General features: G+C 43.0%; 1 protein-coding gene across 2 annotated transcripts; it reads right to left on the bottom strand.

The window, feature by feature from the left end:
* Positions 1-10438: 10438 nt before the first annotated feature.
* LTBR (lymphotoxin beta receptor) lies at positions 10439-55575 on the bottom strand. Of its 2 annotated transcripts, XM_069754095.1 has the most exons (9): positions 55476-55575; positions 55212-55396; positions 26371-26455; positions 22728-22847; positions 21766-21954; positions 16915-17013; positions 15610-15629; positions 14835-14871; positions 10439-13884 (listed from the first exon to the last, which is right to left on the bottom strand). In XM_069754095.1, the coding sequence occupies exons 2-9, from the start codon at positions 55275-55277 to the stop codon at positions 13730-13732; spliced, it is 771 nt and encodes a 256-aa protein (XP_069610196.1). In that variant the 5' UTR covers positions 55278-55396; positions 55476-55575; the 3' UTR covers positions 10439-13729. The 2 variants fall into 2 exon arrangements, with proteins under 2 accessions (XP_069610196.1, XP_069610195.1); XM_069754094.1 differs by lacking the exon at positions 55476-55575 and having other exon boundaries at positions 55212-55409.
* Positions 55576-72089: the final 16514 nt, after the last annotated feature.

Consider the following 72089-nt stretch of genomic DNA (forward strand, 5'->3'; position numbering starts at 1 on the left):
TTACACATTCGTTGGCATTGTAAGTTTGGGTCCAGGGGGGGTCTACCTCTTTATGGGGTTTGTTTCTTCATTGTTTTTAATGTTTTTATTGTGTTTTCTGTGTGTTTTGGACTCTATTTAATAAATTATTACTCTATAATTCTTTGACATTTCAAATAATTATTTTGGGTGTTCCCCAGTTGGTCTTGTCTCCTTTCTCTTTTGATTAGTTATCTATTTACTTTTGACATACCCTGGGTTGATCCCCTGTATTATTTAAACAATTGTGGTTGGTGCCCTCCACCTTCTGCTGTTTTTGATGTTATACAGTGGGGCAAAAAAAGTATTTAGTCAGTCAGCAATAGTGCAAGTTCCACCACTTAAAAAGATGAGAGGTGTCTGTAATTTACATCATAGGTAGACCTCAACTATGGGAGACAAACTGAGAAAGAAAAATCCAGAAAATCACATTGTCTGTTTTTTTATCATTTTTTTTTTGCATATTATGGTGGAAAGTAAGTATTTGGTCAGAAACAAACAATCAAGATTTCTGGCTCTCACAGACCTGTAACTTCTTCTTTAAGAGTCTCCTCTTTCCTCCACTCATTACCTGTAGTAATGGCACCTGTTTAAACTTGTTATCAGTATAAAAAGACACCTGTGCACACCCTCAAACAGTCTGACTCCAAACTCCACTATGGTGAAGACCAAAGAGCTGTCAAAGGACACCAGAAACAAAATTGTAGCCCTGCACCAGGCTGGGAAGACTGAATCTGCAATAGCCAACCAGCTTGGAGTGAAGAAATCAACAGTGGGAACAATAATTAGAAAATGGAAGACATACAAGACCACTGATAATCTCCCTCGATCTGAGGCTCCACGCAAAATCCCACCCCGTGGGGTCAGAATGATCACAAGAACGGTGAGCAAAAATCCCAGAACCACGCGGGGGGACCTAGTGAATGAACTGCAGAGAGCTGGGACCAATGTAACAAGGCCTACCATAAGTAACACACTACGCCACCATGGACTCAGATCCTGCAGTGCCAGACGTGTCTCACTGCTTAAGCCAGTACATGTCCGGGCCCGTCTGAAGTTTGCTAGAGAGCATTTGGATGATCCAGAGGAGTTTTGGGAGAATGTCCTATGGTCTGATGAAACCAAACTGGAACTGTTTGGTAGAAACACAACTTGTCGTGTTTGGAGGAAAAAGAATACTGAGTTGCATCCATCAAACACCATACCTACTGTAAAGCATGGTGGTGGAAACATCATGCTTTGGGGCTGTTTCTCTGCAAAGGGGCCAGGACGACTGATCCGGGTACATGAAAGAATGAATGGGGCCATGTATCGTGAGATTTTGAGTGCAAACCTCCTTCCATCAGCAAGGGCATTGAAGATGAAACGTGGCTGGGTCTTTCAACATGACAATGATCCAAAGCACACCGCCAGGGCAATGAAGGAGTGGCTACGTAAGAAGAATTTCAAGGTCCTGGAGTGGCCTAGCCAGTCTCCAGATCTCAACCCTATAGAAAACCTTTGGAGGGAGTTGAAAGTCCGTGTTGCCAAGCGAAAAGCCAAAAACATCACTGCTCTAGAGGAGATCTGCATGGAGGAATGGGCCAACATACCAACAACAGTGTGTGGCAACCTTGTGAAGACTTACAGAAAACGTTTGACCTCTGTCATTGCCAACAAAGGATATATTACAAAGTATTGAGATGAAATTTTGTTTCTGACCAAATACTTATTTTCCACCATAATATGCAAATAAAATGTTAAAAAAAACAGACAATGTGATTTTCTGGATTTTTTTTTCTCAGTTTGTCTCCCATAGTTGAGGTCTACCTATTATGTAAATTACAGACGCCTCTCATCTTTTTAAGTGGTGGAACTTGCACTATTGCTGACTGACTAAATACTTTTTTGCCCCACTGTACAGCTTGGGACAATCCAGTCACCTGACTACAGAATTTGCGGTACTCAGCTTCCTAAATCTGGCATTATTCCGTTCTCGGTGGGTGCCCGCCGAAAGCAGGGTGCTGCTGGCTTGGAGTAAGTAGCCCTGGAAGCTCTGAGGAACGGATATTATAATCCCTGGGGAGCCAGTGGGTGAGAAACTGTTGCCTGTTACATTTTGTGTTTTGCTGGTTGTGTGATATATGCCATTAATTGCTTGGGGATCCTAGAAAGTCCTAATATTGTGATTCCCTCACCCTGTGTTGTCTGAGTAGTGTTCCACCCACTGTTGAGGAGGTCGGGAGTTAAGTTGGGATGAGCCATGGTCCATGCTGTCTTTGTAAAGGCGGCTGGGCCAGCGGCCAAGAGCACCCACTGACCCCCGTGTCTACACAAGAAACACTATGCAAAGTTAAAAAAGGTTAATAATGACGTTACAATTACATATAAATAATTTGATGGCATAAAACTTTATTAAGTGTAATTTCACACACAAACTTAGCATCTGTTCAACAACCCTTGAATTAAACATCGATTAGTGGGTTAAGCCTTTATGGAAACTTCAAGTAAGTTGTGATAGCAAACGAGGTACCTATAAAATGTTTCACATGTGGAGTTAGCGTATTTTGTTTAATTCTTCAACTATACATAGAGTAGTGAATTTTTGGGCAAAATTTGTTACATTGAGTACGTTTGATTATGCGCGATATAAGCGATTTACGTGAATAACTTCTGAACTACACATAGAGTTGATCATTTTTTGTGCACATATTATTCAGGCCATTGATATGTTCATTTTGAGTACTAGTGGACCAGGGTACCGCTTTTTCAATTTAACTTATGTACGATTTAGTCCGTTTGATTATACGCGACATAAATATGCGATTTACGTGAATAACCCAGGACCACAAGTAATCAAAATAAACATCTCAAAGTCCTGAACAAAATTTTACCCAAACAATATCCACTCTATGTATAATTCACCATACATGAAAATCTAATAACTAACTAATAACTAATAACTAACTGCAGACTAACTTGAGTCCGGTAGTTATCAGCTAGATGTAAACATTGAACAGTTAATCACTGCATACACCGGTCAGCTGTCAGAGAATGGAAAGATATTTCCAGAATGATAAAAATAAGGCGGCAGAAAGTGGCACGAATATGGGGTAAATATAAAGGGCATATGATACAAACATAAACCCATTAGCATAATGAACTTGGATAATGCCACAATCCGTGATCATAGAAAATACCCCCATAAAAACGTGGTGAACCCCTCCAAAATACCGTAACAGTATAAATAGGAGAATAACTTGGAGTTTTAATGGCTACAAAGATATATTTTATTGATTACAAAACTTAACTTAAATAAAAAAATAATAGCGAAACGTGCGTCGGGGACTTCATTTTTTCTCTGGTAACAAACCTAGCTGACTCCAATACTGGGTAAGGTGGTCTCTCCTTTTACTGGTCAGTACATTTATTTGATATAATGGTGGATATTTTTTGACAATTTTGCTCACCACTATCGGAGACCACCGGTGGGTATACTTTCACATCTGTTTATCTGTACTGGGGGTTTCTTTATCAGTGATTGTTACCTGTCTGTATTTTTTACATTTTGTACATATTTTTTATTTTATCAAAAAAGTTTTGTAATTAATAAAATATATCTTTTTAACCATTCAAACTCCAAATTATTCTCCTGTTTATACCCTTAAAGGGTTTGTCCACTACCTGGACAACCCCTTTTAAATTAAATCATATAAACGAAGCCACATAAACACCTACACTGAAAAATCATAAGGTGCCGGATTGTGTCAGAAAGGTTCAGTGCATGATATAGAACAACCAAAAAGGAGAAAAGAGCACCAAAGGAACCAGATTTGTTTAAAAGTAACACATTTTATTTAGACCAAGACATAAAATAGTAGTAATCAATTAAAGACAACAGAGAAATGACAAGAAAACTCACCAAAAGGTGGCAAAGTAGAACCCAACAGGCAATACTAGAATCATATTGAGTAAATGGTCTCAACTTGAGAGTGCTAGTGCATCGTGCCAAAATCAATTGTAAAGGATGCAGCAACACCATATAACCTCATACAGACGTGTCAATTAATGGCATAGAAATAGTTCATGACCAAAACAAGTAGTGAAAGGTAAATTACCTGCACGACCACGATGCCACCCACCCCAACGCGCGTTTCGGCTACGTGCCTTCTTCCGGGGGTATGGCATCATTGGATATGGTGGACAATTTATAGGGCACAACAACCAATCCAAGAATTTATAACAAAAGACAACCCGTGTGACGGCGCATGCACAATCGGACTGCTTCCAGAGTCCGGGACAACGCAGAAGGCGTCAAGCGAGGAGGAGGCCAGCGTCACACAGAACCGCCCACATTGGAACATGTGACCGGCAAGGATGACACAACCTACCCTGCTGCCGTATGTGTCCCTATTACTGCCTCTGATACCCCAATACTGAGCCGCTGCTGCCGTATGTGTCCCTATTACTGCCCCTGATACCCCAATACTGAGCCGCTGCTGCCGTATGTGTCCCTATTACTGCACCCGATACCCCAATACTGAGCCTCTGCTGCCGTATGTGTCCCTATTACTGCCCGATACCCCAATACTGAGCCACTGCTGCCGTATGTGTCCCTATTACTGCACCTGATACCCCAATACTGAGCCGCTGCTGCCGTATGTGTCCCTATTACTGCACCTGATACCCCAATACTGAGCCGCTGCTGCCGTATGTGTCCCTATTACTGCCCCTGATACCCCAATACTGAGCCGCTGCTGCCGTATGTGTCCCTATTACTGCCCCTGATACCCCAATACTGAGCCACTGCTGCCGTATGTGTCCCTATTACTGCACCTGATACCCAAATACTGAGCCGCTGCTGCCGTATGTGTCCCTATTACAGCACCTGATACCCCAATACTGAGCTGCTGCCGTATGTGTCCCTATTACTGCCCCTGATACCCCAATACTGAGCCACTGCTGCCGTATGTGTCCCTATTACTGCCCCTGATACCCCAATACTGAGCCACTGCTGCCGTATGTGTCCCTATTACTGCCCCTGATACCCCAATACTGAGCCACTGCTGCCGTATGTGTCCCTATTACTGCACCTGATACCCCAATACTGAGCCGCTGCTGCCGTATGTGTCCCTATTACTGCACCTGATACCCCAATACTGAGCCGCTGCTGCCGTATGTGTCCCTATTACTGCACCTGATACCCCAATACTGAGCCGCTGCTGCCGTATGTGTCCCTATTACTGCCCCTGATACCCCAATACTGAGCCACTGCTGCCGTATGTGTCCCTATTACTGCACCTGATACCCCAATACTGAGCCGCTGCTGCCGTATGTGTCCCTATTACTGCACCTGATACCCCAATACTGAGCCACTGCTGCCGTATGTGTCCCTATTACTGCACCTGATACCCCAATACTGAGCCGCTGCTGCCGTATGTGTCCCTATTACTGCCCCTGATACCCCAATACTGAGCCACTGCTGCCGTATGTGTCCCTATTACTGCCCCTGATACCCCAATACTGAGCCGCTGCTGCCGTATGTGTCCCTATTACTGCACCTGATACCCCAATACTGAGCCGCTGCTGCCGTATGTGTCCCTATTACTACACCTGATACCCCAATACTGAGCCGCTGCTGCCGTATGTGTCCCTATTACTGCCCCTGATACCCCAATACTGAGCCACTGCTGCCGTATGTGTCCCTATTACTGCACCTGATACCCCAATACTGAGCCGCTGCTGCCGTATGTGTCCCTATTACTGCACCTGATACCCCAATACTGAGCCGCTGCTGCCGTATGTGTCCCTATTACTGCACCTGATACCCCAATACTGAGCCGCTGCTGCCGTATGTGTCCCTATTACTACACCTGATACCCCAATACTGAGCCGCTGCTGCCGTATGTGTCCCTATTACTGCACCTGATACCCCAATACTGAGCCTCTGCTGCCATGTGTCCCTATTACTGCCCCTGATACCCCAATACTGAGCCACTGCTGCCGTATGTGTCCCTATTACTGCACCTGATACCCCAATACTGAGCCGCTGCTGCCGTATGTGTCCCTATTACTGCACCTGATACCCCAATACTGAGTCGCTGCTGCCGTATGTGTCCCTATTACTACACCTGATACCCCAATACTGAGCCGCTGCTGCATGTGTCCTATTACTGCACCTGATACCCCAATACTGAGCCGCTGCTGCCGTATGTGTCCCTATTACTGCACCTGATATCCCAATACTGAGCCTCTGCTGCCATGTGTCCCTATTGCTGCACCTGATACCCCAATACTGAGCCGCTGCTGCCGTATGTGTCCCTATTACTGCCCCTGATACCCCAATACTGAGCCGCTGCTGCCGTATGTGTCCCTATTACTGCCCCTGATACCCCAATACTGAGCCACTGCTGCTGTATGTGTCCCTATTACTGCACCTGATATCCCAGTACTGAGCCGCTGCTGCCGTATGTGACCCTATTACTGCACCTGATACCCCAATACTGAGCCGCTGCTGCCGTATGTGTCCCTATTACTGCACCTGCTGTGTGATTCTCTGTGGCCTCAATTCTAAAGCACCCCTCTATAATATAGTAATGCCGGGTGCAAGTGCCCTAGATAAGTGCCCACATTTCGCCCCCTAGAAAGTAATATTGCCCTGTGTGCCCCTTTAATAGTCACAGTAACCTGAGTTCCCCGATAACAATAAGTGCCCACTTCGCTTTAAATAATGTCCCGAGTTTGCCCCCTGTACAACTCCCCTATAGACAGTATGATGCTCTCTTATACACAGTATAATGCCCCCTCACTGCATAGTACCACCCACACAGTATACTGACCCCTTAGTAGCCTCCAAACTGTTTGATGGCTCCAGCACTATATGATGGCCCCTTCACTGTAATCCCCAAACTGTATGATGGCCCCTCCCTGTAATCCCCACACTGTATGATGGTCCCCTAGATAGCCTCCATATAGTATAATGCACCAGACAGTGCTCAATATAGTATAATGCACTCCCCATAGGCAGACTCTTTAGCACAAGGCAGCACCCCCATTGGCAGATCCTGTAGTATAAGAAAGCACCCCATAGGCAGACCCTGTAGTATAAGGCAGCACCCCATAGGCAGACCCTGTAGTATAAGGCAGCACTTCATAGGCAAATCCTCTAGTAAAAGGCAGCACCCCATAGGCAGACCCTGTAGTATAAGGCAGCACCCCATAGGCAGACCCTGTAGTATTAGGCAGCACCCCATAGGCAGACCCTGTAGCATAAGACAGTACCCCCATAGGCAGACCCTGTAGTAAAGTCAGCACCCCCATAGGCAGACCCTGCAGTAAAAGGCAGCACCCCATACGCAGACCCTGTAGTGTAAGGCAGCACCCATAGGCAGACTCTGTAGTGTAAGGCAGCACCCCCATAGGCAGACCCTGTAGTATAAGGCAGCACCCCCATAGGCAGATCTTGCAGTATAAGACAGTACCCCTATAGGCAGAACCTGTAAGTATAAGACAGTACCCCCATAGGCAGACCCTGTAGCATAAGACAGTACCCCTGTAACGGGGTCTAACAAGCTGGGGTACCTCTTTCAGTACCACCCCGTGTTTCAGGAGGTCCACTCTGCTTTTGCTAGATTCTGAATGAAGGACGCTGGCAGGATTTTTTTGATTACATGAGAGCATATAAAAGATGACTGCTTCTTAACGTATTTCCAGTCTAAGAACACCCTTTATTTACAGCACACAGAATATATATCACAGATACACAGGGCAGGCCAATAGGAAAACAGCGGGCCAGACATACGTTACAATAGCCGCAGGGGCAGGAGCCTGCCAATATTTACTGTGGGAACCACAAAGGTGGAGGGAGGTCAGAAAGAGAATATCTTGTCCAGGGGCGCAGCCTGTGGACTGATGCATTTCACATGGAAACTATTACACATACATATACTGCATAACATTCTTGGTGCTGGGGGGTTCTGTAACAACCCCCATAGGCAGACCCTGTAGTATAAGACAGTACACCTATAGGCAGACCCTGAAAGTATAAAGCAGTACCCCCATAGGCAGATCCTGTAGTATAAGACAGTACCCCCATAGGCAGATCTTGTAGTACAAGGCAGACCCCATTAAAAAAAAAAAACTCACCTCTGCTGGTGAGTAAAACCGAAATACTGGAGTTTTTTTTTTTAATCTGGTTACGCCTTTTACCAATCAAATTAATTTATAAATTTATGTATTTTATATTTTGATCGGACTTTTACGAACGCAGTGACACCAAATAGGTGTTGTTTTTAATGTCTTAATTTTTAATGGGGCAAGAGGGCAATGATTTGAACGTATCTATTTTTTTCCATATTTTTTTTACTGTATTTAATAGTCCCCTCAGATGACTTGAAGCTGCGATCGTCTGATTTCTTGTGCTGTATGCAGCAGTGGAAAAAAGTCAGGGAGACGACACGGTACGTCATAAGTCATTAAGGGGTTAAATGATAATTCGTCAACTTTATTTCATAAATCAGTAGGAAATGTGTGATAAGTAACTTTGTGATACTTCTTACCAGAGAAATCTGTTCACATTACTGAGATAGGAGATGACAGTGCTTTTAATATTCCATGGAGGGAGGAGGAGCTAGAGGCGGAGACAGACATTCCGCTGCGAGTTCTCCATAGAACTTTTTGAGCTCCAGCCGTCATCTACCGTCTCATGGATGAGAGTCTGTATTCACAGTTTACGGGTGAATTGATAATTAGTGATCATTATTGATCCGTCCAGGAAGAGAAAGAACAATATTTTTCTGATAAGATTTCTAATACTGTCTATTTTGGGGTCTGTGCATTAGGACCCTCCGTAGCGATTTTCTCACTGTATCCCCATCTGTTGTGCGGGAAGTGATAATATTCTTCGTAATAAAAGTGTAAAATACACAAAGGTCGGAGTCTGCGGCACCTGATTAAGTTTTCTCATTTCTGTCCTATTAGGTCGCAGGGAAAATTAACCCCCCATATCTTGTGCTGCTGACACAACGGTTTCCACCGTACATGATCACTTTCAGGATGTGTCGCGGTCCGGATTCCGCAGTGATCTCTTCACCATATGATCTGCAGATCTGGCAGACTTTCTACAATACAGTCTCGGTCATTTGCACTTTGCATTTGTCATAGAAGTATTTATTTTTTTATACTTGTTTGCGTACATTGAGTCAGGCGCTATAAAAACTCGCACGTATCATAAACCTAGAGCTGAAATCACATGACCGCATTCTAGAATCACTAACAGTCCGATTATTCAGATCAGATTTTGATCGGGGTGGGATCAGTTTTTCTCCGACGTGGGGAAAAATAAAGTTTCTCCACCTTCTCCATTCTGTCAATCCGTGAGAAGTTGACAGCGACATTTAGTTAACAGCCGTGGGTGGATCGCAATTCCACCCGCCGCTGTTGTGGGCACATGTCAGCTGTATCGATCAGCTGACATGTGCCTGGAAAGGTGGGGGCTCCAGCGCAAACAGGGGGAGTCCGATGTGGGTGTATTATTACGCCCAACATCGAAAAAGGGTTAAAGGGCTATGTGGAGAGTAAGTAACAAGAGCACGGAGAAAATCGCTCCACCGATAAAACTTCCCAAAAAATATTTTGCGGCTTATTCATTATTGCATTTGCTTTTTTGTTGAGTTTTCATCATTTTGCGTTTTTTCTTATGTTTGCACCAAATTCATCTTTCCATTTGTGTTTTAAAGTCAATTTTATATGTGTTTCACCTGTTTTTCTATTTTGCCACCTTGGGCGAGGTTTAGGGTTTCCAAATATTTTCGCCTTATTAATTTTTAGCAAATTTTGCCCCAGTCGTACTCCACTCTCACTCCTCCTCCTCTCCGGTTTATTTTATGCACACTGCAAATTTTTGCAATATTTTATAGACTGTGCAACTTTTGGCTCCAAAAGTTGCAAAAATAGTTAAATATAAAAAATAAGACCATTTTTTTATTTTGTGCAAATCTTGTGAACGTGCGCGTCATTTTGATGAATTCTGTGCATAAAACATCAGTGAATCCCACAAGATCTAGGGGCTGAGACCCTGATTCCAGTGTTGTATCAATTACTGAGCTACTTGCTGCAGTTTAGATAAAAATGTTTTCTCTGCTGCAAATCTAGCAGTTCTCTGAATGCTGAGCCCTGTATAACCCTCGCCCACACAACTGGTTGGCAGCTTTCTGTGTACACTGTGCATAGGCAGAAAGCTGGCAATCAGTGATGAGAGGTAAGCATCAATGTGGTGATATTACATGTGACCAGTAGAGGTCACTCCTGGCCAGATAGTACTCATAAAAGGTTATGCTCCTTTTGGAGTGCGCCACCTGGTGGCTGACTGTGATATATACATGAATCAGAGAGTCAAACACTAAAGTCATCACAAACCAGATTGACCAAACGACAACAAAAGTGATGAAAAAGTTGTTCATATTTATTTAATTTCTGAAAAAGAAAGGATGGTGGCTTACAGCAAAACGATTGTCACAGTTTATAGGCGGAACATCTAAAAGTAGAATCTGACCCTGCAAAAACTTCAGCAGTTAAAAGGTATTTCTGGGACTTTATCATTGATAGTTTTGGACATTTTTTTTACTTAAATACATGTAAGTGGGGCTAAAAATCATTCTTGCAATTGGGTGCTGGTAAAAAGTTAGTACCGTTTGCCTTCTGTAGCCCAAGCTACATACTAGCTGCAGAATGAGTCAACTGAGAATCCATCATTGAGCTCTCGCTGACCGTCTGACAGGAGAGATTGTGACTCTTTTAGGTCTTTATGATCTCCTCTCAGCTGATTTATGACCACAGACCACATCAATGATCAATGTGCCGGGAAACGAAAAGCCAAACGGTGCAATGTTTTTAACGAAGCTCAAGTGCAAAAATGATTTTTAGGCCCAAATACATTTATTCAGGTAAAAAAAAAAGTCCCCAAAGCTGTCAAGCTATAACATTGGATATTCTGGATATTCGTATTTGATCGGTGAGGGTCCGTCTCCTGAATCCCGTCTAGACACAATGGTGCTCCAGTGAGCCCCCAACATCTTCTTTGTTTGCGGGGTCTCAGATTTGTGACTGGTACTGATCAACAGTGAGGATAATAAGAATTTATTATGTGCCAGGAAACCCCTTAAAGTGGTTCTTCGGGACTATTATAAGTTTATCCTCTACATCGTCATCAGTAGGGTCCAATGATTTACAAAGAGGCTCGTCCGTCCTCCGAACATGAATGGCCGGTCATAAGGATGGGCCAGCGGTATTATAGTGCCCCTTTGCCCCGCTGAAGGGGTTTGTTCCAAACCGGCCCGAGGAAAGGGATGGTTGTAAAATAAAGAAGAACTCCTGACGTCCCCGAATCCCTGCCAATGCCCCTGCAGTCTCCCCTGGGACCGGAAGTGATGACGCCCCGTCCATACACTCAACTGACCACTGATTGACCACAGGGTCCAGAGTCTGAAGACCCCCCATCCATCATTCCACTTACCCTGCGGCCGATCAGTGGTCTCGTGACTGTACGGACAGGACGTCATCACTTAAAGATCTGATAGAGACCACTGGATCTTTTACAATCATACCTTCCCTCTGGCCATTATAGAATAATGTATGGAACACCCCTTTAATGTCATTTAAACAGGTAATAGAGCCCCCAAAACTCTACTCTGAATTTTTGGAAGGAGTTCTACTTTTACAGCGTCCCTCAAAGACCCTTATATTGATGACTATGGGATAGAGGACATGGCTCATCAAGCATAAACACATACAAAAAAAATCAAGTGACCCACAGCGCCAGTTATAGACCCACAGCCATATTTGTTTTTGATGATAAAGTAAAAAGCAAAGCAGCAAGGAGGGTTATGGTGATTTATGACCAGGGGTGTAGCTACAGGAAGCAGAGGATGAGGTGGCACCGGACCCCGGTCCCTGAGAGCCCAAAAAGTCCCTCTGTCCCATATGAGGAACCTTGTAATACTAATACTCTATATAAGATGGGGACTTTTTACAGATTTTGTATTGGGGCCCATATTACACCTCTAGTTATTATGACCAATGGAAAGCTGGACATGATTTACACTATTGGTCCATAAAGGAGCGGTCGTATTTGGGACAAGATATACCTTAACGAGGTGGTCCACTGTCTGGAGAACCCCTAAAATAATAACACTGTATACACACTTCCCGCACCGGCGTTGTTCCAGCGGTGTCGGTGCCAGGTTCCCCAGGGCTTGCGTCACGTTTTAATGCTATGTGAGACCTGCAACCATCCAGTGGCCACTATTAGGTTGAACACTTTTGCTACTTCTCTTTGTCCGCGGTTCATCCGAAGGTGTCAGAGCAGCAGCCATTAGTGGCGGATGATTGACTGCAGGGCTCACGTGGCATAACAATGACACCAGACCAGGGAAACCCGGCACAAACATCGCTGGAACAGCGCCTGTACAGGAGGCGAGGGCACAGTGTTTTTATTTCATAAGGGGAACTACTGCTTGTTTGGTTAGTGGACAACCCCTTTTCAAATCTCCAAAATATGAAGATATCACTTTTTTGGAGACCTGCATCAATCTCAAGAACAAAGTCTGGTCACGTGCCGACAGGAATGGAGAGGTGGCCTTGGAGATTTTCTAAACTCCAATTCAAAGGATTGGAAAGAAACGCACATGCGCCTCAACTTCTCCATTGCCCATGATACATTTTTTAGATGGCGATAACCTTTTAAATGTTTTGTCTTTGACTAATACAAATCTGAGGAGACGTTCCCATGTTGGGTCAATGCAGACATTCATTTGCATCAAACTGACTTTCCATAAAGAGAAAAGTAAACCCTGGCTTTTAGGCAGTCTCTTGTTTGCCTACTAGGACCAGCTGGTGCAATACATTACATGTCCCTGGAGGTCCACCACCGCCGTTCATCAGTCTGGGGAAGCCCAAGCAGCCTGTCTTTGAGCAAGTCTTCAGACTTTGTTGATCTAGCAAACATTTTTTGAGACTATTCCCAAAGTCGATGCATCCTCCGGAACCCTGGCTCTAAGTTCCTATACATCAGTCCAGAAAATGACTGGCCAACGGTGGTCCAAAGAAGCTCCACAGCCTTGGGGGACATGTGCTCAGGATGGGTGATATATCGTTAATATGTCTTCAAGAAGATGGTAGAAGATTCCACTGGTGTAAATAAGTGGAGAGCTTCTACGGATGATTATGACAAAGGGATGGAAATACCCGCGCACGAAAACCAAAGAATCCATAATGTGTCTTGGAAATGACAGACATCAATGTAAGACCAGCAGATCTTCAGCACCTACAAAATTGTACAGTGAGTTATACTGGGAGTTATAGTGTCCTCCCACTAGTGGCTCCCAATGCCGATGTTCAAAGTCCACTTTTGTGGCTCGATTCACAAAAATCAGTCAAGACCCGTCTTATGCAATAGGATTTACATTACAAATCAAGTCCTGAGTAGTCCGAGAACCCTGAAGACCCCAATATCACAGGGGACAGTATTTCACAATCTGTGGACAGGCCACATGTCCAATTACGCTACTTGCCCATGAGGTTGGCTTTAGGAGTGTAGACCTGCCAAGTCCAGTGATAAGAAGGTCTCGTATGTTACATTCCAACCTAAGGTGACGTAAATCCCACGGTCTGTATCCCGGAGGGTTTATGGAGAAGATGGTGGATCATGGATGAGACACTGCACCACTCATTTGGATCACATAGTAATTACCGCACTTTGCGTAGCATCAGTTTCTTGAATGGGGTGAGACAAAGCTTTCCCTTGCTCCTGTTGGGGCATTTTGTTCGGTTGACCATTCAAAAGAGGAGATGCCGGCCCACCAGTTGCATTGCCAATCACCTCAATACCCACTGCAAAAAAACAAAAACTCTTGTCAATTGATAAGTAGAAGGCTATATAACAATAACCCTGCAATTCAGTGTTCCAAAGAATGAGTTCACTAGACAAATCCGAGCCAATTTTGGAGGAACCATGGATTAAAGGGAATTTGTCACCCAGCCAGGACGTATATGACCTATTAATATGGGCATACAGGTAATAGAAGTGTTACCCTAGTCCTACCTGTATGCCTCATATTAACGGTCTTCCTCTGGAGTGGAAGTCACCAGTGCCGAAGATCCCTGAATGCAGTTCCCATAGAAGGGAGGAAGAGGTACATATTGTGCAGGGCGCAGGCGCGGGATTCCGGAGCCATAACTAACGCTGATGGGAGGGGGTAGTATTACAATAAGGAGAGGAGGCAGGGATTTCTTACAGCACCACATGCCCCGGAGCCTGGAATTAATCGTTAGCATACAGAAAGAATATAACATTTTTCATCAACAAGACCATTAATGTGAAGCATACAGGTAGGACCGGTGTAACATTTCTATTACCTGTATGCCCATATTAATAGGTCATACACGTCCCGGGGGGGGGGGGGGGAGGGTGTCAGATTCCATTTAATGATTTCCTATCTACTGCCACCACTAGAGGGAGCTTAATGCACAGGGAGCTGTATAAATCCCTATGGAATGAGCCCCCCACTAGTGGCAGACATGAGCATTTCATCACATTTGACTGAAAGGAGACTTGGGTTTGGAGCTATTTCAGAACATAGTGATAATAAAATGAAATAAACATTAATTACATGGGCAGTCTTCAGCCCTGGACCCCACTATTAACCACTTCAACAGCCCAAACCACCAGGTATATTCAGCATAATTCCCTAAACCCCTTTAGGGGTATATTAAATGTACCTATAACACTCATCATCCACACATAATGGACGCTACTCAGGCGAGTGCAGCCATTGACTTACCTGCAGTCTGCGTCTGAGGGGCCGATTCTGAGGATCTCTGTATGTGAAGAAAAAGGTTTCAGCATATGGTGAAATTAAGTATAAGGGTAAACTTGGAAATGTTTCTTCTTGGAATAAAAATCCAAATAAATGTTTGATTAGAGGGGATCTGGCTTTAGGGACCCCCGTCGATCAGCAGAGTGAAGGACCGCGGCAGTCCATAGTTGTTGCACAGACACATCGGCACGACTCGGACCCCCACTAATAAAGCATTGCAGCATACAGCTGTAACGCGCCATGGAATAAATGGCGCTATAATAAATAATAATAATACAGCGGCACAGTCCAGGCTGTTCTATGGGGCAATGGAAGGATTCGAAGCATCAGGGCCTATGTGTTAGTGATACCTCTGCACCCCTATAGTTGGCTTGGACTGGCCGACAGGAGAGCAGGAGAATCCTCCGGTGGGCCGCCACCCTCTTATATGAGCAGTACTTGGCACTATACACTGGAATCACTATGTACAGACAGAGGAGGCATCTTATTCATGTAACAATCTACCCGGCTCATTGTTATATAAACTTGTGAATGAGGATAATGTCACATTTGCATGTAGCTGACAAGTGGGGCCCTGCAGTTGGCTACTGGTCGGCCCTTCACAATACAGTCTGACCCCTAGACTCCTGATCACCGATATATTAGGAGCTTTCTGTATTTACAAAGATCCAGAAATCTTCATATCATCCAAATCCCACCTTAACATTTATCATAAGTATCAGCGAGGACAGAATCTCACCTTGTCTTTTATCATGCGACCTGAAAAACAGTAAAAAAAAGAGAAAAAAATTCATGAAACATAAAAATAACAAAGCTGGAACATTACGTAACAACTATCCCAATATGTCTCATGAACCCAGGGGCCAAAAATTAGACAAATTTAGAATGAGAGGGTGTGGGGGTCATTCCTGAGCATCTGGGGGTGTGGGGGTGTACCCACCAGGTTCCTCGTCACTAATCTCTAGGAGCCAAAACCTGGACTTATGAGCTGAGGAAGATGGGTTATCTCTTTCCAAGACGGAGGATAAATGTTTTATCATTAAGGTTCCAACTATGGAGAAGTCCACCAATCCAGAGAACAAAGGTCCTAAAGTCCCCTGTGTGACTAAAGTGTTACTGAGCATGTGCGACCACCGCGACCATCACCTGTCCATGAAGCGCCTACAGAACTTATGGTCGCACATGCTCAGTAACGATTTTATTCACACAGGGGACATTGACTTCCTATTATATGGATTAGTAGAGATTTCACTGGCTGGACCCCCAGTGATCATACACTCATCATTTGTCCTGTGGATAGGTGTTACAGGGAACCTGCCACTCAGAATTACATTAATAAACTAGAGGTGGTGCAGGATGAGGCAGGGTGAAATCTTGTGCCAAAACCTCCTATTTTATTCAAATGCCAGTAGGTGTCAGTATCAGTGCACTTGCAGTCCTCGGCTTCTCTTCGTTTCTCCTCATTTGATTGACAGTGGAGACAGAGACTCCGCTGCATGATGTCAGCTCGCCTCTTCACTGTCAATCAAGAAACAAAATTCAACACTGAACAGAGAGATACGAAATGGAGCCAAGTGCAAGTGCACTGCTGGGTGCATCATTATCAGTGCACTTGCAGTCCCCAGCTACTTTTCGCTTCTTCCCGTTCGGTGCTACCTCCTGGCTCTTGATTCACAGTGGAGACAGAGACTCTGTTGCATGAATTGAGCGTCACCAAAAAGGGAGAAGAGAAGCCGACAAGTGCAAGTACATTTGTGGGGAATCAGTATCAGTGCACTTGCAGTCTTCATTTTATGCCACTTAGCGCAGCTCTCTGCTTTCTGATTGACCGTAGAGAACTGAGGTGACATTGGGCAGCAGAACCTCTATCTCCACTGTCAAAAAAAGTGAAGATTGACGCTAAATGGGGAAAAGCAAAGATCAACAAAGGACTGCAAGTGCACTGATACTGACACACCCACCAGTGCACTTGCACGTCTAATTTGCATATAAATTAAAACAACATAAACTCAGACCAAAGAGTGATATAAAACAACATACGCACCGAAGCGCTTCAACAGCGACGTTTTAATGCATATCACAACTAGAATTATGGTCAGAATGAAAAGCGCCACTCCGAGGATGATCCAGATGGTCCTCGTATCTGCAGGAGATAAAGTCACAGCCACGTTTAGTCCTCGTGGTTCTAGCCTGGTCTTTTCCACAAAGCTCTCCTGTGCTCCATGTTGGATTATTTTTTTTAACATCTGTTTAGTGGAAATAAGTAACTATGGGGCCATAGTAAAACTTGGTACAGAGCTCCACGTGGCCATGACTAGTAAGTGACTAGTGGAAATATTACAAAAATTACACGGACACCTGAGCAGCACCGGACAAAGGAGGAAACGCTCAACTTAAAAATACTGAGATTTCTATGATTTAATTCAGTATTTTTGCTTAAAAGTTTTAAAATTAGTCCTGACTTACTCCAAGTTTATTCTATATATATGTAATGGTAGAAGGACTCACAGGCTTTCTCTATGAGTGGGTGGGGAAAGCAGGACTCACAGGCTTTCTCTATGAGTGGGTGTGGGAAGCAGGACTCACAGGCTTTCTCTATGAGTGGGTGTGGGAAGCAGGACTCGCAGGCTTTCTCTATGAGTGGGTGTGGGAAGCAGGACTCACAGGCTTTCTCTATGAGTGGGTGGAAGAAGCAGGACTCACAGGCTTTCTCAATGAGTGGGTGGAAGAAGCAGGACTCACAGGCTCTCTCTATGAGTGGGTGTGGGAAGCAGGACTTGCAGGCTTTCTCTATGAGTGGGTGTGGGAAGCAGGACTTGCAGGCTTTCTCTATGAGTGGGTGTGGGAAGCAGGACTCACAGGCTTTCTCTATGAGTGGGTGTGGGAAGCAGGACTCACAGACTTTATGAGTGCGTGTGGGAAGCAGGACTCACAGGCTTTCTCTATGAGTGGGTGGGGAAAGCAGGACTCACAGGCTTTCTCTGAGTGGGTGTGGGAAGCAGGACTCAGACTTTCTCTATGAGTGGGTGGGAAAAGCAGGACTCACAGGCTTTCTCTATGAATGGGTGTGGGAAGCAGGACTCACAGACTTTATGAGTGGGTGTGGGAAGCAGGACTCACAGGCTTTCTCTGAGTGGGTGGGACAAGCAGGACTCACAGGCTTTCTCTATGAGTGGGTGGAAGAAGCAGGACTCACAGGCTTTCTCTATGAGTGGGTGGAAGAAGCAGGAGTCACAGGCTTTCTCTATGAGTGGGTGGGGAAAGCAGGACTCACAGGCTTTCTCTATGAGTGGGTGTGGGAAGCAGGACTTACAGGTTTTCTCTATGAGAGGGTGTGAGACACAGGACTCACAGGCTTTCTCAATGATGGGGACATGGCAACTTCTTCTATTAACGCTTCACTACACAGCGATTTTTTTTGTTTTCCTTTTTTTTTTCTTTTTTTTCCTCCCCTTTCTTTCAAGAGCCATAATGTTTTTATTTTTTTCTGAGCATATAGCAGTATGAGGGCTTGTTTCTTGCAGAGCGAGTTGTACTTTTAAATGACACTACACATTTACCATATAGAGTACTGGAAAAGGGGGAAAAATCAAAGTGCGTTGAAATTGCAAAAAAAAGTGCAATTCCACAATGGTTTTACTTTATGTACCATATTTACCATATGGTAAAACTGACCTGGAAATTAGTTTCCGTAGGGCAGTACGAGTACACGGATACCAAACATGTATAGTTGCTTTTTTTTTTATTTAGGTAGTGGAAAAAAAAAATCAGAAATTTGTAAAAAAAAATATATATATTTTTTTTGTTTTTCTCGCCATTTTTCGAGACCCGTAACGTTTTCATTTTTCGGGATCAGGCTCATTTTTGTCTCCTGAAACATTGTTTTTATTGATGCCATTTCAGGGTAGATATGATGTTTTGATCGCCTTTTATTGCAATGTTGCGGAGGACAAAAAACAAAATTCCGGAGTTTTCAGGGTTTTTTTTCATTACGATGTTTACCAATCAAATTAATTTATTTTATATTTTGATAGATCGGGTGACTCTGAACACAGCAAAACAAAGTATTCTTAGTGGGGCAAAATGGACTGATTTGAACTAGTGTTTTTTTTTCTTTACTGGATTTAACAGTGCCCTTGAGAAACTTGAAGCTGTGATCATCCAATAGGCTGTGCTATACACAGCATTGCTCCACCCGCGGCTGCTAGAGGCACATGATGGGTGATTAAATCAACCATCAAGTGCTGGAAAAGCTGTGGGCTCGGCCTGCAAGTCCACATCAAAGGCAGGGACACTAGTTTTGACTTACAAGTGTGTCAAAGGTAGTGGAGGGGTTAACGTTCTAAAAACAAACCCTTTAACAAGGACTTACTGACTACTATACTTCAAGAAGTAAAAGGAAGCAAAAGTATAAAACCTTTCGGGAATATTAATAATTAGAAATACTAAAAAAAAAATCTACTGTCAAATTTGGAAATGGAAGCTCTGACACTTTAAGGCTATGTTCACACATTGCTTTTTTGCTGCATGTTTTTCTGCAGGCTAAATCTGCTCTTTTGGCAGTAAAGAAGCTGCTTGCAAAAAGCAGGTTTGCTGCGTTTCTATAAGCTGCATTTGTCTCTTGTGCATGCTGATAAAGTTTAGTGCTTTAAAAAAAAAAATAATGCAAATTCCTGAGGTTTTTTCAACGAAAATGCAGCAAAACCTGATACCTGCATTTTCTGCTGCGTTGTTTGCACTAACTCATTGTTTTCTATGGGTGATAAAACGCTGAAAGAAGCGACATGCTGCAGTTTTCAAGAACACAGTAGTTTTCCAATTCAGTCAGGGAAGAAAAACAATGTGTGTGCATGAGAATCTCACATTTTGCTGGTACTGTAAAACGCAGTTTAAAATTTGTACTAAAAAACACACTGCCCCCTGACGAAGCTGACGCGAAACGCGCGTTGGGGCCACTGCGTGGAGCATCCTAACTGCCAGCAACTGGGTAAGATTTATCCGGGCACCTTTGTATGTATGATTATATTCTTACTAGAGGTCCTCTGAGCCTGTGCGCACGGCTCAGTGTATTTAGAAATAACAATCATCATGATCTATTTTGGATACTTAATAGTGCCTTGATCTTAGCCCAGTTTTGATTTGCACTAAGCACTTTAGGAAAGGATTTTTTGGCATTGGGTATATCCACGCAGTGTCTTTCCATCTTCCTGCTACCACCATCCCTCTTATTGTTGTTTTAGGTTTATATGTATTGTTGAAACTTGATGTATCAATAGTAGAAATTTGTGGTTGATAATTAATAAAGTTTTGATTATTCATGGACAGTAACTCCGATTCCTCATGATTATTTCTGTATTGTGGAGTGTCCAGCCTATAAGTGTGGCTCTCTCTGTGAGGCTCCCCCACTAGGGTTGTGAGCATGGTAGAGAAATTTGTTAAATATTTCAATTTGGTCTTTTTCTGTTATGGTACTGTAAAACGCAGTTTAAAATTTGTACTAAAAAACACACCGTGTGAACATAGCCTAAGAAAGGGAGGTCAAAGATACGGCTCTCTGCTGTGTCCCTATTCTTACAGCTATGCGAGACTTCCTGCTTCCTGGAGACTGGGATTGTGCAGCATGTAGACGCAGGGGAGATCTGTGCTGCTGCCTTACTGGAGAAATGCAAGATGGATTCCTTCTGTGTATTTTGGATCAGGAGAAAACTGTAAACAGCAACTGAGATAAATCCTGTCACAGCTTCTCCTCTGTGTACAGAAGGTAGTAAGAGACTCAGATTAACCCTTTACAGGCAGCTGATTCTTTCTTTGGCAGATTAACCCTTTACAGGCAGCCATGACCTCCTCTGTTCAACTGTATTTGAGAAGAGTCATAGAACTTCATCTACTTTTGGTTTCAGGATGAGGCCACCATAGAGTGTTGCATGATAAAAGTTGCTTAATACAGTTTCCTCTTGGTATAGCGCTATTGATTCTGAACACCCACATGTTTTTAGATTGTGGTTAGGAACCCTGAATAAACATGGAGAAAACATAAAAACTCCATGACTGAGATCATTGTCAGATTTGAAACCAAAACCCTAGAGCTTCATTTCGACAGTGCCAACCGCTGAGCCACCGTGTGGCCACATCAGGGGGTGAACCGCACTGATGACATCCCCTGCACAGGTGACTACCAGGACACGTGTACGGCCGGCGGGTATCACGCACTATTCATAAGAGTAGGACATGTGCACAACACTCAATGGCAGGTATCGCGCGCGCCTCCTGGCAGGCACCTGTCAACTGGACGGCATCAGTGGCGCTCACCATCCAATGTAGAACTGTGTGTGGCACCGGAGCAACTCTGAAAAGAAAAGTAGGGCCCCATCGTCTATTACAGATTTTCTTGCAATGTTAGTCGCAATGACCTTATAGTGCCGTATAAGTAATACTTTCACAGGATGCTTCCCTAATAATGTGTTTAGTTTGCTAAAACACAATCACAGAGTCCACTTTGCCACCCCCCTTTAAAGCCATCCCTCATCATCCCCTTAGAAAGGATTCATTTTGCAGCGTGCCATAAAGAATCCTTGCAGTACATCGCCCTCTAGTGACAAGCTGAGCCAAATTTAATTCAACCGTAAGTCCCCACGTGAAGGAAATGCTGTGGATTTTACCAGCAGACTGTCGCAGATAAAATCCTGAGGATGAACACAACAGCAGGCAAGTGGGTGACAGCTTACAAATATCCCATGAAGAGGATAACCTTTATTGTACAATTTATCTCAGTGTCTTATTCTTTTAATTTCGGGTAATATGTTTAGGTATTTAGATGGGTTATACAAGAAGGATAAGTGGGGCTGACGTCTGTAACCACCAACACCAGGAATTTTCAATATTCCAAAATCGTCACCTGGTGGGCTCTCCGCTGGTCCTGGTGGTCTCTCCGCTGGTCCTGGTGTAGTGGGATCAAGACTCAAAGAGGGTTCACATAACCGACATGCGTCCAATCCATCGTACATGGCACAAGCTTGACCTTCTGGACAGCCACAGACGGTGTCATGGGTGGAGGAACATGGCTCCTTCTCCACTAAGCTCAGGCCTGTGAGACAGATGGGGTTACTCAGGATAAGAAAAACACCGAGGACGAGGACGGTTTAATAAACTAAATCTTCTGTATTCACAAGGATTAAATTATGGAATACCTGGAAACCATTTTTTTTCTTTTTTTGGAGCAAATAAATTATTCAATTTTGCAACTCCGGGGACGGCCAGTATTTTCCACAAAAATAAAAAAATATTGAAAAATAAGGTTCAATTGGTATTGTGATTTTGCTTGCTTCTTTTTGTCCTTACTGTGTTGGTAAAACCGCAGCATGTTAACTCTTTCAGTGTTTTTTGTATTGTTTTTTTATCCCATAGAAAGCAATAAGTAAGTGCAAAAAAGCAGCAAAAGGTCAGCAAAAAATGTTGCTATCAATCAGTTTTTGCAGCGTTTTTGATGAAAAAAAAATGTTTTGGGTGATTTTTTCCCAAGTTTAAACCACAAGGTCAGGGCCCTCTCCCCTCCTCATGTAAAGAAGCGGGGAATCAATAGTGCTCTAAAAATGAATAATAATACTAATAATGTCTTGTTATCATCACATGAGCCCATCATGGATATTAGTATTAGTGCACTTTAATTAAATTAGTGATATGTGTTAAAGTAAACAATGTCCTACCAATATGTGACAGTAAACACCAATTCAACTCCCCCCTGATGTTTTTACTTAAAAATGTCTTGTATTGGGGGCCTAACACCTTGGTTCTTTAGAGTCCTCAGACAATTCTTGGACCCCCAATAATAGAGTCGGCCCTAGTAAGAGTGTTCCTTACTGCAGGGATAGCAGGGTTTGCATCTTGGTTGGTAGTTCCAGTTTGACGTGAAGGTCCCCTCCTTACACGGCCGGCACAGCGTTTCTGTAGACAGCGTACACGTCTCGCTGCGATAAAATCCTGTAAAAGACAACACAAAACCATCAAAAAGGCGCAAAGCGATAAGATACATTTGCCCCAATTTGCTGGACAGGTTGGACATTTCTCCTTTCTTGTGTCACCTGGTTCATGTTGGCGTTTTCGCATTCTTCTAGACACTTTTTACAACCATCAAGAAAGGTGCAAAAAGTGTCTCAAACACTAAATAAATGTATTTAGATGCCGAATACAACAATTTTAGGGTGCACTTTGTGACCAGACGCACGCTTGTGCCTTCAATGTCTCTCCAGACATAGCGCTGTACACATCAATTATCTTTTAAAGGGGTTCTCCACCTTGGGAAACATTTTTTTTTAACTTATATGCACGTACCATAGTTTTACTAAAAATCATTTTAGCAAATTTGGTTTCACACAAAGTTTTGCACCGTTTGCCTTCTGTAGCCTCTGTGTTCCTATCATGATTCCAGCGCTCAGTGTGTCTTGGACGCAGTGACTGACAGCTTAGTCGTCCAATCTAGTGCAGGGGCATGCTGAGCTGTCTGTATTTTGATTGACAGCTCAGCTGTCCAATCTGAGACTGGGAGATGCCAAGTTTTCTTCAGGTGTTCCGTGTTCCAAGTAATTATCCAGCTACTTAACTAAGCTTTCAGTCCCAGGTGGCTGCTAGTCGTAGCTTTGTGTGGCTTGTCCTTGTATTCAGACATGATCTTCTGTTGCCGGACCCTGGATTTGCCTATTGACTACCCGTTTGTATCACCCCTTTTGATCTTGGAATTGACTCCGGACTGTGACCTGACTAAGCCTTTGTCTCTTCCCTCTATTTAAAATAAATTTTGTATTTATTATCTGAAAATGAGAAATCATCACTATAACATAAAAATGCATTGCTTGTAGACCTCAAATAATGCAAGAAAAACAAGTTCATAATCATTTAGAAATAACAATACTAATGTTTTAACTCGGGAAGAGTTCAGAAATCAATATTTTGTGGAATAAACATGATTTTTAATCACAGCTTTCATGCGTCTTGGCAGCTTTCCACCAGTCTAATACACTGCTTTTGGGTGACCTTATGCCACTCCTGGTACAAACATGTAAGCAGTTCTTCTTTGTTTGATGGCTTGTGACTATCCATCATCCTCTTGATTACATTCCAGAGGTTTTCAATGGGGTTCAGGTCTGGAGATTGGGCGACCATGACAGGGATTTGATGTGGTGGTCCTTCATCCACACATTGATTGACCTAGCTGTGTGGCATGGCGCCTTGTCCTGCTGGAAAAAACAGTCCTCAGAGTTGGGGATCATTGCCTGAGTAGAAGGAATCAACTGTTTTTCCAGGATAACCTGGTATGGGGCTTGATTCATACGTCCTTCACAAAGATTAATCTGCCCAATTCCAGCCTTGCTGAAGCATTCCCAGATCATCACCGATCCTCCACCAAATTTCACAATCAATGCAAGACGCTATGGCTTGTTCGCCTCTTCAGGTCTCCTCTGTCTAACCATTAAACGACCAGGTGTTGGGCAAAGCTGAAAATTAGACTCATCAGAGAAGATTACCTTACTCCAGTCCTCTATTGTCCAATCCTTATGGTCTTTGGCAAACGTCAGCCTGGCTCTCCTTTGCTTCTCATTGATGAAAGGCTTTTTTTCTAGCTTTACATGACTTGAGCTCTGCCACTAGGAGCCTGTTATGAACTGTTCTTGCCATGCACTTCACCCCAGCTGCCATTTGCCATTCCTTTTGTAGGTCACTTGATGTCATCCTGCAGTTGCTGAGTGACATTCCAATAAGATGACGGTCATCCCGGTCAGTGGAGAGTCGTTTTCGCCCTCTGCCAGTCTGTAGCTTCGTTGTCCTTATAGTCTGCCGCTTGACCTTGTTGTAATGGAGTGCCATCTTAGAAATTTTAAGGATGGAGACCACATGACGCTCACTGTGTCCCTCTGCTAGTAAAATCAGAATTGACCCCTTCTTTTTCTCACTCACGAGTTTTCTTTTCAACACCTTTGGCATGGTTAAAAGTTATTTTTTCATTCCAACTACTTTTGGGATATTTATAGCACTTGTTTTGCCATCCAGCTTGTCCTATTGCAGGAGGATTGTGAACACCACAGCGGGGTTTTTATACTTTCCTTTGTTACATAAGATTTGGTTCAGGTGATCACCTAATCAGAAGCACATTAAGTAGAATGAGGCGTCCTCTGGCTGGAATTCAACCGACACTGGAATGGAATGGCTGTCTGACATGTATAGAAGCAGATTTTTATTAAACTGTGCAGTGGTCTCTTAATTTTTTCCAGAGCTGTATATGTATAATATAACGGCAACTGTTAGTGCATACCCTAGGTATGAATTATCTGGAGAGTCTTTACTGGCACAAAGGCATACTGATAAAACAGTCAGCCCCAACAATAACCCATAGCACCAGAAGTAATTGTGACATAGACATAACCAATGTGCACCCAGAAACACTCTCCTATAACTGTACAGCGCTCAGTTGTGGCCCCTGGCACTGCGCTATTGCAATAACTCAGTAAGGAGGACTTGACCTTTACTACATTGCTGCTGCCATTGCGCAGTATCTGATTCAGCATGTTATTACTCAGGAACTCTGGGCAGTTTCTGGAACATCGTCGCCTCCTCCGCCATAAAGTAGAAGTGCAGATTTCCTCTTTCTGAGAAGGAAGTAAGAATTCTCTGGCTTGGTCGATCTCCTACTCCTCCTGGGTTTTGTAATATGTCACGGTTACTGTACTGTTATCGTATGAGTATTGCTCACGTTATAGAATTTCTCACGATTAGCTTCCAGTCGTTCAAAACAAGGATTATAGACGGAAAAAAATGTTTTCTTCAGTGTTTTTTTATTTTTTGCAAAATAAACATAGGCTTTATATTTATATTCAGTGTTTTTTTTTAAATAGTTTTTCCTCCTTTTCCTCCTCTGAAGTTGAAGCAAAAAAACCAAAACCTTTCCTTATGTGTTATATCACTGCGCTGACAAAGATAGAAGCGAAGTCCCAGTTTTTACCGAGCGTTTGGTGAACGTTCAGATTCTATTAGAATTTTTCATTTTTTTTTTCATTATATTTCAGATGACTTTTCAGAATAAGACGTCCTGTGTGTATATGAGGAATAACACTATTTGTGATTTGTAGTTGTCTCTGATCTATTAGATGGAGACTAGATGCTATCATGTCTTCCATACACAGCACACTTGAGGGATTCCTTTTCTTTCGCACAAGCTGCAGCATGGAGAACATTATACAGAAGTACTGAGCAGTGCAGCTGTGAATCCAGTATTGGGGGTAAGATAAATCGCTAAGTAGAAAGCAGAAGTGTGTGGTTCGTCTGTGCTTCTCTCGGTCACTCACTAGGCAGGTGTAATCTGATCCCTCAGTGAGCTGGTAGTCCATCTTGTTAAGAGTAGGATAGATTTTAGTTGTTTTTTCAGAATAAAATGATGAGTTCATTAGGAAAGGAGAGAAGAAGTGGCTGAAAAAAAAATCCCAAATCAAAAGTACATCATAAAACATCTCACCTGATTGACAGCGGTCACAGCATATGTTCAATTCTTCATTTAGGAACTGTGTTTTATTGCAGGAAACTTGTTCAAGCGCAAAAATCTGAGTAAAGAAAATGTGATATTGAACATGAGAGCAGAATAATTTTACACCACATTGACAGTAGTTCATGGCTTTGATGACTGCCACTCCCTTCCACTATTCCAGTCCCATTACTTTCCTAGATGCTCCTCAACCACTGCTCCAGTCCAATTCATTTCATAGATGTTTTACGTAGATTGGACTGTATCACCAAAATTCCTCTAGTGGCCAGAAAGATAACGTGTCCGTATGATATAGGATTTTATTGGTTGTTTTCTAGGACTTTTGTGTATATATTTATTTATATATGTTTTAAAACTTTAAAGTCTAAGTACTGCACCTATCCGTCCCTTCCTCGTTACGGTGTCGTAATAACGATATTTTATATACTGGAAATTGCCCTCTACCGTTATACTGGACTTGGGGGGAGCATCTACATTTTAATATTAATGATATAAATACAATTTTTGATTTTAAAATGTATGTAGGGATCACAGATGACTATAGAGGATAGTGGTTCAATTTCCATCACTTATGTCCTGGCCTCTCACTATTTAGTATTGGCGTTAGGGTGTATACATAAATGCATAGGCACTGGGTAGTCGGGGGTTAAAAGAATGGGTGGTACACAAACTCAGCTATAGAGGATATAAGGAAGGGACATCCTAGGGAGCGGTAACCCTGAGGAAGAAGAGCGTGGCTCCCCGAAACACGTTGGTTAGCTCCGTCCCCTCTTTTTTGAGCGCCTCAGCGCTACATGAATATTGACACAGTGGGCACTACTTTGTCTGTATCCCAGCAGCAAAGGATAATTGAGATAATAGGGTGAGCGCCAGTGTGACCATTTGTGATACTGGAAAGAAATATATCTTGGTACCGGGTTAGCCAGTAAATAGAAAAATATTTAGAATTGAGAGTCCTCAGTGGTTGATACCTTTTAATGGCTAACTGAAAAGATGGTAACAAATTGCAGCTTTCGAGACTACATACGTCTCTTCATCAGGCAAAGACTAAAACAAATTCTGAAGAATCACATATTTATGCACAACATAGTATTGAAAAAAAAAAAGGAGGGGAAAAAAAACATGGATAAGCCAGATGACATGAAGCAGAATTACCATGGGTGATAAACAGTTACGTCCATAAATATTGGGCCAATTCTTAGATAAGGATTGTTTTATTGTCCTGTGATTAGGGTCTCTGTTGTGATGACCCCACATGGTCTGATGGGCAAGTTCCTTAGTTGATGTAAAAAGACATAAATCCGTGTGACACATTCATTCCTGCAGTTAGAGTGTTAAAGGTCGTCATCAGTTTATATACCCAGACTCCTGTATTTCTGCGATTTGAAGTTACCTTTTAGTACAAGTAATTTCATGTCCATAATGATATGATTAATGGCATCAAACATGAAATTACTTGTACTAAAAGGTAACTTCAAATCGCAGAAAGAAAGGAGACTATTCTAGTCCCATTACTTTCCTGGATGCTCCCTGTCACGTACCCGCTTCTCAGCACGCGACTTGGGGTTGCGCCTGCAAGGGTTAATCTATCTCCCCTCTCTCAGTCCAGCATTCAACCTCTGTCCTATGCTGTAATGGGAGCATAAATCATACACCGACCCAGGCCACACACCCGCTCATACACGCTGCCACCACTCACCGAACACATGGGCGATGAGTCCTGGAAATATTACTACTACTGTCTGCCACTCCTCAGGCTCACACAGTTTAAGGTTATGTATTCTTTAGAACATACAAGGTTCAACTTGTTAAAGTTTTATGCTTTAATACAAAAAGGGTACAGTGCTTACATTAAGAAAAAAGGTATAAAAATATGATAAATAAGAGACATACAACTATGCAAAACAGTTATAAAAATAAACAGGAGAAAACTTACAGAAATAGCTAACATTGTAGTCTGCTTTCTGCTCCCTGAGGGGGGATGAATATGGACTGGAACACATCAGCTCGGCTGCCCTCAATCTGTGAACCCAATTCTATGTATACAGGCCTAATTTATATAGTCACCCTGGAGGTCAGATTTCTAGAACAGCCTCTCAGGTTGATATTATAATTGCTTGTTTTTCACTGGGCCATGGCCACTCCGCCAATGAATATATTATTTTCTCTGAAATTCTTTGTGCAAAGTTTCCTACAGATAGATAGTGTCAGACTGTAATTGACATCTCTCTTCAAAAGAGGTAGAAGGTGTGAAATGTTTCCCTTTCCTGGCTCCCAGCAACACTCCCTGGTGAGATTGGAGACAGTAGACTGCTTGGTCAGGATGCCATATGCTGTGACCCCCTGTGATACCTGCAGTTTCAGGACAGATGTTAAATTATTGCTAGTCACACATATATACCTCTACATATTTCACAGCACTCCCTCTCTACTATTCTAGTTGCATTACTTTCCTGGATGCTCCTCCTCCATTATTCTGGTCCTATTACTTTCCTGGATGCTCCCCCTCCACTATTGTAGCCCCATTACTTTCCTGGATGCTCCCCCTCCACTATTATAGCCACATTACTTTCCTGGATGCTCCTCCTCCATTATTCTGGTCCTATTACTTTCCTGGATGCTCCCCCTCCACTATTGTAGCCCCATTACTTTCCTGGATGCTCCCCCTCCACTATTCTAGTCTCATTACTTTCCTGTATGCTCCCCCTCCATTATTCTAGTCCCATTACTTTCCTGGATGATCCCCCTCCACTATTCTAGTCCCATTACTTTCCTGGATGTTCCCTCTCCACTATTCTAGTCCCATTACTTTCCTGGATGCTCCCCCTCCATTATTCTAGTCCCATTACTTTCCTGGATGCTCCCCCTCCATTATTCTAGTCCCATTACTTTCCTGGATGCTCCCTCTCCATTATTCTAGTCCCATTACTTTCCTGGATGCTCCCTCTCCATTATTCTAGTCCCATTACGTTCCTGGATGCTCCTCCCCCACTACTCTAGTCCCATTACTTTCCTGGATGCTCCTCCTCCACTATTATAGCCCCATTACATTCCTGGATGTTCCTCCTCCACTATTATAGCCCCATTACTTTCCTGGATGCTCCCCCTCCAGTATTCAAGTCTCATTACTTTCCTGGATGCCCCCATCCACTATTCTAGTCCAATTACTTTCCTGGATGCTCCCCCTCCACTATTCTAGTCTCATTACTTTCCTGGATGCTCCCGCTCCATTATTCTAGTCCCATTACTTTCCTGGATGCTCTCCCTCCACTATTATAGCCACATTACTTTCCTGGATGCTCCCCCTCCACTATTGTAGCCCCATTACTTTCCTGGATGCTCCCCCTCCACTATTATAGCCACATTACTTTCCTGGATGCTCCTCCTCCATTATTCTGGTCCTATTACTTTCCTGGATGCTCCCCCTCCACTATTGTAGCCCCATTACTTTCCTGGATGCTCCCCCTCCACTATTCTAGTCTCATTACTTTCCTGTATGCTCCCCCTCCATTATTCTAGTCCCATTACTTTCCTGGATGATCCCCCTCCACTATTCTAGTCCCATTACTTTCCTGGATGTTCCCTCTCCACTATTCTAGTCCCATTACTTTCCTGGATGCTCCCCCTCCATTATTCTAGTCCCATTACTTTCCTGGATGCTCCCTCTCCATTATTCTAGTCCCATTACTTTCCTGGATGCTCCCTCTCCATTATTCTAGTCCCATTACGTTCCTGGATGCTCCTCCCCCACTACTCTAGTCCCATTACTTTCCTGGATGCTCCTCCTCCACTATTATAGCCCCATTACATTCCTGGATGTTCCTCCTCCACTATTATAGCCCCATTACTTTCCTGGATGCTCCCCCTCCAGTATTCTAGTCCCATTACTTTCCTGGATGCTCCTCCTCCACTATTCTAGTCTCATTACTTTCCTGGATGCTCCCCCTCCATTATTCTAGTCTCATTACTTTCCTGGATGCTCCTCCTCCACTATTCTAGTCCCATTACTTTCCTGGATGCTCCCCCTCCACTATTATAGCCCCATTACTTTCCTGGATGCTCCCCCTCCACTATTATAGCCACATTACTTTCCTGGATGCTCCCCCTCCATTATTCTAGTCTCATTACTTTCCCGGATGCTCCCCCTCCACTATTCTAGTCCCATTACTTTCCCGGATGCTCCCCCTCCACTATTCTAGTCCCATTACTTTCCCGGATGCTCCCCCTCCACTATTCTAGTCCCATTACTTTCCCGGATGCTCCCCCTCCACTATTCTAGTCCCATTACTTTCCTGGATGCTCCCCCTCCACTATTCTAGTCCCATTACTTTCCTGGATGCTCCCCCTCCACTATTCTAGTCCCATTACTTTCCTGGATGCTCCCCCTCCACTATTCTAGTCCCATTACTTTCCTGGATGCTCCCCCTCCATTATTCTAGTCTCATTACTTTCCTGGATGCTCCCCCTCCACTATTCTAGTCCCATTACTTTCCTGGATGTTCCCTCTCCATTATTCTAGTCCCATTACTTTCCTGGATGCTCCCTCTCCATTATTCTAGTCCCATTACTTTCCTGGATGCTCCCGCTCCATTATTATAGCCCCATTACTTTCCCATCACAAAAAGGAGAAGACCCCTACTGATATAATAATCTAAAAAGTTTGAAGTCAAATCATCTAAGTAATAAAATATGAATATTATTGGAAACGAATGAAAAACACAATAACGCAAAATCTCAAAATATGTAGATATAACAGTAGTAAATAAGCGAGGTTCTCAGTGAAGGTTCAAAAAATGTGGAAACATAGACCCAAAAGTGAAGAAATGGGCAGTAAAAGGTAATTCACTGGCAAACAAAATAAACGGAATGAAATAAAGATAAAACAGACCAGTCTCAATGTGTATAAATAATCAATAACCATCCCTGCAAAATGTGCAATTTGTCCATAGCACAATAGAGAACATATGAATTGCACCATATATAAGGGATAATACTATGTTATACAAATAAGACACCAGTGTTTGGTGCAAACCCTATGTAAATGGATCATAAATACAGCGAGTGTCAACCAGCCAGGTGGTCCTTACCCATGTTTGTATTATATAACTCAGAATCCCTGGACACAATTCACACTGAACAGGCTGCAGCTTCCACATGGTTCTCTGCAGTTCCAACACACGGACTGCACAGCTTTCCTAGCTGACCCGTGCAGTCTTCATTCAGAGAGAGACTCTGGCTTGTCTCCCTCCCAGCTACAGCTTACATTTTGGCTGGTCACTCACCAGCAGCACACTCGGCTTTGCTCCATCCAGCAGACTGACACACAATCTGCTGGATGGATGGGTAATACTGTTAAACAAGTTTTCTCGAGTTATATAGCCAATTATGCAGTGAGCTCCCCCTACTGGTGACTGCAGACAGGCAGAATTATATCATTTATCTAGCCAGGTAAATATAATCAGCACAGAAATCTTACCGAGATAGATTGAGGCTCTGTGCTGGCTCATTCCAACATCTACAACTAACAATTGTTTTCATATATGTAGTTCTATGGAGATATTGTTTTACCCAAAGTCACGCCCAAATAATAAAGCTTGGCCACAGAATCTGGGTGTGGTGGAATAACCAGACATAAAAGTCATTACACCAATGAAACACAGAAACAGCAGTCCCCCTCTCCTGATATAGGTGATAACAGGGAACAATAGACTAAAGTTACTGTTAACTAAAGGTACCGTCACACTAGACGATATCGCTAGCGATCCGTGACGTTGCAGCGTCCTGGCTAGCGATATCGTCCAGTGTGACAGGCAGCAGCGATCAGGCCCCTGCTGTGCTGTCGCTGGTCGGGGAAGAAAGTCCAGAACTTTATTTGGTCGCTGGACTCCTCGCAGACATCGCTGAATCGGCGTGTGTGACACCGATTCAGCGATGTCTTCACTGGTAACCAGGGTAAACATTGGGTAACTAAGCGCAGGGCCGCGCTTAGTAACCCGATGTTTACCCTGGTTACCATCCTAAAAGTAAAAAAAACAAACACTACATACTTACCTACAGCCGTCTGTCCTCCAGCGCTGTGCTCTGCACTCCTCCTGTACTGTCTGTGTGAGCGTCGGTCAGCCGGAAAGCAGAGCGGTGACGTCACCGCTCTGCTTTCCGGCCGCTGTGCTCACAGCCAGTACAGGAGGAGAGCAGAGCACAGCGCTGGAGGACAGACGGCTGTAGGTAAGTATGTAGTGTTTGTTTTTTTTACTTTTAGGATGGTAACCAGGGTAAACATCGGGTTACTAAGCGCAGCCCTGCGCTTAGTTACCCGATGTTTACCCTGGTTACCGGCATCGTTGGTCGCTGGAGAGCGGTCTGTGTGACAGCTCTCCAGCGACCAAACAGCGACGCTGCAGCGATCCGGATCGTTGTCGGTATCGCTGCAGCGTCGCTAAGTGTGACGGTACCTTTAGTGAAAGTTGGATTTAGCAGAAATTGAGATGATAAGCGGCTTTATCCCATCATGTCGTGCTGGAGTTGTCGCTTTGCAACAACTAGAGAAAAAATAGAGCCTGAAATATAATTAGTAAAATGCCCATACAAGAAGTAAACGCTGGAGAAGAAGCCAGGTCATACTAAGAAACCCTGATAAGTTCCAGTAAACCAGAAATCCCCCGACTAAATGTTGTGATGGGACAGAAAACAAAACAAACTGTAAATGTCAGAATCCAAGAAACCTTTATACAGTACAGCTGCCTAATCTCACATGGGCAGATAACTCCCTATATCACTTCTCAGGACTGGACAGTATTATAATATATATATATAGCACTTATATGCTTGTACATAGGGGCAGTAGTATAGTAGTTCTATTCTTGTACATAGGAGCAGTATTATAGTAGTTCTATTCTTGTACATATGGGCAGTATTATAGTAGTTATATTCTTGTACATAGCGGACAGTATTATAGTAGTTCTATTCTTGTACATAGGGGCAGTATTATAGTAGTTCTATTCTTGTACATAGGGGCAGTATTATAGTAGTTCTATTCTTGTACATAGGGGCAGTATTATAGTAGTTCTATTCTTGTACATAGGGGCAGTATTATAGTAGTTCTATTCTTGTACATAGGGGCAGTATTATAGTAGTTATATTCTTGTACATAGGGGCAGTAGTATTATAGTAGTTCTATTCTTGTACATAGGAGCAGTATTATAGTAGTTATATTCTTGTACATAGGGGCAGTATTATAGTAGTTACATTCTTGTACATAGGAGCAGTATTATAGTAGTTATATTCTTGTACATAGGGGCAGTATTATAGTAGTTATATTCTTCTACATAGGGGCAGTATTATAGTAGTTATATTCTTGTACATAGGGGCAGTATTATAGTAGTTACATTCTTGTACATAGGGGCAGTATTATAGTAGTTATATTCTTGTACATAGGGGCAGTATTATAGTAGTTATATTCTTGTACATAGGGGCAGTATTATAGTAGTTATATTCTTTTACATAGGGGCAGTATTATAGTAGTTACATTCTTGTACATAGGAGCAGTATTATAGTAGTTATATTCTTGTACATAGGAGCAGTATTATAGTAGTTACATTCTTGTACATAGGGGCAGTATTATAGTAGTTATATTCTTTTAGATAGGGGCAGTATTATAGTAGTTATATTCTTGTACATAGGGGCAGTATTATAGTAGTTATATTCTTGTACATAGGGGCAGTATTATAGTAGTTATATTCTTGTACATAGGGGCAGTATTATAGTAGTTATATTCTTGTACATAGGGGCAGTATTATAGTAGTTATATTCTTGTACATAGGGGCAGTATTATAGTAGTTATATTCTTGTACATAGGGGACAGTATTATAGTAGTTATATTCTTGTAAATTGCGCCATGTGCTTATTCCTATAAACCATTTGTCTTCCATTATTGTTGCCACTTCCCTTCTCATGTCAGTTAACATTAATCAACAGGAGGGAACAATAAGAACAGGAAACACTTTTTCCATCATAAATAGATTATGAAATGCGTCTTTCATCCTGAAGAACAATTAAAGTGAAAAGCCACTGAAGCATCAGACAGTAAGATTCTTTACGTGTTATTGTAGCTAATGATTGCAATAAAACAAAAAAAGATTGAAGTAAGAAGAAGATAGTATCCTATGTCTAAGTTGAGGTTTCATGGTTAGAACTGATAACCCCCAAATCATGCAAATGTTGCTGTAATGATTCAGTTTTGACGCCACGGTGCCATACATGTTCAGCGCGGGGATGGCATGGGCATAGGCGTTGTACCTGCACCAGCAGTGTTGGGCCCTGCTAATGGCTGGAATCAGAATGAACTCTGACCTCCGGTGTTTAACTCATTTGATTTCAATTATGACCTCAGCATCCCCGTGGTTTTGCAGATCGCGGCTCCCTTTGGGTCCCTTAGTAGGTTTTCCATTGATTTGTTTTTACCCTTTACGATTAGTGTAAGGCCGGCATCACATTACCCTAGAATACGGGCGAGTGCTATGCGAGAAAACATCACATAGCACTAGGCCCAGTGTTAATCTATGGGGCTGCTCACATCAGCGTTTTTTTTCTCAGGCGTATTTGGCGTGCGTGTAAAATCACAGCACGCTGCGATTGTACGCATATATCACCCGAGTCTCGCCAGTGCAAGTCTATGGATGCGAGAAAAAAAAAATCATACAACACTCGGACCATGTGAGTGATGTCCGATTTTCACACACTGATCTCATTTGAAAAGTCGGCAATTCATGTGCGGTGTACAGTAAGATCACAGAGTGACAGGTTAGAATAGATAGAATAGAAATATACACATAGAATACATAGATATATAGATGTCAGTGACACACACATACATATGTATATATAATACATAGATAGATAGAAGAAAAGCCGGCAATTCATCTGCCGTGTACAGTAATAAGACATGATAGAATAAATGGATTACATATAGTATATACACGTAGAATAGATAGTTATACAGATGTCAGACACATATACAATTAGTACAGTGTGTGTGCAAATTACTGTACATGTATATGCAGCGCCCCAGAGATCTGGTCGTTGCAGTAGGACACTCTGCCACTAAGGGGAGTGATGGTACGTCTGATGGCACTGAAGGAATTCTACTGACCAGGTATCACCAGCACACAGTACACTTCACACTCCGGCCACTAGGGGGAGAAAAAGGCTTTATTTATTGGGCCACTCCTCACACTGGTAAAACTAGGGGTTGGATAGAAAGTTAGTCAGAAGCTGACTGGGTTGGATTCAGGCAACATCCCATGGCAGGGGGTGTTGCAGGGAGAAGACACAGGGGGGTCCCTGTCAGGCGTGGGAACCTGGCAGGTACCTAGCGAACAGAACAGAACGTTACGGAACCGCGCCTGCACACCCCGCGGCGGTATCCAAAGAAAGAGACACGAAGCGGAGGATATTGTGAGACAATGAGAAACGAGATCAAGCACAAAGGAGAGCCAATAGGAGTCGTGCCGTGAGACCGAGGCAACATCCTACTGAGGCGCGTAGCCGGTGGCCGGAACACCGAGGGAGTAACTGACTCTACGCCATACTTCAAACTCCGCAGGACAGTTAATTATAGGTTGGCTGTCTAACCTAAACACCTACGAAGACATAGGGGGCAACAGTGGGAGAGGGGCGACTCTAGGGTCCCGGAAGACCTCCAGGCCTTCCCGTCATACGGGTGCGTCCTAGCCATAACATATCTGGGGAACGTTGAACTAGAAACATCTGGAACTAAAGAGAGAGCTGTAAAGAACGAACGAATGAGAACAGCAGTTGTGAGGACTATTCCGAATGCTCAGCAGGGAAGCACTACAACACACAGGCGCTATTGGTAGGCAACGATTTCCACCTGCAAAGGGAACTCTGGAAGTGCCCATCGGCCCGGCCGGTCTCAGATAGCCCTGTTAAGCGTGCTCTGGATTGCGGATCCTGAAGTCTTCAGTAAAGAGGTAAAGAGACTGCAACCTTGTGTCCTCGTTATTGACTGCACCTCACACCATCACCATCCACCTTACTGGGAAGCCCTGGGGACATACTTCACCTGTGGGAAGGTATACCATCCAGCTGCCATTCCATCACCCCAGCGGACCCCACAGCAGCGTCGGTCACCCCGACCGAACACCACAGGTGGCGTCACGAACACCTGACAGACTGTACCACCTTTATTGGACGCCCCTTAGCAGGGTCGGGACCAGGTCTAGCCACCGTGACAGCCTCAGAACCGAACCAGAGAGGCCCGGTACCGAGAACGCGTGGCCCTGTGTCTGGGGGGCGATCCATATATAATTAATAAAAGATTATTTGTCTAAAGAAAAATGGCGTGGGCTCCCGCATAGTTTTTTTAACCAGCTGACAGCTGGGGGTAGATGTTTATAGCCTGGGAAGGGGGATAATACCCATGGAGCTTCTCAGGATATTAATATCAGCTCACAGCTGTATACTTAGCCTTTACGGGCTATTAAAATGGGGGACCATAAAAAAGTTACATCCTGTAATACACCAGAGCTGCGCTCACTATTCTGCTGGTGCAGTCACTGTGTACATACATTACTGATCCGGAGTTACATCCTGTATTATACTCCAGAGCTGCACTCACTATTCTGCTGGTGCAGTCACTGTGTTCATACATTACTGATCCGGAGTTACATCCTGTATTATACTCCAGAGCTGCACTCACTATTCTGCTGGTGCAGTCACTGTGTACATACATTACATTACTGATCCGGAGTTACATCCTGTATTATACTCCAGAGCTGCACTCACTATTCTGCTGGTGCAGTCACTGTGTACATACATTACACTACTAATCCTGAGTTACATCCTGTATTATACTCCAGAGCTGCACTCACTATTCTGCTGGTGCAGTCACTGTGTACATACATTACTGATCCTGTACTGATCCGGAGTTACGTCCTGTATTATACTCCAGAGCTGCACTCACTATTCTGCTGGTGCAGTCACTGTGTACATACATTACATTACTGATCCTGAGTTACCCCCTGTATTATATTCCAGAGCTGCACTCACTATTCTGCTGGTGCAGTCACTGTGTACATACATTACATTACTGATCCTGAGTTACATCCTGTATTATACTCCAGAGCTGCACTCACTATTCTGCTGGTGCAGTCACTGTGTACATACATTACTGATCCTGAGTTACATCCTGTATTATCCTCCAGAGCTGCACTCACTATTCTGCTGATGCAGTCACTGTGTACATACATTACATTACTGATCCTGACTTACATCCTGTATTATACCCCAGAGCTGCACTCACTATTCTGCTGGTGCAGTCACTGTGTACATACATTACATTACTGATCCTGAGTTACATCCTGTATTATACTCCAGAGCTGCACTCACTATTCTGCTGGTGCAGTCACTGTGTACATACATTACATTACTGATCCTGACTTACATCCTGTATTATACCCCAGAGCTGCACTCACTATTCTGCTGGTGCAGTCACTGTGTACATACATTACATTACTGATCCTGAGTTACCTCCTGTATTATTCCTCAGAGCTGCACTCACTATTCTGCTGGTACAGTCACTGTGTACATACATTACATTACTGATCCTGAGTTACATCTTGTATTATACCCCAGAGCTGCACTCACTATTCTGCTGGTGCAGTCACTGTGTACATACATTACATTACTGATCCTGAGTTACATCCTGTATTATACTCCAGAGCTGCACTCACTATTCTGCTCGTGCAGTCACTGTGTACATTTTCCCTTGTCTAAGAGACTTTTATAGAATATTTTGTGGCTTTTCTACAAATATTTGCGTTGAATATGTCTCTGTTTGTCACGTTTCCAGCCTCAGTATAAATAAGCGATTCATCACCCGGAGGAGTCTCTGCTGCTGTTCTCTGCTCACTCTTCTCTCTTTCCCTAACAGGAAATGTTCCAGTAGTGGCTCTGATGTATTCCAGGAGCTGCGCTCAGCAATGTCATTGCTTCTCCCAGGGAGGCATTGTGTGAGGTCTGTTGGAGGACAGTCTTGTCTGTTGCAGAATTTGCAGAGGGTTTTGAACGGTAATAGGCCACCTCAGACACGCAGACAGTTATTTCAGCAGACATTGTGACTCGCGGATTCACTAAATGTTGGGGGGTAAATATTGGGGTATGTTCACATAAAGTTTTAGGGTATGTGCCCACGTTAAGGTTTTTTCACGTTTTTTCGCGATAAAAACGCTATAAAAACGCATGCATCCTATTATTTAGAATGCATTCTGCAATTTTTGTGCACATGCGTTTTTTTCTGCGAAAAAATGCACCGCGGTAAAAAAAGCAGCATGTTCATTAATTTTGCGGATTTTTCACGTTTTTCCCGCTATATAATGCATTGGGGAAAAACGCAAAAAAAAAAACGCACAAAAAAAACGCATAAGGTTTTCTGGCAGAAATGTCCGGTTTTTGTCAGGAAATTTCTGCTAGAAAATACTGACGTGCGCACATACCCTTAAGAGCACATTTTATTCCAAAATTCACATTAAAAACAGCATCAAAAACTCTTTTTTCGTCAAAAACACAGATAATAAACATAGTGCCTGAAAAAGAAGCCTCATAAAAATTCTTGAGCCGATTCTACTGAACCAATGGAAGCAGAAAAACACTCCATCCACAAAAACTGCATTAAAAAATAAATGTCGGAAAAACTCAGTGTGAACATACTCCTTAAAAAAACAAATCACAGTCTGTATCAATGCACACAATGTTTTCTTGATGTGGAATTTCCTGGCTGAAAACATCGACGTCAAAATGCAGTTTCAAAAACTAATATTTTGGGTATTTTCTTCATTTTTTTTTTACATAGTCTTTATGTATTTTTTTCTGCTTCAGTCGATTCAGAAGTCAAATTTGGAAAGTCTTTTTTTCAGCCGGAATCACATCAAGAATTGACATGTCACTTTTTTCCATGTGGTTGAATACATGCAACAAAAAACAGCACCATGTGCACTACAGGCGTTGTCCATTTACACTTAATAAGAAGGTTATTCAGAGTATTTGAGACATTTTTCATGTGGATATTGCTGCAGAATGCGCTATAAAATCCACATCAAAAACTGTGTGTGAACAGCTGCTAGTGTCTGAACTCCACTGATTTGCCTCTTATGACAACGTAACCAGGACCTTCTCTAAACTGCAGAAAGAAGGGACCATCTAACTGCCTTACCACAATACTGGGGGACAGCACTGTAGTACCAGATGCGGCCACACACACATAGATGGCGCTGTATCGGTTACCCCAGGAAGCTGATCTGTCTATCAGAGACGATTCCAAATGGTGAACCCCATTGATCACCGATTGATGCTCAATCCTAAGGATCAAGAAAGTCCAGATATCCAGATGTGGCCCCCACAGGTGTGACCCTTATGGCAGCTGAACATGGAACCTCACCAATTACTAGGAAAAAAAGGGGCTACTACACATCATTTGACCCAAGTTCCTTCCCAACATACATTGATGCCTATGGATATGCCTTCAATGTAAAGGCCTTTGGGAAACCCCCGCATGCGTACACAGCTCCTCAGGGTGTACAGGGACACTGCTCTTACTCCCATTAGTTGAATTTCACAAACAAGAAAAGAATAATATTTCATGCCCTTAGGAAAAGCGCATAGCAGTGATATCTAGGCGCGTCAGCCTCCTCACAAATATGCAAGAAATCCCACATCTTGAATGTAAGTGACGGGAGTGGTGGAGAAAGGAGATATTTCCTCCATCCTATAACTTCCTTGTCCAGAATTAGAAGACTGTGACCTCCGAAGTTAGGTCAATGCCAGAAAAAAAATACTTGCTGGGTTCAAATGAGTGGACTGCGAGGAGGATCAGGAGAGGCGGATAAGAAAGGTTAAAAGAAAGGAGAAAGATCCACACCACAGAGACGGTTACTCTGAAGCGGCTTTAGTCAACTCCAAGGAGGCTTTAGTCAGTCAACTCCAAGGAGGCCTTAGTCAGTCAACTCCAAGGAGGCTTTAGTCAGTCAACTCCAAGGAGGCTTTAGTCAGTCAACTCCAAGGAGGCTTTAGTCAGTCAACTCCAAGGAGGCTTTAGTCAGTCAACTCCAAGGAGGCTTTAGTCAGTCAACTCCAAGGTAGTCAGTCAACTCCAAGGAGGTTTTAGTCAGTCAACTCCATGGAGGCTTTAGTCAGTCAACTCCATGGAGGCTTTAGTCAGTCAACTCCATGGAGGCTTTAGTCAGTCAACTCCATGGAGGCTTTAGTCAGTCAACTCCATGGAGGCTTTAGTCAGTCAACTCCATGGAGGCTTTAGTCAGTCAACTCCATGGAGGCTTTAGTCAGTCAACTCCATGGAGGCTTTAGTCAGTCAACTCCATGGAGGCTTTAGTCAGTCAACTCCATGGAGGCTTTAGTCAGTCAACTCCATGGAGGCTTTAGTCAGTCAACTCCATGGAGGCTTTAGTCAGTCAACTCCATGGAGGCTTTAGTCAGTCAACTCCATGGAGGCTTTAGTCAGTCAACTCCATGGAGGCTTTAGTCAGTCAACTCCATGGAGGCTTTAGTCAGTCAACTCCATGGAGGCTTTAGTCAGTCAACTCCAAGGAGGCTTTAGTCAGTCAACTCCAAGGAGGCTTTAGTCAGTCAACTCCAAGGAGGCTTTAGTCAGTCAACTCCAAGGAGGCTTTAGTCAGTCAACTCCAAGGAGGCTTTAGTCAGTCAACTCCAAGGAGGCTTTAGTCAGTCAACTCCAAGGAGGCTTTAGTCAGTCAACTCCAAGGAGGCTTTAGTCAGTCAACTCCAAGGAGGCTTTAGTCAGTCAACTCCAAGGAGGCTTTAGTCAGTCAACTCCAAGGAGGCTTTAGTCAGTCAACTCCAAGGAGGCTTTAGTTAGTCAACTCCAAGGTGTCTTTAGTCAACTCAGCCAAACAGGAACACAGGAGAAAAGGCTGGAGAAATAGCTGTCTGAGGAGAGAACGTCCAGCTAACCATTACCTCATGTGTATCTGGCCATCACTATGATTCCCCCTCACTGAAAATACTGCCATTGTCAGTCTTGGTTCTGAATTCATAGCACCTCTTCCCTGCCTCCACCTTGTCCCTCCCTATTGCCAACGACACCTTTACTGCAGACCTCATTTGATACTGTCTTATTATTATGCAGGAACTATCGTATATAATATAATGCGGCCCAAGTCTCACTAGTTCCAGGTGGCCTTAAAGTAACAGTACACATCTCAGAACATGTTAAAAAAGTCACAATAATAAGGAAGCAATATAAGAACATTTACTATATACTAGCAACCCCTGAAGGACACTTGCCCACTCCCTTAAATGTGCATTCTGGAACTTGTAGTCAGACAAAGCTGATCCCCTATAGACAAGTCAGAGTAGCATGCATCAAAATGTTTGTGGTGCGAACTGTAACAGTTGCTAGGTAAATATTGTCTGTCAAGGTTTATGTTTGCTCTCAAGGAATGGGAACCTAATGAGCGTGTACAGTTGATTGCAGGAAACTGATAGCAACCTCACAACAATTACATTAACCCCTTAAAGGGAGCTTATTACCTGATTCGTGTTGCCCAAACCATGGACAGCATGAATCAGATATTTTTGTATTTAATTTTACATACTACATACTAGTTGACATTTTTATTTATATATTTTTTTATATTTTTTCTAAGTTCATTTTTATTATTTTTTTTCTAGGGAATTTCTCCAGATTAAGCCTTGACATTATGCCTATGTTAAGATTTTCTGTTTTTGTGCTGGTTTAAATAATTTCTTCACCAAGAATGTGGATAGTATAAATTACAGTAATTTGTTTACCAGGCCCCCAGAAGAAGCCAAAAAAGTGAAACCCGAGTCAGACTGCTGAGATTGTATGCTAAGCTTTTCTATCTATGCCATTCTGTAACTAAACATAAATCTTGTGTTTTTATTCTGGTTCAGCGGATCCTCCCTATTCTGGGTGGCCATTTTCCATTTATCCTATTTTCCAGGGCACAAATTAAAATGTGTCCATCATTTCAAGTGGAAATAAAGGCTCCTGTCCTGATCTGTATGTGACTGATTTTATGTGAAGGAAAAATCCACATATTTAATCTCCTCAGAAGCTATTACTTTCGAGATATGTTCCAAATTTGCACATAACGTCACATATTCATAGCCGCTTTTACATCGCTATGCACCATTTTCATTTTTTGTGGTGGTTTTGAGGCGAGTTCCAGGCGGAATCCACCTGTGTGCACAAACCCTTACTATTCACTACTGTAAAACCCCTTTGCTGTTCCTATGTTCAGTCTTTTGAGCGATTTTTCAACTTTGAGGTTTTAAAAAAACGCCAGGGAAAACAAAAACAAAAAACGAAGGTGGATGTCACTTCTTTAAAACGGTACCAATCTTTGCTGAGGATGCACCATTAATAGAGGAGTCCCGATAATCCCCTTTAACTCTATAATAACTGTATTATTACAATACTATCTTCCCTTGGCACTTTATATTTTTTTTCTGTTTGGTTTTGGTTTGCTACTTAATAAATGTTTGCTTGTATAGTTTCAGGAAATGCAAATCCAGTTCCAAAACGCACGCAATCTGTCACCGAAGCCCCACCCGAACCACAGGATGCCATCGCAATGAGAAGCTCTTCCTCTTTATTTCTCGCAGGCTCTTGTGACTACGTGACTAGGAAACATCATAAAGTCTCGCACTTCACTTTTTCAATTGGTCTAGAAACGCACAAAGGTTTGCGACTAACATAGACTCCACCAGTGGCCCACCGAAGAAGTGCCAAATCCAAGACCCTGCTAGGCTATGAAATAGTCGAATTGGCCTAGCGTTGCATTGGGGTCGTCTGTGCCCGCCATAGGTGACGAGTGACGGCTTATTCGGCAGCTAAACTGCATGCACAATTTTAATAGCGCTACTTGAAGGACCTGGACTTTAATGCAAAATCTTTAACTGGACCCTCACCATTATAAATGTGACTTTTATAAAAGTGTCAAAAATGAGGGGCTTTTAGGTTCCCCTCCGTCCTCATGGCCAAAGTGCAAAGCCACCTCTGTATTTCTCTCCATCATCTCAGCATCAGTAGGGCTTTGTTATGGCAGGTCCTCGGCTCGCTGCAGGATCCTGTGGTCCTCTTCTGGACCAGCTCAATCCTGAAGTGTCCTTCCAGGAGGAAACTTATTTCCAAGCTCAAAATGCCAAGTATTTTATTTATGTAGAAAAGCCGCGGAGACATCATCACGTGTTTCTCAACGCAAGCAATAAATAGCCAGGTCTTTCACCGGGAAGGAACAACCCACGGGAAGGGCAGCATCCCAAAAGGGAAAACCACCTATGTCAAAACATGGTATCCATCCACAGACAGCTGTTTCGGATGGATACCATGTTTTGGCATAGGTGGTTTTCCTTTTGGATGCTGCCCTTCCCGTGATTGTTCCTTCCCAGTGAAAGACTTGGCTATTTATTGCTTGCGTTGAGAAACACGTGATGGTGTCTCCGCGGCTTTTCTACATGCATTTGCATATTTACCATAAGGGATGGGGGCAGTGTTCTGGATCACTGCGTTGAGAAACACGTGATGGTGTCTCTGCGGTGTTGAATGTTTTGATCTCCCCGAGGTCATTCATCCTTATGTTTAAAGTATTTTATTTAGACTTGCACTTCTTCTCCACATCTCAATCATAGCCCCTGAATAAGCATTTAAGCCCCAGCTAAACCACTGCAGAACCTGATTTCTGGAAGGTTTCTCAGAGCCCTGGTGATTTGTTAAGTTCTCCGGAATTCTAAGAGGTATCACTGTTTGTGGGAGTTTCCCGGAAGTTCTGGGAGAGCAGGCATATAAGTGATATGGTCCTAAAGAAACACCCAATTTTGGACTATGCCATATTGCATATGATACATATATACAGTATATCATCAATTTACTGCATGTTCCATATGAATAAATCTGTAAATAAGTTGTTCTTCTGACTTCGCTAAACAAAAATGAAAATTCCAGATACATGAAGTGGATGTTCCCTGGGGGATTCCACTTTGACTTTCTTCAGAAATGTACTTGTCATGTGCGTATTGACATTAAAATACTCAAGACGACAACAAAAATAATGACACAATAGAGGAGATAGGAGCCATCACCCAAGACCAAAGCGGGTAGCAAAACTGTAAAATCCGATTCATTAGAGTGAATACTATACTAATACTACAGCGAATAGAGATTTTGCACCCCCTAAACTGTGGCCCTTCAGTGCTTTGTCATCTCAGCCCCCGCTCAACTCTTGTCATGTCAGTCCCTGCAGAGCGCAGCAGGTGAGACGAGTGCGTCATAGGCTGCTGTGCTCTGCATAGGCAGCGACTGAGATGACAATGCTCGCTTCATTATACATTCTAATGAACAGGATACAATGAAGTGAAAATTAATTCAACATATTAATTAATATAGATTGTCCTAATTAGGGACAGAGTCTATTTTGCTGACAAAAATAGTATACAAGTACGGTAATTGGCTTACTGGTAGTGGAGTCATCTCTGGTAATTATTGATAAAAAGTAGTTAATGAGTTGATTATATGGTACAGAAAAGAAGGTGAATATGTAGATTGTGGATTTCAGGTGAACCACATCTTCGTGCAATTTACGAGGGATCAAAAAGCTGGAAAAAGCGGTTCCACCCAATGATTACAGCTGCTCTGCATGAAATGGCAATAGGTAAAACAGACCTGCCCAAGGTACTGCGCTCCACCCTCCACATTACTGCGACTGCTAATTTACTGGTCAATTATGGGGGTCACCAAAAGACGTTAGCTGGTGAAACCCCAGGCACACCCCGAGGGGCAGATAACCCACTGCCTTCTGAAATATACACTTGTGGGTAATAAACTCACATAAAACTGTTTTCTTCCATTTTACACCTTGTGCTGGGGGACATCAACAAGACTCACTGCTTAGCCTAAGTTTTTGGGTAGCAGACTGGGGATTTGAAGTGACTAGTCGACATTGACATGTCGCACCACTTTATCCTCAGCCCCCTCGATAGGACAACCTAACAACTACCTAATTTTTGGACTAATGACTGCACTAAAGCAAAGTTGAGGTTCCACCACGAGTTGAATACTGGAAGTATAACTTAACATGCACATAAAATTAAAATTTGACATGTGGATTTGCCCCATCTGAAGTTTCATGATCTCATACTTGAGGTTTGTGACCACTGAGTCTCAATAATAATTATATAGCAGTCAATTAGACATTGATGACACTATTGCTGTTAGTCGGTCATTGTTGGTATGATTTCAGCTTTGTTTGATGGTGTTTATGGACCCATTACTTGGGATTAGATGTAATTTGTTTACCTGGTTTAAATGCCGCTGTTCTACTGAATCCGACGCAGTTTTTCTTTTCTTCCTGCGCCTCTCCGTTCCTGAGATATGGCCACCTATCCCTTGTTTGTAAATCTAGTCTTGTTAACTAAAGGGGCGTGGTCCTTAGATAAGACGCCCACAAAGAAAACATGGCCACACCCCCTGAGCTAACATGACAAAATTTACATATCAGGAAACAAGGGCTATATCTCAGGAACTGAGAGGCTCAGAAACAAAAGAAACATATCGCCAGATTCCGGAGAACATAAGCATTTACACCAGGTAAAAAAGTGCATATTTAAGGCACGCAACATTTCCTCCTTAAAGGGACACAAAGGGTCCTTTTTTCCTAGACACGGTGACTTGAACTACAAATGATATGCAATAATAAAAAAAATAGCATCGGGGCCCAGGACCTTCAGTTTAAACCATCAACATAATCTGCGCTGTATGTGACCACCATTAGTATAGCAGGTGTACTGCATAGTGCAGGTACCAGACTTCTGCGTTATATACTTTAACCACCAGACATCATGGTTCTGCATTTCACAGCCATCAGGGACCTGTAGTACACAAGCCACTGAAAAACCTGGTTCTGCAATGTATATCCTGCAAGTGCCACAAATCAGGGTTCGCAAAATGTTTCTGAGCCGTACAATAAGGTCTAAAGAGCAAGATGTGTAGGGTACAATAAATGGACTCTGTCCTATAATGTAAGGCTGGATATATATGGAGTATGGTGTATATAACCTCCAGGGATTCAAGGTTTTCACTGCATAGGTATTAGGATTATAGTCAGGTGTATGGGGGAATTTAGGCTACAGATTACCAGTGGGCCGCTCTTCGCATCCTTTTATTCCTACCTGCCTTCCAAGTGCCATATCTTTTTCTGTGGTACAAGCTGAAGTTTTTCTCAGCACTTCTTGGGGGTTCATATGACTTTCTTATCTCTCTTTCATTTTTTTGGAGGACAAAGTGACCATAAAACACTGATTTTGCCTTTTTTGATTTTTTCTTTTTTCTATTTCAGCGTTCACCGTATGGGATAATATTGATACTTTATTACAGTTTCACCTGCGGCAATACCAACTATGTTAGGTTTTCTTTTTTCTTTTTATTTTCTAGATTTTATTTACTTTTCCAAGAAAAGGGGGATGATGTGAACTTTTAAAGTTATTATTTTTTAATTACCGTATTTTAAAAATATTTTCATTTTTTACATAGAAAAACGTAATAAAAACAATCGGATTTGAACTTTTGATCACTTGTACAATACCGCCTCCTGTCGCCACATTGTGATGAAATAGAGAAGGCTGCAGACGATCAGCGGCTGCTGATTAGTTGTAGCGGTGATATGACATAATGTCACATGACCACGGGAAGATACAGTGCCAATGCAGGAGATAAATATGGGTTTTTTATTTTATTTTGCAGGGTGGTGCTATTAGGAAGAGGTGGTCCAGGAGTGGACAACCCCTTTAAGTGCTATTCTCTCCTCTCCAATGAGCTGGAAAGGACTTGCTTGTCTGTTTCCGTAACGCCTATAGACATGTGCGGCCATCGCTCCACTCTCTCTCTTTCAAGATGTCACCTGTCTGAAGCAGACTGGTGGTAAGAGAAGTCTGTGGTGGATAGGCCTCATTTATGAAAAATGCCTAAAACGGTCTGTTGCCCATAGCAACCAATCAGCATGCAGGTTTCTTTCTTGAAACTGCTTTAGTAAAATAAATGCTGCGCTGTGATTGGTTGCTATGGGCAACAGTTTTCTTCTTGACAGTGTTGAAAAATGAGGCCTACTGTCCGTCAGTGACGCCCATAGCAACTGTTGTGTTTGAAACTGTTAAACTGTAAAGCGCTGAGGAATATGTTGGCGCTATAGAAATAAAGATTATTATTATTATAGCAACCAATCACAGCGCACCTTTCATTTTACCAAAGCAGTTTATCGTTGTGGGGGGGGGGGGGGGGGCACTACTTTTGGATTTGGCAGTGTAGTGATGTTGCCCTGAAAGGGAGGTATGGGCACCGCTGTCCTCTATGGGACCGATAGAGCCATGACTGGATTATCACAGGCAGACCCAGAGACGATCGGTGTCACTGGTGTCATGGGTGGGCCATATGCCCCACAGTTCTGCATTTTTTTCTGGACTCCTCTTGATACTTTTTATCTGGCTCAGACTCAGGATAAAATGTCAGATAAGTAAAACAAAGGCCTCAATGTTCCATAGATTATATCTGTACAATGATGGTCAAAGGTGAAGACTAAAGGCCCCTTCACATTAAGCGACGCTGCAGCGATACCGACAACGATCCGGATCGCTGCAGCGTCGCTGTTTGGTCGCTGGAGAGCTGTCACACAGACCGCTCTCCAGCGACCAACGATGCCGGTAACCAGGGTAAACATCGGGTAACTAAGCGCAGGGCCGCGCTTAGTAACCCGATGTTTACCCTGGTTACCATCCTAAAAGTAAAAAAAAACAAACAGTACATACTTACCTAATGCTGTCTGTCCTCCAGCGCTGTGCTCTGCACTCCTCCTGTACTGGCTGTGAGCACAGCGGCCGGAAAGCAGAGCGGTGACGTCACCGGCTCTGCTTTCCGGCTGACCGACGCTCACAGCCAGTACAGGAGGAGTGCAGAGCACAGCGCCGGGGACAGACAGCTGTAGGTAAGTATGTAGTGTTTTGTTTTTTTTTACTTTTAGGATGGTAACCAGGGTAAACATCGGGTTACTAAGCGCGGCCCTGCGCTTAGTTACCCGATGTTTACCCTGGTTACCAGTGAAGACATCGCTGGATCGGTGTCACACACGCCGATCCAGCGATGTCAGCAGGAGTCCAGCGACGAAATAAAGTTCTGGACTTTATTCAGCGACCAACGATCTCACAGCAGGGGCCTGATCGTTGGTCGCTGTCACACATAACGATTTTATTAACGATATCGTTGCTACGTCACTAAAAGCAACGATATCGTTAACTATATCGTTATGTGTGAAGGTACCTTAACAACTGCAAGACACTCACTGGCTTCATATGTCCTATAATGTAGCAGGGGTTACGTGACAATGCTCAGGATTTACCGGCAGTCCCAGGTAAATAGAGCTAGATGTGATTGTGAGTCCTGCAAAATGACACGCTCAGCTCTGCCACAGCCAGTAATCTCAGCTCTGCTACATACATGTATGCAATATAATCAACAACGTCCATGTTGGTATCATAGCCCATGGACAAAAAGTGATAAGGCAATGTAAGATGTAAATTTATAAAAAGTTATATCTTTATTATAAACAAAAATAAAAGGAGAGACCAAAAACAGTGACAGGGCTAAAGAAAACCTCCGTAGGGAAGGACCAATAGTATAGCGGACGCAAATACACTGTTAAATTACTGGCAGTATATAATACTAAAATACATAAAAATATGCTAATGCATAGGTATAGAAATAACTGTGAGTGATCCAAGAACAAGTGTACAAAACAGGCGGATGCTCAATCTCCTCAGTCTAATTGCCGATACGAGACTATAATAATAATATATACATATACGATGTCATAAGTATACTGAATGGTAAACTGAAAGAATAGTAATCAATGCCAAAAAAGCGGCCACAAACAAAGTACAAACGCGGTGCTATAGTATACAAAAGAGGGGTGCAAATACCACAATATTTATACTGCAATTATACCGCAATAATAGATGACCCAGTGGCGATATATATGGACACGCCCCCGGAAGAAGCGAGCAGCGAAACGGCGCCCGTCGGGCAGGCGGGAAGGACACCGGACGCAACTTACTTTAGCGGGCAGGCGGGAAGGACACCGGACGCAACTTACTTTAGCGGTAAGCTCTCCTATACTTTTGCCCACTTGCCGGTACTTGCGTTTGGACTTTGTTTGTGGCGGGATCTACTTGCCGATACTGATCTTAGTCTAGGTTTTCTTTAGCCCTGTCACTGTTTTTGGTCTCTCCTTTTATTTTTGTTTTTTGTTTATAATAAAGATATAACTTTTTATAAATTTACATCTTACGTTGCCTTATCACTTTTTGTCCATGGGCTATGATACCAACATGGACGTTGTTGATTATATGCTATGAGAGTGTGGTCTTTGAGGCACCACTATAGATTTTTGCTAGAGACATTCAGTAATAATACATGTATGCAATGTAGACGAGTCCTGACGTTAGGTCTCATATCTAGAAACCGCAGGATAAACACACAAATGACACTGAAACGCTCTGATTTCCCTGTGATGGGGGATTCCGTCCCGTCCTTCCATTTGGAGGCTGTGAGCATTCAGTTGCAGTTGAGTTTGCCATTTGGCAGAATGCAATACAATATAGCATTTTCTGACTATTGAATGGGACTGCAGGTCGAATTACTGGTTTATCTCAACTCTGCCCTGAAGAGGAAATAAATTCAGCTCTGCTGCAATCTCAGGGAACATAAGGTATGCAAATATCTGCTAGTGTTAGTCAGGCACGTGACACGGCTACGGCATGGCCGACCATCAGAAAACAGGCAGCCAATTCACTTTGTGGAACCGATCGGATTTTGCCGCTAAATCTAAGCAGTTGCTGAAGTCCCCTGTATCTAAGCAGTCGCTGCAGCCCCTGTATCTAAGCAGTTGCTGAAGTCCCCTGTATCTAAGCAGTTGCTGAAGTCCCCTGTATCTAAGCAGTTGCTGAAGTCCCCTGTATCTAAGCAGTCGCTGCAGCCCCCATATCTAATCTCTCGCTGCAGTCTCCTGTGTCGATGCAGTCGCTGCAGCCCCCTGTATCTAAGCAATCGCCGCAGCCCCCTATAATTATCTAAGAAGTCGCTGCAGCCCCCTATATCTAAGCACTCACTTCAGCCCCCTATATCTAAGCGCTCGCTTCAGCCCCCTATATCTAAGCGCTCGCTGCAGCCCCCTGTATCTAAGCAATCGCCGCAGCCCCCTATAATTATCTAAGAAGTCGCTGCAGCCCCCTATATCTAAGCACTCGCTTCAGCCCCCTATATCTAAGCGCTCGCTTCAGCCCCCTATATCTAAGCGCTCGCTGCAGCCCCCTGTATCTAAGCAGTCGCTGCAGCCCCTGTATCTAAGCAGTCGCTGAAGCCCCTGTATCTAAGCAGTCGCTGAAGCCCCTGTATCTAAGCAGTCGCTGAAGCCCCTGTATTTAAGCAGTCGCTGAAGCCCCTGTATCTAAGCAGTCGCTGAAGCCCCCTGTATCTAAGCAGTCGCTGCAGCCCCTGTATCTAAGCAGTCACTGCAGCCCCCATATCTAATCTCTCGCTGCAGCCCCCTATAGCTAATCCCTCGCTGCAGCCCCCTGTATCTAAGCAATCACTGCAGCCCCCTATAATTATCTAAGCACTCGCTTCAGCCCCCTATATCTAAGCACTCGCTTCAGCCCCCTATATCTAAGCACTCGCTGCAGCCCCCTATATCTAAGCTCTCGCTGCAGCCCCCTATATCTAAGCACTCGCTTCAGCCCCCTATATCTAAGCACTCGCTGCAGCCCCCTATATCTAAGCACTCGCTGCAGCCCCCTATATCTAAGCTCTCGCTGCAGCCCCCTATATCTAAGCTCTCGCTGCAGCCCCCTATATCTAAGCTCTCGCTGCAGCCCCCTATATCTAAGCACTCGCTGCAGCCCCCTATATCTAAGCACTCGCTGCAGCCCCCTATATCTAAGCACTCGCTGCAGCCCCCTATATCTAAGCTCTCGCTGCAGCCCCCTATATCTAAGCAGTCGCTGCAGCCCCCTATATCTAAGCTCTCGCTGCAGCCCCCTATATCTAAGCTCTCGCTGCAGCCCCCTATATCTAAACTCTCGCTGCAGCCCCCTATATCTAAGCTCTCGCTGCAGCCCCCTATATCTAAGCTCTCGCTGCAGCCCCCTATATCTAAGCTCTCGCTGCAGCCCCCTATATCTAAGCTCTCGCTGCAGCCCCCTATATCTAAGCTCTCGCTGAAGCCCCCTATATCTAAGCTCTCGCTGCAGCCCCCTATATCTAAGCTCTCGCTGCAGCCCCCTATATCTAAGCTCTCGCTGCAGCCCCCTATATCTAAGCTCTTGCTGCAGCCCCCTATATCTAAACTCTCGCTGCAGCCCCCTATATCTAAGCTCTCGCTGCAGCCCCCTATATCTAAGCTCTCACTGCAGCCCCCTATATCTCCAGCCACAGTCCAGTATACATGCTCCTATATATATATATACAGTGTATATAACTCCAGCCACAGCCCGGTATACATGCTCCTATATATATATATATGTATATATAACTCCAGCCACAGCCCGGTATACATGCTCCTATATATATATATGTATATATAACTCCAGCCACAGCCCGGTATACATGCTCCTATATATATACAGTGTATATAACTCCAGCCACAGCCCAGTATACATGCTCCTATATATATATATGTATATATAACTCCAGCCACAGCCCGGTATACATGCTCCTATATATATACAGTGTATATAACTCCAGCCACAGCCCGGTATACATGCTCCTATATATATAGTGTATATAACTCCAGCCACAGCCCGGTATACATGCTCCTATATATATATATATGTATATATAACTCCAGCCACAGCCCAGTATACATGCTCCTATATATATATATATATATAACTCCAGCCACAGACCGGTATACATGCTCCTATATATATATATGTATATATAACTCCAGCCACAGCCCGGTATACATGCTCCTATATATATATATATGTATATATAACTCCAGCCACAGCCCGGTATACATGCTCCTATATATATACAGTGTATATAACTCCAGCCACAGCCCGGTATACATGCTCCTATATATATATATGTATATATAACTCCAGCCACAGCCCGGTATACATGCTCCTATATATATACAGTGTATATAACTCCAGCCACAGCCCAGTATACATGCTCCTATATATATATATGTATATATAACTCCAGCCACAGCCCGGTATACATGCTCCTATATATATATATGTATATATAACTCCAGCCACAGCCCGGTATACATGCTCCTATATATATACAGTGTATATAACTCCAGCCACAGCCCGGTATACATGCTCCTATATATATATATATATGTATATATAACTCCAGCCACAGCCCGGTATACATGCTCCTATATATATACAGTGTATATAACTCCAGCCACAGCCCGGTATACATGCTCCTATATATATACAGTGTATATAACTCCAGCCACAGCCCGGTATACATGCTCCTATATATATATATATGTATATATAACTCCAGCCACAGCCCGGTATACATGCTCCTATATATATATATATGTATATATAACTCCAGCCACAGCCCGGTATACATGCTCCTATATATATATATGTATATATAACTCCAGCCACAGCCCAGTATACATGCTCCTATATATATACAGTGTATATAACTCCAGCCACAGCCCGGTATACATGCTCCTATATATATATATGTATATATAACTCCAGCCACAGCCCGGTATACATGCTCCTATATATATATATGTATATATAACTCCAGCCACAGCCCGGTATACATGCTCCTATATATATATATATGTATATATAACTCCAGCCACAGCCCGGTATACATGCTCCTATATATATATATATGTATATATAACTCCAGCCACAGCCCGGTATACATGCTCCTATATATATATATATGTATATATAACTCCAGCCACAGCCCAGTATACATGCTCCTATATATATATATATGTATATATAACTCCAGCCACAGCCCGGTATACATGCTCCTATATATATACAGTGTATATAACTCCAGCCACAGCCCGGTATACATGCTCCTATATATATACAGTGTATATAACTCCAGCCACAGCCCGGTATACATGCTCCTATATATATATATATGTATATATAACTCCAGCCACAGCCCGGTATACATGCTCCTATATATATATACAGTGTATATAACTCCAGCCACAGCCCGGTATACATGCTCCTATATATATATATATATGTATATATAACGCCAGCCACAGCCCGGTATACATGCTCCTATATATATATACAGTGTATATAACTCCAGCCACAGCCCGGTATACATGCTCCTATATATATATACAGTGTATATAACTCCAGCCACAGCCCGGTATACATGCTCCTATATATATATATATGTATATATAACTCCAGCCACAGCCCGGTATACATGCTCCTATATATATATATATGTATATATAACTCCAGCCACAGCCCGGTATACATGCTCCTATATATATATACAGTGTATATAACTCCAGCCACAGCCCAGTATACATGCTCCTATATATATACAGTGTATATAACTCCAGCCACAGCCCGGTATACATGCTCCTATATATATACAGTGTATATAACTCCAGCCACAGCCCGGTATACATGCTCCTATATATATATATGTATATATAACTCCAGCCACAGCCCGGTATACATGCTCCTATATATATATATGTATATATAACTCCAGCCACAGCCCGGTATACATGCTCCTATATATATATATGTATATATAACTCCAGCCACAGCCCGGTATACATGCTCCTATATATATATATATATGTATATATAACTCCAGCCACAGCCCGGTATACATGCTCCTATATATATATATATGTATATATAACTCCAGCCACAGCCCGGTATACATGCTCCTATATATATACAGTGTATATAACTCCAGCCACAGCCCGGTATACATGCTCCTATATATATATATGTATATATAACTCCAGCCACAGCCCGGTATACATGCTCCTATATATATATATGTATATATAACTCCAGCCACAGCCCGGTATACATGCTCCTATATATACAGTGTATATAACTCCAGCCACAGCCCAGTATACATGCTCCTATATATATACAGTGTATATAACTCCAGCCACAGCCCGGTATACATGCTCCTATATATATACAGTGTATATAACTCCAGCCACAGCCCAGTATACATGCTCCTATATATATACAGTGTATATAACTCCAGCCACAGCCCGGTATACATGCTCCTATATATATACAGTGTATATAACTCCAGCCACAGCCCGGTATACATGCTCCTATATATATACAGTGTATATAACTCCAGCCACAGCCCAGTATACATGCTCCTATATATATACAGTGTATATAACTCCAGCCACAGCCCGGTATACATGCTCCTATATATATACAGTGTATATAACTCCAGCCACAGCCCGGTATACATGCTCCTATATATATACAGTGTATATAACTCCAGCCACAGCCCGGTATCCATTATTCCATGGACGGGCGCTGTAGGACCACCGCTGGATCCACATGGACACCTCGCTTACTATCCCGCACCCTACACAGTGCCACCACAGACCTTGGTTCCCAGTTGTCCCCATGCCCGGGCACATGGCGGCACACACAGAGAACACATATCCCCTGTGATCAGTTCTTACCTGCGGAATATTCGTCCAAACAATTCCCAGGAACAACAGAAGCTGGCGGTGCGGACACATCTCCATGATCCCAGATTTAAAGGGTCACATAGTCAGGAGGATCAGACACTTGGATCTTCCCGAGCCGGAGAATCCAGAACTGCTGCCAATCACGACTCCGCAGACGCGTCCCACGATGACAAACCCTGAAATAAAGGATAATATCAGATGTCACCTCTGTGGGATCTCCAGGAATCCAGTCCCGTCGCCCCAATGTCGCTTTACCTTCAATCTCCACTTTTAGTTTGGCAGAAACTTCCTGCTCTTCCAGTAACACTGAATCACAGCAGGGCGGATCAGGAAGGAATACAGGCTCTTCTTAAAGGAAAAGCACATGTTGTTCACTGCTGTCAGTGGGAGATCCAGAGGGGTGTAATATGCCTTTAATTACCAGTGAGGCATTACATAGAAGATCATCAAACCTTGTAGGACAGATCTGTAGATATGAGCTCAACTAGGAGCAGAGAAACTCTGAAATATAAACATACAGTAATAAGCAATAAAAAAAAGTCAGAGGAGGAGTTCAGGGTATGTGCACACATTACATTTTTCATTTTTGTTGCGGTTTTGTTTTTTTTGTGCAGTTTTCGTCACAAAATCTTTCCTAGAACCAGCAAAGAGAATAAGATTCCATGAAGATTCGTGAACACATTCACTATTTGTATTGAAAAACTGAAATAAATTAACTTTTTGATAATATTCTAATTTTGTAAGAAGCACCTGTATGTTCCGGCTCATTTCTTTGGTTTTGCTTTAGTTTTTTTGTACTTTGTGCAAACAATGGCGTGGCTCCTTCTTTTTGGGTTGGGCTGCTTTTGGGTCAGGTCTGGGTCCTGTTCTGCCCCCATCTAATTTTATATCTATTTTGGCACATAGTGAGGTGAAGTAGAAGAATTAGGCCGGGGACACACACAACGTATAAAAAATCGGTCCGTTTTTGTCGGACGAGAATTGCACACATTTTTACAAAACAGTGATCCGAGTGCAGTGCGAGGATGCGATTTTCTCGCATCAAATGATCCGTGTGACATCCGTATGGCATCCGTACTGCGTGTTTTTATCGCAGGCTTGCAAAACCAACATACGCCAATACAAGGGATCCATGTGTCAAAAAAAACAAACATATATACTGTCTATATATATATATATATATATATATATATATATATATATATATATATATATATATATATATGTCAGTAGACACATATATGTATATATATTATTATTTCATCCAGCGCGATATAGCAGAAAGCCGGTAATTCAATTGCCGGCTTCTGCTTTCTCCTTCCTTAAACCCGACATGATTTGAGACATGGTTTACATACAGTAAACCATGTCTTCTCCCCATTTTTTTTGCATATTCCACACTACTAATGTCAGTAGTGTGTCTATGCAAAATTTGGCCGTTCTAGCTCTTAAAATAAAGGGTTAAATGGCGGAAAAAATTGGAGTGGGCTCCCGCGCAATTTTCTCCGCCAGAGTAGTAAAGCCAGTGACTGAGGGCAGATATTAATAGCCTGGAGAGGGTCCACGGTTATTGCCCCCCCCTGGCTAAAAAAATCTGCCCCCAGCCACCCCAGAAAAGGCACATCTGGAAGATGCGCCTATTCTGGCACTTGGCCACTCTCTTCCCATTCCCGTGTAGCGGTGGGATATGGGGTAATGAAGGGTTAATGCCACCTTGCTATTGTAAGGTGACATTAAGCCTAATTAATAATGGAGAGGCGTCAATTATGACACCTATCCATTATTAATCCAATTGAATGAAAGGGTTAAATAAAAGACAAACACATTATTTAAAATTATTTTAATGAAATAAAAACAATGGTTGTTGGAGTATTTTATTCTACGCCCAATCCAGTCACTGAAGACCCTCGTTCTGAAAGTAAAAAAAACATAATAAACCAACAATATCCTTACCCTCCGCAGATCTGTAACGTCCAACGATGTAAATCCTTCTGAAGGGGTTAAAACATTTTGCAGCAAGGAGTTCCGCTAATGCAGGCTGCTCCTCGCTGCAAAACCCCGGGGAATGAGGCTAAATATAGATCAATGATCTATATTTAGCTTCATTTGCGGTGAGGCGCCCTCTGCTGGCTGTTCATAGATCGTGGGAACTTTCCTTGAAAGCCTGGGAGCTTTCTAGGTAAGTTCCCACGATCTATGAACATCCAGCAGAGGGCGCCTCACCGCAAATGAAGCTAAATATAGATCATTGATCTATATTTAGCCTCATTCCCCGGGGTTTTGCAGCGAGGAGTAGCATTGCATTAGCGGAACTCCTGGCTGCAAAATGTTTTAACCCCTTCAGAAGGATTTACATCGTTGGACGTTACAGATCTGCGGAGGGTAAGGATATTGTTGGTTTATTATGTTTTTTTACTTTCAGAACGAGGGTCTTCAGTGACTGGATTGGGCGTAGAATAAAATACTCCAACAACCATTGTTTTTATTTCATTAAAATAATTTTAAATAATGTGTTTGTCTTTTATTTAACCCTTTCATTCAATTGGATTAATAATGGATAGGTGTCATAATTGACGCCTCTCCATTATTAATTAGGCTTAATGTCACCTTACAATAGCAAGGTGGCATTAACCCTTCATTACCCCATATCCCACCGCTACACGGGAATGGGAAGAGAGTGGCCAAGTGCCAGAATAGGCGCATCTTCCAGATGTGCCTTTTCTGGGGTGGCTGGGGGCAGATATTTTTAGCCAGGGGGGGGCCAATAACCGTGGACCCTCTCCAGGCTATTAATATCTGCCCTCAGTCACTGGCTTTACTACTCTGGCGGAGAAAATTGCGCGGGAGCCCACGCCAATTTTTTCCGCCATTTAACCCTTTAATTTACAAGCTAGAACGGCCAAATTTTGCAGATACACACTACTGACATTAGTAGTGTGGAATCTGCAAAAAAAATTGAGAGAAGACATGGTTTACTGTATGTAAACCATGTCTCAAATCATGTCGGGTTTTAGGAAGGAGAAAGCAAAACCCGGTAATTGAATTACCGGCTTTTTGCTATATCGCGGCTGTATGAAGGAATAATATATATACATACAGTGGGGCAAAAAAGTATTTAGTCAGTCAGCAATAGTGCAAGTTCCACCACTTAAAAAGATGAGAGGCGTCTGTAATTTACATCATAGGTAGACCTCAACTATGGGAGACAAACTGAGAAAAAAAAATCCAGAAAATCACATTGTCTGTTTTTTTAACATTTTATTTGCATATTATGGTGGAAAATAAGTATTTGGTCAGAAACAAACAATCAAGATTTCTGGCTCTCACAGACCTGTAACTTCTTCTTTAAGAGTCTCCTCTTTCCTCCACTCATTACCTGTAGTAATGGCACCTGTTTAAACTTGTTATCAGTATAAAAAGACACCTGTGCACACCCTCAAACAGTCTGACTCCAAACTCCACTATGGTGAAGACCAAAGAGCTGTCAAAGGACACCAGAAACAAAATTGTAGCCCTGCACCAGGCTGGGAAGACTGAATCTGCAATAGCCAACCAGCTTGTAGTGAAGAAATCAACAGTGGGAGCAATAATTAGAAAATGGAAGACATACAAGACCACTGATAATCTCCCTCGATCTGGGGCTCCACGCAAAATCCCACCCCGTGGGGTCAGAATGATCACAAGAACGGTGAGCAAAAATCCCAGAACCATGCCGGGGGACCTAGTGAATGAACTGCAGAGAGCTGGGACCAATGTAACAAGGCCTACCATAAGTAACACACTACGCCACCATGGACTCAGATCCTGCAGTGCCAGACGTGTCCCACTGCTTAAGCCAGTACATGTCCGGGCCCGTCTGAAGTTTGCTAGAGAGCATTTGGATGATCCAGAGGAGTTTTGGGAGAATGTCCTATGGTCTGATGAAACCAAACTGGAACTGTTTGGTAGAAACACAACTTGTCGTGTTTGGAGGAAAAATAATACTGAGTTGCATCCATCAAACACCATACCTACTGTAAAGCATGGTGGTGGAAACATGATGCTTTGGGGCTGTTTCTCTGCAAAGGGGCCAGGACGACTGATCCGGGTACATGAAAGAATGAATGGGGCCATGTATCGTGAGATTTTGAGTGCAAACCTCCTTCCATCAGCAAGGGCATTGAAGATGAAACGTGGCTGGGTCTTTCAACATGACAATGATCCAAAGCACACCACCAGGGCAACGAAGGAGTGGCTTCGTAAGAAGCATTTCAAGGTCCTGGAGTGGCCTAGCCAGTCTCCAGATCTCAACCCTATAGAAAACCTTTGGAGGGAGTTGAAAGTCCGTGTTGCCAAGCGAAAAGCCAAAAACATCACTGCTCTAGAGGAGATCTGCATGGAGGAATGGGCCAACATACCAACAACAGTGTGTGGCAACCTTGTGAAGACTTACAGAAAACGTTTGACCTCTGTCATTGCCAACAAAGGATATATTACAAAGTATTGAGATGAAATTTTGTTTCTGACCAAATACTTATTTTCCTCCATAATATGCAAATAAAATGTTAAAAAAACAAACAATGTGATTTTCTGGATTTTTTTTTCTCAGTTTGTCTACCATAGTTGAGGTCTACCTATGATGTAAATTACAGACGCCTCTCATCTTTTTAAGTGGTGGAACTTGCACTATTGCTGACTGACTAAATACTTTTTTGCCCCACTGTATATGTGTCTACTGACATATATATATATATATATATACCTATTCTTTGTGTACATATTTATTCTACCTATTCTACTGGAAGCTGTCAGTGTGATTTTACTGTACACCGCACTGAATTACCGGCTTTTCTCTGTAACAGCGTATTTCTCGCAAGTCACACTGCTGGTCCGTGTGTAATCCGTATTTTTGGGGCTTCCATAGACTTTCATTGGCGATTCTCGGCGGAGAAACGCTGACAATCGCAGCATGCTGCGATTTCACTCGGATCCTGAATACGGCCGAGAAAATATCGGATGATGGGAGCTGCCCCATAGATTAACATTGGGACGAGTGCTATGCGATTTTTTTATCGCATTGCACTCGTCCGTATTACGGTCTAGTGTGACCCCGGCCTTAGGGTCCACCTTCTTGCGGTGGGATGGCTTTTACGCTTCTTATGTTATTACTTGTACTATTACTGTTTACTTTTTTGCTTACTACGGGGTATTTGCTCATTTTGTTATTGTCTTAGGTTCTGCTTGTGGATTATCAGACAGTTCTGTAGATATGAGCTCACCGGTAAGAGTGGCGAAACTCCAAAACATAATGATAATCAACTATATATATAAAAAAGAAATTCAGATGAGTTTATAGCATGTGCACACATCGCATTATTGTCGTTTTTTTTTTTTTTTCATGTAGTTTTTTCACCAAATCTTAAGGATTTTCTAGTACCAGTAAAGTTAATGAGACTCCTGAATTCTCACACACACGTTGCTTATTTTACCCTTGCTGTAGATTTCACTCTGCAGCTTGTCATTTCTTGGAGCGTTTTTTTTTTATGCAGATTTCATCCATTTCAGTGAGCGTGGAAAAAGATGCAATAAAAATTAGTGTTAAAAAAAATGCAGCGTTTCTCCTGCAAACACATCAGGATTTGCAGCAGATTTTTTTGCTGCAAATCCTAAACATGTGCACATAGCCTTAGAGTAAGTGCCCACGATCCGGAATAGTAGAGGTTTGGACCCTGCTCACATGCGCTGTATCCTAAACGCCTGCAATCGCGGAAAAAATTGGCGTGGGCTCCCGCGCAATTTTCTCCACCAGAATGGTAAAGCCAGTGACTGAGGGCAGATATTAATAGCCTGGAGAGGGTCCACGGTTATTGCCCCCCCCCCGGCTAAAAACATCTGCCCCCAGCCACCCCAGAAAAGGCACATCCGTAAGATGCGCCTATTCTGGCACTTGGCCACTCTCTTCCCATTCCCCTGTAGTGGTGGGATATGGAGTAATAAAGGGTTAATGTCACAATACAATAGCAAGGTGGCATTAACCCTTCATTACCCCATATCCCACCGCTACACGTGAATGGGAAGAGAGTGGCCAAGTGCCAGAATAGGCGCATCTTCCAGATGTGCCTTTTCTGGGGTGGCTGGGGGCAGATGTTTTTAGCCGGGGGGGGGGGGGGGCAATAACCGTGGACCCTCTCCAGGCTATTAATATCTGCCCTCAGTCACTGGCTTTACCATTCTGGTGGAGAAAATTGCGCGGGAGCCCACGCCAATTTTTTCCGCCATTTAACCCTTAAATTTAATAGCTAGAGCGCCCAAATTTTGCACATACACACTACTAACATTAGTAGTGTGTAATATGCAAAAAAAAATGGGGATATGAGATGGTTTACTGTATGTAACCATGTCTCATATCATGTCGGGTTTCAGAAGGAGAAAGCAAAAGCCGGCAATTGAATTACCAACGGCTTTTCTGCTATCTAGCGCTATATGAAATATAAATATATATATATATGTGTCTCACTGACATATGTATATATACCCCTATTCTATGTGTACACATTCATTCTATCTATTCTATTCTGTCAGTGTGATTTTACTGTACACCGCGCTGAATTGCCGACTTTTCTATAGAACACCGCTGCGTATTTCTCGCAAGTCACACTGCTGGTCCGTGTGTAATCCGTATTTTTCTGGCTTCCATAGACTTTCATTGGCGTATTTTTTGCGCAATACGGTGACAAACACAGCATGCTGCGATTTTCTACGGCCGTAGAAGACCGTATAATACGGATCAGTAAAATACGGCAGATAGGAGCAGGGGCATAGAGAATAATTGTACCGTATGCAATCCGTATTTTCTGCACCTCTCATACGTCCGTAAATCTCGCTAGTGTGGCGCCGGCCTGAGACCTCTGTGAGTCTGATGGGTCCCTGTTCTCCTGTACATGCCTCTTTTAAGCTTTCAGCCTGCAGTTAAATGGACAAAACATGTCTCTCCGGCGCCATGATCCTACAATTCAAATGGGTAAGCAGAACTGCTGAACGTCCCCTGCTGGTCAATGGGAGGAGTGCGGAGACAGGCTGGAGGCAGTCACACCTGCAATAGTAAACATTTTTGTAAATTCATCTTACTTTATAATAGCACAGCTTAGATTCAATGTCTGTTTGCGTATATCTTGCTTGTATAGAGTGCAACTGTGTTTTCTTTTTTTTATATAATGCAGCTATCGCAGCTGGCACCTGTTCACACTTAAGAGGTGCTGGTCAGGTTTTTTCTCTACACTTTACTATAGTGCTGACTTATTTTGTCTTGAAAACTGTATATGTGGCAGACGCTGAGCTGAATGTATAAATTGTGCAAAGATAGACGGACTGATTGAGGTCAAGGTTCAGCGGTTCAGGTGGAGATAAGGTGGACTCCCTCCCACCCGCTCTATGGAGGTCCACTAGTACCAGCCCATAACATAACTCTCATTTAATCCTCTCAACACAAAGTGTGCTGGAGGAAACTACTCTTGTTCTACATCACTGACACCATCATGCGCAGTGACACGCATTTCCCCTCCATCACTTCACCAGCGACTATCACAGTAGTCATAAATACAAACTTACAAAATCTAAAGCATGACTACACAAAATGTGCTACATAAATAATTTATTAATTCACATAATTATAATTGCATAATTCACAGACATGTAAAAATATGATAAAAGAGTGGCGGGTCTAGGATGAGTTGGTCACTCTCATAAATTAATTGCATACACTATTGTTAGTACACTGCACTAAGTAAAAAGATATAAATAATATTAAAAAGTTAAAGTGCATCAAAATATATTAAACAGAACTAATCCATAATAAGTATATTCCTTATACAATTCATATCTCATAATAGTGCAACATACAGTACATAGCAGGGCCGGACTGGGACTAAAATTCAGCCCTGGCATTTCAAGTTACACAGGCCCCCTTGTCACATGGTGACTGTATAATATCTTTGTACACTTGTAGGCAGGGCCGGTTTTAGGCAAAGTGGGGCCCTAGGCAAAGTTTAAAATGGGGCCCCAAATGCTAACAAATTGCACATCACACAAAAGCATTTCGATTGTATTTACAAGCGCTGAGTTCAGGCCGCTAAATGAGTTTGATCGACAATACTGAAGTTGTTCAACGCTTGTTTCCCGGCTTCTTTCCACCGTCTGAGAAAGAATGATGGGACAGAACGATCACTAACCGATCCCCATACAGTATCATGTTATCAGCAGCACATCTACAGTTTACACCGGCGATGTGCTGCTGAGAACAATGATTTTTTTTCCGGCAAAAACAATCTGAATATGCAGCATTTTACTTGTTTAGTAAAATATACCCCATAGTCCTCCATATATTATAATGTGCACCACAGTCCTCCATATAGTATAATACACTCCCTATAGTCCTCCATATATTAAAATACACTGCTCAGTCCTCCACATAGTATAATACACTCCTCATAGTCCTCCATATAGCATAATACACTCCTCATAGTGCTCCATATAGTATAATGAACCACCATAGTCATCCGTGTAGTACAATTCACTTCCCATAGTATAATGCACCCCATAGTTCTTCACATAGTATAACATATTCCCCATAGTCCTCGATACAGTATAATGCAGCCCACATATAGTATAATGCAGCCACCACCCTACAGAATATAATGCAGCCACCCCTGAGTATAATGCAAACACCCCATAGAATATAATACAGCCCACCTCCCCATAATATATAATGTAGCCCCCATAGAATATAACACAGCCTCCCCCATAGAATATAATATACCCCCACAATAGCATATAACAGCCACATAGTATATAACACGGCCTCCCCCATAGAATATAATATACCCACCATAGTATATAGCACAACCCACATAGCAGATAACACAGCCCACGTAGCAGTATACAGCACAGCCCACGTAGTAGTATACAGCACATCCCACACAGTAGTATACAGCACAGCCCACATAGTAGTTTACAGCACAGCCCACACAGTAGTATATAGCACAGCCCACACAGTAGCATACAGCACTGCCCACACAGTAGTATATAGCATAGCCCACACAGTAGTATACAGCACCGTCCACACAGTAGCATACAGCACAGCCCACATAGTAGTATATAGCACAGCCCACATAGTAGTATACAGCACTGCCCACATAGTAGTATGCAGCAGAGCCCACATAGTAGTATATAGCACAGCCCACATAGTAGTATACACCAGAGCCCACACAGTAGTATACAGCACAGCCCACACAGTAGTATACAGCACAGCCCACATAGTAGTATACAGCAGAGCCCACATAGTAGTGTATAGCACAGCCCATATAGTAGTATACAGCAGAGCCCACACAGTAGTATATAGCACAGCCCACATAGTAGTATACAGCACAGCCTACACAGTAGTATACAGCAGAGCCCACACAGTAGTATATAGCACAGCCCACATAGTAGTATACAGCAGAGATCCCCAACTCCAGTCCTCAAGGCCCACCAACAGGTCATGTTTTCAGGATTTCTTTTGCATTGCACAGGTGATGCAATTATTACCTGGGCAAGACTAAGGAAATCCTGAAAACATGACCTGTTGGTGGGCCTTGAGGACTGGAGTTGGGGACCCCTGGTATACAGCACAGCCCACACAGCAGTATACAGCACAGCCTACAAAGTAGTATACAGCAGAGCCCACACAGTAGTATACAGCAGAGCCCACACAGTAGTATACAGCAGAGCCCACATCTCTCCTCCCCCTCCTAGAATGGCCCCACAGTCCAGTAAAAAAAAAAATACAAAAGCTCCTCACCTCTCCTCGTGCCCGCGGTGCTTCCTGCTCCTGTCTCGGTGGCTGCCGCTGCACTGCCTGGGACACAGGGAGTGCACGTGCACCTGCAGTTATAGAGGCAGAGTGGGGAATGATGGGAGAGGGAGTATCAGCAGACGCTCTCTCCTCCATCATTGCATTCAACTGTACCGGCGTCATAGACGCCGGTATGGTTGAATGCGGCGGCGGAGCTGGGGGGGGGGAGGGTGAGTCGGCGTGCAGCAATCCACTACTGGCACCGGCCCTTCTGGCATTTGCCAGAACTGCCTGATGGCCAGTCTGGTCCTGGTACATAGTGCAATCTTTATGAATGAAGTTCTTGAATTGACCGTCTGCATTCTTCTGCCATCCATCCATGAATGGGAGACCCCTCCTACTACAACGGGCCATTACATCCTTAAAGTGGAAGACCATCTTACATCTCATTAAATGGAATCCACTAGATATGAGCAAATAAATTTGCAGAACCCTGACCCAGTGGCGAAGTTATAATCCATGACTGCTTGACAAGAGCACTGGAAACCGCTACCTACCTGCTGACATCCAATGCTTCTCATTCCAAGAACCAGCCTAGGCGATGGCATACTGTAATGAAGACTTTGTGCCAGGCCAGCTGACCAAAAGAGGAGTGCCACCAGGTAGGAGGGGGTTTGCCACTCTCCCGACCACTGGACCCGAATCTTGTGAATCGATTTGCTCATTTCTAGAATTAACTCCACAGAACCAACCAAGAAAGAAAATAAATCCCCCTTATATATAACATAGTGGGCAGCATACAGCCCAGGGATTGCACCCCAAGAGTCCTGCTGCAGGCCAACGAGAAGCAATGAATAGCTCTGACCCGGAGAGTTATCTCACCTGCAACTTTTTCTCAATGGTATCCCAGACCATTGAAAAATATTAGTAAAAAATGAAAATTTGCATTGTAGTACGAGTGTAACAATGACTTAAATGCCACAACATTTATACAACTGATTACTCAATTCTATAGCCGAGTGGTGAAACCTCAGATAAGGAATGTGGTTCTGCAAGAATATCTGTAATAACACAATGATGTACGAGCAGAAGAGAAGCAAGAAGAAGAATAAGAATGTCCTCATATGAGAGGTTAACGATAAGAGATCCCTTAGGGTCTGAGACAAGCGCTGCCTTACTTACAAATTATTAATCCTTGGTAATTGATGTGTAATTTGGAGTTTTATTAGGAGGCTTAATACTGAAGATTGTCAGGCTCAGCCAGAAGCAAAGTCAGGCAAACAATCTTGCCAAACACTGCCTACATAGTACTGTTGTATGCTGCCTATAGATGAGAAGGTACCATACTGCGCCCATATACCAGAGCTATACAGGGTCCAATGAGAATCATAGTCCAATGCTGGGACCATGAGGCAACCGAAAAGAGAGCGATCAGCAAAGCGATGATTACATGAAGCCATGCGTAGTGTGAACATGGTGTTGGAAACCCCAAACTAAGACCCACCTTACCATGTGTAGGAGGGTGGAAGATCACCTTCTTACCAAAGATGTGGACATAATATTGGATCGGATCGCCCCCTTTCATCTTGGTCGTTATTTCATGTTTGCATCATTCTTTTTTGTTGCCATTATTCTTTTGTTGCCCGTATCACTCAAGTATTAAATAATATATTGTTTTATTCTCATTTTGCACTAACATGCTGTGTGTGTATTCGAGGAAAGCTTGGTGACTGAGGCGAAAGCCAAAGTCAGAGCTTTACTTTATAGGCCAAAGACTTGTAAGTGGTGTTTGATCGAGCTGAGCAGAACTTAAGCTTAGTGCACTTCTTTTATGAGGCATTGGCTTCCATCCACTTTGGGTCAGTTGCAGAGAGAATATAGAGTGAACAGGAATTACAGAGAGAAGATTGCCTCTGTGACAGTCTTGGGTGGTGGAGAAGAAACTGCCCACCAGAAGGTGTCAAGTGCATGCAAAGAAATAAAAAAGACTGTAAATAGTTGTACCTGAAAAGTTTTCTTGCTAAGTCCTTCCGGTTTGAGGCTTTACACCAGAACTACTATGGGTCTCCTGGAGAGAGGGACTGTCGAAATCTCTTATTTTACTGGGTGCTGAACTCCACCACTCCGCAGTGATCCACCACACCAGAGGTCCTTCAATGTGCGAAATGAATCTTATGGACAAAAAAGAAGCAATGCTTCCTATCTCATGTGGATATGGGCGTTGTACTGATCAGTCAATGCCCATGTGAGTTTCTCACCTCCTGTCTATAATGATTGTACAAATGGAGACCAACAATGTCAAGTTTAGATAGAGCCATAGTGATGGAGACATATAAGCCATAGTATAAACCCATCTTACCTCTGTTTCTAGAAATGTTTGTGGGGAACCAGTGAGTGAGCTACCATTTCATCTACCAAGCCTAGCTGGTAAGACAGGATGAACATCGTTGACCCAATAATCTGATCTGAAGTCTGCGTTAATGTTGGGTCTGAAATTATTTTGGAATATGGTCTTCAGTCTTAAAAGGACAGTCCGGGCATAAGGCATTGATTTTCTATCTTCTAGAAAGGTCGTAAATCACAAATTGGTGGGTGTCCAGCACCCGGTGCCCCCACCAATCAGCTGTTATTTGCTCCAGATGTATACATTTTGAACAGAGCTGCTAATTGCAGCGTCCCGTAAAGTGCAGTGTCCCCTCCCTACGTTGATAGCTACTGCAGAACAGCTCCTATCCTATCCTAGGAGTTGTGCTCCAGTATCCAGCAGAGGCTGCTACACTGCCGAGAGCTGCGATCAGCAATGCTGTTCAAAGTGTTTAAATCTGGCCACCGTCAGAGCAAATAACAGCTGATTGTTGGGGGTACCGGGTGTTTGACCACCTTCGATTTGCTAATGATGACCTATCTAGAGGATAGATAATCAATACTGATTGCCCGGGCTATTCTTAACACTGCAGACCAGTCTCTGCGAGGATCATCAGCTCTGTCCAAAGTTTTTACATTACCACCACTGGAGGAAATAACAGCTGATCTGCTACTGATGTCCCATCATGTAGATAAGTCATCAATATCGTATGCCCGGACAATCCCTTGATTTACCATAACAGTCTGGTCTGGTGTATGAATAATTTTAGCTTCTAGATGACCAGGAAATTTTGGAGTCTGGTCTGGAGTCTTAATAATTTAATGAAATGTTATTGTCTATAGTTTGTGTTATTGTTGGGATCTTGTCTGGGGTTCTACATTCATTGATGATATTTTAGGGTTTGGGTTAACGTTTGAGTCTGGTCTGGGGTCTGAATTAAGTAATTTGTAGAACTGGTCAAATGTTTAATGTAGTGGAATGTTTGTTTTCCCCCTATAATGAGTATAAGATATATAAGACTTCACATTCCCATTAGTCACTTGGTGGTTTTCCATCATACAGTAACACTCAAGACATTACGTTTAGCACAGTAAGTATGGTCCTGTTACTGTATAAACACTTAAGACGACTGTTTGCTGGGAAAGTGTCGCTTTTCCCCTAATAACTTTTGATCTAGAAGATCTCGTAAGTTTCTGGGAGAGACTTCTGTTGCGGAAGATATGAGAAGTTTCCAATGATTATCTACTGAGGTTCCTTAGGGATGTCGGTTCCCGAGCAGAATCAAGGAACTTGTGCACAAACCATTTCCTTCACCGGTCAAAGCCCTCAAGTTGTTTACTGTCTCAAGCTCCATAGCCAGAAGTATCGGACAAATATACAGGATTGTAGCAAAGACAAGAGGCTTGAGAAGTCTTAGGATTTCCTGGCATGATTAAATATAGCAAAATGATGAGAGATACAAGAATAAGAAGTCTTGTCTCCTTGCTCCACTTCCGAATAGAAATAAGACTTGGCAAGGAATGACATCCTTTAGGCCGCATGGTGACCCATTTTTACAGGGGCCATGCATGGCTCCCCGATGATTTGATTTGCTTTACTTGCAAAGAGTAATACATTAAGAAGAAGGAACGTAAAGTGAATGTTCTTCCAGTCGATATCTATATGGACTTTACTTGTTCTCCTCGTGTGGGTTTCCCCTAGGTTCTACTGTCTCTTCTTCCACTCCATAAATATACTTCTAGGTTAATTGGCTTCTTATAAGATTAATCCTTGGGGGCTGTGATGTAATGTCAAAGGTTTTTCACAATTTCATATTGATAAGAGGTGTCCTTACTCCTGGTTCAGTATATCTAGGGTCAGCTAAAACGGGGAGCACCCCAAGGACCAATGCGAAACCTTCATCAGACCCTCTCCCCCAATATCAGGTGCCATTTATAGCATTGATGTATTCTTCTGTGAGAGGGGGAACTGCAATACCAGATACTATTTTGTAGGCAGGAGATATGCTATAGCCAGCCCATATCTGAACCAATCCGCACGTTGGCTTCCTGTCCCAGAGTTTTCTGATGCAGCCCTTGAGGAACTCAAAAATGATCCAGCCTGAAGCATATAGTTTTCACTATAAGTAATTGTCAAGACTTCGCCTGTTAAGGTTCTTAGTGGGTAAGTTTGGAAAACAGCGGCCTATGCTAACAACAGGTCTCCAATATGATTGCACCGTTACATACTTACTAGTGATGAGCGAGTATACTTGTTACTCGGGTTTTCCCGAGCACGCTCGGGCGGTCTTTGAGTATTTTTTAGTGCTCGGCGATTTAGTTTTTGTTGATGCAGCTGCATGATTTACAGCTGCTAGCCACCCTGAGTACATGTGGGGGTTGCCTGGTTGCTATTGAATTCCCACATGTATTCAGGCTGTCCAGCAGCCGTAAATCATGCAGCTGAGGCGACGAAAACTAAATCTCCGGGCACGCCAAAAATACTTGGAGATCACCCGAGCATGCTCGGGGAGACCCGAGGAACAATGTTATTCGCTCATCACTAATACTTACCAGCTGATACTTGCCTGTTCCAGCTCCAGTGCCGGTCCTTGCGCCCTTTCACTATTGTTCAATTCTCTTACAAGTTATACCTTCGTCTCTGCTATCAGGTGTTGTTGCCCCTTAGTCTCTGCAAGCAAAATACCCGATTGCCCATTCATCTACCATTCCTATGTACACTACATTTATGCTGTTCCTGTGCAGTGTGCACCTCTGGTTCTGCTGCATCTGCTGCTTCCAGCTTTGCTTGCTATCTGCCATCCTAAATATCCCGCAGTACTGGTCCACACTGAACCCTTCCATCTCGCATGTCCATTCTCATTTATACTACATTTATGCTGTTCCTGTGCAGTCTGCACATCAGGCTCTGCTACATTTGGTGCTTCCAGCTTTGCTTGCTTACCTGCCATCCTACATATCCCACTGTACTGGTCCACGCTGAACCCTTCCATCTCGCATGTCCATTCTCATTTATACTACATTTAGGCTGTTCCTGTGCAGTCTGCACTTCTGGCTCTGCTACATTTGGTGCTTCCAGCTTTGCTTGATAATCTGCCGTCCTGTGTATTCTGCTGTCCTAGTCCAGACTGATCCACGTTCTGTCTGGCAAGTCCTTTCCTGTTGCACCATTGCCTCTGGCCCTTGCTGCTCACCCAAACTTACGTCTTAGAGAATCTAGCTCACCAGGTGAGCCCATAATAACATCACTATTTAGAACACCATATTTGAGACTGTAAAGTCCTGCTACTCCAGAATGCCTATTTTTGAGAGTGGTTTTATTAAATCCTGCCTCTTTTGTGATCCAAGTTGCAAGTTCCTACCAAAATTGGGACTGTTGCAAAGTATTTTTATTATGGTTAAATAAATGGTTGTAATGGTCCAGAAATAAACCATGGTATATGCTTTAGGCATATTATCGAAAGCAGACACAATAATGGGGAAAAAAAAAACATTTTTTTTTTCTAAATTGGGCATCTTACCAGCTTGGTGGACTGTAGTTATAACTTAGCAGCTAAAAATGCCAACCAGAAATAAAAACTGAACTACCACAAATAAACAATAGAGGTCACTCTCATATTCTTGCAACATATATACAGATATTTAAAATGAATGTAAATTTGGTCGCTTGATTCAGGTTTATCTTATAACACATTTCCTCCCATTTTTTTTTCAATAGTTCGATTCCTTCATACTTCTCATGAGTATAGCCCCCAAGCCAAACAAAAAAAAATAAATTCAAACCCCCTAAACAGCAGGGTAAATAAAGACCCCTGACCAAAACTCAGAATTCATAAAAACACCAAACCCGAACTCAAAATATATCTATACTCCTAAATAATGTTAGTCTGACCCCAAAAGCCAAAAATATAGACTGAATCTCAGAAAACATCCATATCTCAAAATAAATTCAGACTTGAGAATACAGACCTCTGACCTGAAAGCAAAATACATTAAAAAAATCCAAACTAGACCTCAACAAACGCATAAATCCCAGGTCCACATAATGAAATCAAGCCCCAAGATAAATCTAGACCCCAGAAGAATGGTAGATTGGACTCCCAAATCCCAAAATAAATACCGACCCATTACCAAATCTCAGAAAAATAGAACATTGCCAAGGAAACAACAGGAACAACATGCAAGCCGTGACGAGACTTAAAACTAATTCAAACCCCATAGTAGACCCCAGAAAAAATATAGAACCAAACGAGAACACAAAATAAATATAAACCTAAAAATTCAGACCCATTCTCAAACCTCAGAATAAAGAACCCAGACACTAAACCAGAACCAAAAATTAACTCAGACCCGACATAAAACCTAGAATAAAGTCTGACCTCAGACCAGACCCTCAGTAACGTCCCTTAGCTCGCTCTTGGAAGCTGATTACATAGGATTTATCTAGGGTGATAATGATATCATCAAAAAGTGTCAATGAATCCCATCAATCTCTACCACAGAACAAACCCGAAGAAATACAGTAAAAAGGAATATCCAGGCATTTAAAAGTTGATAACTCTTGGCACCTCCAGTATGGGCTGTTTAATTGGGTAATAGTCAGTTGGGGGTCAGTCAGGGGGTTCTCCTCAGTTCGATGGAACCGCTTGTTAAAATAGCAGGTTGTTCCCCAAACCGGCAAGAAGCGGTGCCCCGAT

The sequence above is a fragment of the Ranitomeya imitator genome, chromosome 2 (assembly GCF_032444005.1).
Source record: "Ranitomeya imitator isolate aRanImi1 chromosome 2, aRanImi1.pri, whole genome shotgun sequence".
Taxonomy (NCBI): domain Eukaryota; kingdom Metazoa; phylum Chordata; class Amphibia; order Anura; family Dendrobatidae; genus Ranitomeya; species Ranitomeya imitator.

Excerpts from the sequence above, each read along its gene's own strand:
- LTBR (XM_069754095.1), bottom strand. The coding sequence starts at position 55,277 with ATGGAGATGTGTCCGCACCGCCAGCTTCTGTTGTTCCTGGGAATTGTT. Across the intron at positions 14,872-15,609 it reads GTCGCATGATAAAAGACAAG|AGATCCTCAGAATCGGCCCC; the intron begins GTGAGATTCTGT and ends CTTCACATACAG. Across the intron at positions 13,885-14,834 it reads CCCTCAGACGCAGACTGCAG|TGGGTATTGAGGTGATTGGC; the intron begins GTAAGTCAATGG and ends GTTTTTTTGCAG.